This window comes from Mytilus galloprovincialis, chromosome 9 (genome assembly GCF_965363235.1).
Source record: "Mytilus galloprovincialis chromosome 9, xbMytGall1.hap1.1, whole genome shotgun sequence".
NCBI lineage: Eukaryota > Metazoa > Mollusca > Bivalvia > Mytilida > Mytilidae > Mytilus > Mytilus galloprovincialis.
In genome coordinates this window covers 60,080,706-60,152,794 of record NC_134846.1, presented here as the reverse complement: position 1 = coordinate 60,152,794, position 72,089 = coordinate 60,080,706, and the positions used below count along the sequence as shown (strand labels likewise).

General features: G+C 31.8%; 3 protein-coding genes and 1 long non-coding RNA gene across 10 annotated transcripts in view; 1 reads left to right on the top strand and 3 right to left on the bottom strand.

Annotated features, from left to right (window-relative positions):
- Positions 1-21,254, bottom strand: part of LOC143045480 (beta-1,4-N-acetylgalactosaminyltransferase bre-4-like) — a 22,885-nt gene extending 1,631 nt beyond the window's left edge. Inside the window, exons 1-7 of one of the 5 annotated variants that reach the window (XM_076218009.1) lie at positions 21,116-21,250; positions 14,052-14,072; positions 12,362-12,700; positions 11,686-11,918; positions 7,208-7,395; positions 5,020-5,142; positions 4,531-4,626 (exon numbers count right to left, since the gene is read on the bottom strand). In XM_076218009.1, the coding sequence (XP_076074124.1) occupies positions 4,531-4,626; positions 5,020-5,142; positions 7,208-7,395; positions 11,686-11,918; positions 12,362-12,656 (935 nt within the window). In that variant the 5' untranslated portion in view covers positions 12,657-12,700; positions 14,052-14,072; positions 21,116-21,250. Of the gene's footprint in view, positions 1-4,530; positions 4,627-5,019; positions 5,143-7,207; positions 7,396-11,685; positions 11,919-12,361; positions 12,701-14,051; positions 14,073-14,443; positions 14,578-21,115 lie in introns of all 5 variants that reach the window. The other 4 variants (XM_076218006.1, XM_076218008.1, XM_076218007.1 and 1 more) reach the window with 4 other exon arrangements.
- Positions 21,255-23,540: 2,286 nt separating this feature from the next.
- Positions 23,541-71,284, top strand: LOC143045477 (set1/Ash2 histone methyltransferase complex subunit ASH2-like). Its single transcript, XM_076218002.1, has 18 exons — positions 23,541-23,601; positions 25,289-25,329; positions 26,771-26,822; positions 28,064-28,153; positions 30,375-30,463; positions 32,434-32,525; positions 33,220-33,315; positions 33,915-33,986; positions 35,537-35,630; positions 37,027-37,096; positions 38,772-38,989; positions 39,290-39,367; positions 39,972-40,061; positions 40,464-40,660; positions 64,798-64,890; positions 68,627-68,725; positions 69,398-69,460; positions 70,950-71,284. Exons 1-18 carry the CDS (start codon positions 23,546-23,548, stop codon positions 71,040-71,042), a joined length of 1,683 nt encoding a protein of 560 aa, XP_076074117.1. The 5' UTR covers positions 23,541-23,545; the 3' UTR covers positions 71,043-71,284.
- Positions 46,143-46,637, bottom strand: LOC143045479 (uncharacterized). Its single transcript, XR_012968957.1, has 2 exons — positions 46,448-46,637; positions 46,143-46,351 (listed from the first exon to the last, which is right to left on the bottom strand). It is a non-coding gene; the product is annotated as an uncharacterized LOC143045479 (long non-coding RNA).
- On the bottom strand, positions 47,548-63,564 carry LOC143045478 (uncharacterized). Of its 3 annotated transcripts, none has more exons than XM_076218003.1 (10): positions 63,296-63,564; positions 61,643-62,550; positions 59,199-59,364; positions 57,261-57,373; positions 56,684-56,783; positions 55,990-56,076; positions 50,555-50,990; positions 49,275-49,343; positions 48,281-48,312; positions 47,548-47,967 (listed from the first exon to the last, which is right to left on the bottom strand). In XM_076218003.1, exons 2-10 carry the CDS (start codon positions 62,227-62,229, stop codon positions 47,899-47,901), a joined length of 1,659 nt encoding a protein of 552 aa, XP_076074118.1. In that variant the 5' UTR covers positions 62,230-62,550; positions 63,296-63,564; the 3' UTR covers positions 47,548-47,898. The 3 variants fall into 3 exon arrangements, with proteins under 3 accessions (XP_076074118.1, XP_076074119.1, XP_076074120.1); XM_076218004.1 differs by lacking the exon at positions 63,296-63,564 and adding an exon at positions 63,076-63,200; XM_076218005.1 differs by lacking the exons at positions 61,643-62,550; positions 63,296-63,564 and adding an exon at positions 62,624-62,856.
- Positions 71,285-72,089: the final 805 nt, after the last annotated feature.

The window sequence follows — 72,089 nt, the reverse complement described above, 5'->3', positions numbered from 1 at the left end:
ATCTTAAAGGGGCATTAGCTGTCAATTTTATGTTCACTGATTTGACTCGAATTCTCCATATTTGATTTATAACATACTAAAACGTACATCAAAATTACAACCAGATGCTCCGCAGGGCGAAGCTTTATACGACCGCAGAGGTTGAACCCTGAACGGTTGGGGCAAGTATGGATACAACATTCAAGCTGGATTCAGCTCTAAATTTGGATTGTGATTAAATAGTTGACACAGCATAGGTTTCTGACACAGAATGAATGTGGTCTAATGAACTTAAACATTTTTTTTTGCCTTTGAGCAATTCACTATGCTGTTGAATATTAATCCTCTCAAAAAAAAGTTTGAAGAAATTTTCTTTTTATTTATGAAATCTGAAATGAGAAAAATTTACCCCCCCCCCCCCATTTTTTTCACATCCCCGTTTCCCTTTTTCCAAAACTGATATCAATTCAAATTTCTAATGGAGTTTGCAACAATAACTACTCTTTTAAATACATCATAAAATATTAAAATGTAAAATAAAGTGCTTGTTATCACTGAATGGTAAAGATTGGTTGGTAGTAAAAGTGAATATACATTGTTTATTGTATAAAACAATAAAAAAAACTTCATCAGCAACATTTTATATTGGCAAATTTCCAATGAAGTTATTTACATAAAGTTATTGGCAAATAAAAATAGAAAATGACATCATAGTCATGTCTGGCAAATGTCCAACATACATTATCTAAAAACATTTTAGATAAGATAAGGAAAAAAAGCCTCATCAGCAACATTTTATATTGGCAAATTTCCAATGAAGTTATTTACATAAAGTTATTGGCAAATAAAAATAGAAAATGACATCATAGTAATGTCTGGCAAATTTCCAACATATATTATCAACTACTATTCTATACAAAGAAAGATAACTCCAATTGAAAATAAATTGCTATTGCACAATATTGTGCAATTAAGATATTACTTGCTATTGTGCAATACTGTGCAATTGAAAATTTCTTGCTATTGCACAATACTTGATATGGAATCCTGATTTGGACCAACTTGAAAACTGGGCCCATAATCAAAAATCAAAGTACATGTTTAAATAAAGCATATCAAATAAGCCCAAGAATTTAATTTTTTGTTAAAATCAAACTTAGTTTAATTTTGGACCCTTTGGACCTTAATGTAGACCAATTTGAAAACTGGACCAAAAATTAAGAATCTACATACACAGTTAGATTTGGCATATCAAAGAACCCATTTATTCAATTTTTGATGAAATCAAACAAAGTTTAATTTTGGACCCCCATTTGGACCAACTTGAAAACTAGGCCAATAATTAAAAATCTAAGTACATTTTTAAATTCAGCATATCAAAGAACCCCAAGGATTCAATTTTTGTTAAAATCAAACTAAGATTAATTTTGGACCCTTTGGACCTTAAATTAAGAATCTACATACATAGTTAGATTCGGCATATCAAAAAACCCCAATTATTCAATTTTTGATGAAATCACACAAAGTTCAATTTTGGAACCTTTGGGCCCCTTATTCCTAAACTGTTGGGACCAAAACTCCCAAAATCAAACCCAACCTTCCTTTTATGGTCATAAACCTTGTGTTTAAATTTCATTGATTTCTATTTACTTATACTAAAGTTATTGTGCGAAAACCAAGAATAATGCTTATTTGGGCCCTTTTTTGGCCCTTAATTCCTAAACTGTTTGAACCAAAACTCCCAAAATCAATCCCAACCTTCCTTTTGTGGTCATAAACCTTGTGTCAAAATTTCATAGATTTCTATTCACTCAAACTAAAGTTATAGTGCGAAAACCAAGAAAATGCTTATTTGGGCCCTTTTTGGTCCCTAATTCCTAAAATGTTGGGACCAAAACTCCCAAAATCAATCCCAACCTTCCTTTTATGGTCATAAACCTTGTGTTAAAATTTCATTGATTTCTATTCACTTTTACTAAAGTTAGAGTGCGAAAACTAAAAGTATTCGGACGACGACGACGACGCAGGACGACGACGCCAACGTGATAGCAATATACGACGAAAAATTAAAATTTTTGCCGTCGGCGTATAAAAACCAAGAAAATGCTTATTTGGGCTCTTTTTGGCCCCTAATTCCCAAACTGTTGGAACCAAAACTTCCAAAATCAATCCCAACCTTCCTTTTGTGGTCATAAACATTGTGTTAAAATTTCATAGCGGATTTCTATTCACTTTTACTATAAAAAGTCGAAAATAAAGATGCAATTAACAGTGCAAGGACTCGATAATATGTATCAACATTTCCGTATGTAATTTTGGCTAGACGTCATCTAATTAACCATCGTGAAGACCACTTTTAGACGACTGCAGACAATAGATAACGACAAAGTGCAATTGGATTTTTCTAGGTCTGATTTCATAATATAGGTTGAAAAGAATGTTTATCATCGTTTTCATCTGTATAAGTCAACCAAATTGTTTATACTTATTTCACTTTCAATATTGACATTCTTTTCCTTAACTTAAATAGCCGAATACATGCGTAACGAATTTCCATCTAAGGAGTACCATGATTCAATGCTGTCGCATTTCTATTTGCAAGTGATTGCGTATTTTGATAAAACTGACCAACTACGCTGCTAAAAAGCAAATTATTATTTAACTTTTTCACTTTCATTAATGACTAATCCAAAAATAATCATATTTTATTATTTTAAATGTCGTAGCTAATGCCCCTTTGAAATAATTCGTTTTCTCTGAATAAAGAAGTAATGGTCCAAGTCGTACCCATAATTATTTATAACTTATATTTTAGTTACAATTTAAGCTATATCAATCTCAAGTATAAGTTGGCTATTTCCCTTTATTTTACAATTTATTCATTATTTTATTTAATAACTGTGTACACGTGAAGCAATAAGATCAGCTGTTTCGTTTTCAATCTTTTGTATTGATTTATCTTAGACTGCAGGATTTTGACATTACTCGATTTAAACTTGAAAGTTGTTTTCTACGGAAGCGTATTAGGGACATAACAAAAAATAAAATTGGCAATGAACTTTTTTTTCAAAGACGATATTTTGACATTTTAAATCTCGAAATGTTGACTATAACTTGAAATTTTGACTATAACTTGAAATTTTGACTTTTCAAATCTCGAAATTTTGACTTAAACTTGAAATTTTGACTTTCTAAAATGTTGAAATTTCGACTTTTTGAAAGGTCGAAATTTTTACTTTTTTAAAACTCGAAATTTCGACTTATTTTAAACTCAAAATGTCCACTTTTTTTAAACTCCAAATTTCGGCTGTGAACTCAAAATTTCATCTTTTAAAATCTCGAAATTTTTATTTAAAAGTTAAAATTTTGACTTCTGAAATCTCGAAATTTTGACTTTTTCTAAGTCCTTTTAAAACTTTGATGTTGGTATTCAAACACAGTTATTACAATTTTAGAAGGAATAGACATGGGCGCAAATTATTTAAGCGTCATCCACACATTTTGGCAATTTTATTCAGAAATTGGTTTTGTTCTTAAATTAAGATATGGATAAGCATTTAATATTGAAGAGTTTCATTCGGAACATGCATGTTGACAGAAAAAAAAAATGTTTTCCCAGTTGAGTTTCCCATATTCCATGTTTTAGTTTTACACGACACTGTCATAGGATCGTCAGATCTGAGGACAGTTAGCAATTACAGTTTCAAAGGCTTGTTTGGTTTCCCAATAGCAAGACACTGACTTTGCCTTGTTTAAACAATGATAAATCAAGTAGCCAAAAATGCCATGTATATTCAGGACGACCAATGAGCTGCTCAGTTTTCTAGTATAATTTTGGAATTTTGTAATGTTGGTTCTTTTTTCTGGAACATTCTCTACAAGTTGGCATTCTTATGACACAACTATTAACCCTTATCTTTATATAGTAGACTGTTGAAAAAAGTATGTCGTAATATATAGGTATGTCGGAATAACGGGGTTGTCTTGATACACATATCTGAAGTCCAGACTTGAAATATGTATTTGAACGTGAAACATATCTTATTTATTCTTCGGCAAAAACAAGATTTTCTATCTTAAATAATCTCTAAAAAATGGTTTAGTTTATTAAAATATGCTTATCAAGTTTATGATGTATATAGCTCTCCGCTTGCTGATATAAATGACTGTGAATGTGAAAATCGCAAACGTATAAATACTGAAAAAGTTGAAATTTCGAGTTTAAAGTCCAAATTTCGACTTTTCATAAAGTCAAAATTTCGAATTCTAAAAAAGTCAAATTTTCGACTTTTTAAAAAGTCGAAATTTCAAGATTTTAGAAAGTCAAAATTTCAAGATAAGAAAAGTTAAAATTTCGAGTTAAAGTCGAAATTTTAAGATTTGGAATGTCAAAATTTCGACTTTGAAAAAAAAGTTCACTGCCAATTTTATTTTTTCTATGTCCCAAATACGCTTCCGTAGTTTTCGAAGTTTAAGTGAAGATTATAAATTTATAATCAAACTTTTTTTTTCGTATGAAGATAAAAAAAAATATTATTGATCACTATTTACCTGGCTAAATTTTCTTCTTGTTTTGCATGCGGCAACATTATATATCTAGCAATACCAGGATGATATCTTGTAATGGTCAAATTCATTGCGTTAATTCTGAAAAAAATATACATATATGTTCAGGTGAGCGAAATGTCTGTTTTTATAAGAGGTTACATCATTTCCATTTTTGTTTGTTTTGCCTTTTGATATACTTACGTATGACAGCTATTTTTTTAGTCAGAGGTCTATATCTATATATATCTATTGTGATATTACTTGGAGAAATTTTCTATTGGCATGTCACTTTAATTGTTATATCTAACTTTAAGTGATTAAATTTGTCTTGCTTTAACGGAACTGTCCTGCTTCAATAAAATTTGCAAGTCGAACCAATAGCAAAACACATTCCGATTATATAATAAACTTGAATAATGTCAGAGATGCATGATACATAAAAGTCGACTGTCTACGGAATATTGAAAATGGAGTGTCTTTCAGGACTCTTACCTATTAAACATGTCATCATCTTCTCCTCCCCAACCAAAGTACCTGTTAGAGTAACCGTTGACCTTTAAAAAGTCTTCTTTCGATATAGCTGCCACACCTCCGAATATCTTATCATATGGCAGTCTAAACAATAGGAAATTAATGTTTATACATATATGAATGTGAAATCAAGGACAATTTATCAACAACAAACTCTGTATCTATACTTTTATTAATTGTTACAATGGAAAGAAACTGAAAATACCTTTTACAAGCTATAGAACTATATCTTCTTAGGTCATAACAATATGTATCATTTGGACTTTACGAAGACAAAAAAGTTAACTTGACTGTATTTTTTCTCTCGTACCAATAATTGCCACTAATTTAATACATACGTCTGTTCATTTTTTTCTTTTGTAGGACCATGAAGACCATGAATGTCGTACATTACAACTTATGAATACAAATATTATTATGTATGGAATTATTTTGATAACTCTCGTCAAATTACATTTGTTTACGTTATATTTAATCAATCGTGCACTTTTGATGACTTATGTCACATGTCTACATTTGAATATCGATGGTTTTAACTTAATACTTGTACTGTAGCAGATTCACGACTACGGACACATGTCAGAAGTCAACATTTGAATATTGATTATTTCAACTTACTTGTACTGTAGCCGATTTACGGCTACTGACACATATCAAATGACCACATTTGAATATCGATTGTTTCATCTTACTTGTACTTTAGCATATCCACGTCTACTGACATATGTCAGATGTCTACATTTGAATATCGATTGTTTCATCTTACTTGTACTTTAACTGATTCACAACTGCGGTCACATGTGCGGACACATGTCAGACGTTTACAATATTGATTATCGATTGTTTCAACCTACTTGTACATCAGCCGATGAACGTCTTCTATCATATGTCAAATGTCTACATCTGAATATGGATTGTTTCAACTTACTTGTACTTTTGCCGAATTAAGGCTACTGACATATGCAAGATATGAAAAAGAAGATGTGGTATGATTGCAAATGAGAAAACTGTCCACAAGAGACCAAAATGACACAGACATTAACAACTATAGGTCACCGTACGGCCTTCAACAATGAGCAAAGCCCATACCGCATAGTCATCTATAAAAGGCCCAGATATGACAATGCAAAACAATTCAAACGAGAAAACTACATTTGAATATCGATTGTTTCATCTTACTTGTACTTTAGTCGATTCACGGCTACTGACACATGTCAGATGTCTTCATTTGCATATCGTTTGTTTCAAAAGAGTTTCAACTTACTTGTACAGTCGATTCACAGCTACTGACATATGTAAGATGTCTACAGTTGCATATCGATTGTTTCAACTTACTTGTACTTTTGCGGAATCAAGGCTACTGACATATGTAACATGTCTACATTTGAATATCGATTGTTTCATCTTACTTGTACTTTAGCCGATTCACGTCTACTGAAACATGTCAGATGTCTACATTTGCTTATCATTTGTTTCAACTTACTTGTACTTTAGCCGATTCACGTCTACTGACATATGTAAAATGTCTACAGTTGCATGTCGATTGTTTCAACTTACTTGTAGATTAGTCAATTCATTGCTACTAACACATGTCAAATGACCACATTTGAATACCGATTGTTTCAACTTACTTGTACTGGAGCCGATTTACAGCTACTGACACATATTAAATGACAATATTTGAATATGAATTGTTTCATCTTACTTGTACTTGAGCCGATCCACGTCTACTGACACATGTCAGATGTTACATTTGAATATATCGATTGTTTCTACTCACTTGTAATGTAGCCGATTCACGTCTACTGTCATATGACAGACGTCTACATTTGAATATCGATTGTTTCATCTTACATGTACTTTAGCTGATTAACAACTGCGGACACATGTCAGATGTCTAAATTTGGTTATCGATTGTTTCAACTTACTTAAACATGAGCCGATTCAAGGTTACTATCATATGTCAGACGTCCGCATTTGAATATCAATTGTTCATTTTACTCTTTCTGTAGCCAGTTTACGGCTACTGACACATGTCAAATGACTGCATTTGAATATCAATTGTTTCAACTTACGTGTACATGAGCCTAATCACGGCTACTGACATATGTCAGATGTCTACAATTGAATATCGATTGTTTCAACTTACTTATACTTTAGCCGATTCACGGCTACGGACATATGTCTAGGATTATCTGGACAGGTGTATAAATTATTATCATTTTCTGGCAGTAAATCCACGTCATGAAATATAAAGCATTGATAGTCGTGTAGTCGTAAAGATTCTAAAACGCCAACATTCAACAGTAAAGCTCTGTTAAATTGAACTTTTAAATCCTGAAATGAAAAGAAGGGTTACGTGTTTAAAGAAAATGTTTAAATTAAATATGCAGTAGTCTTTGAATGTATGGGAAAATTAATGGGGAATGTGTCCATGGTACACACATGATGTCCCCACTTGTATATAATAAAGTAATAAATGGACAAAACTGAAGAACATTAATCAAAGTGCTTGTAAGCAACGTAGGGTAAATATTGATTTATTTTTTTGAATGAACATGGCATTGTATAAAGCATTGATTATAGTTGGTACAACTATAATTATGGACAAAGGATGAAAACTCCAATCTAAAAAAAAATCTTTTAACAATTACATCATTGACATTTTTATAACAGATATGTGTTATATTATCAATTCCCGACCATATTTGTATCAAAATCGTCATTTGATTTTGTTGGAATTTTATAGATATCATATTGTCTCCTATACAATAACAAAATATTCATTGTAATTTCAATTGCTATTTTTTTGTTTGTTTGTCATCTTATGTATTTTAAGATTTTTTTCGTCAAATATTCGATCACAGATATCATTTGTTTCAAAACGTTTAAGGTAACACGATACCGAATGGCATATCTCCCGATTTCCAAACTTTTTGGCAAACGTGGTCTTTGTATCGAGTTACATCGGAATATGTAATAAAAAATGGGGGTCACCATTTTTGTTTTCTTTGTAATTTCATAAGAAAATGTGAATTTTGGCGACAATTTTACATAGGTATATAGGGGAAATGCCTTTTTTCGGCTTACCTTTTTTCGATTTTCCAATGGATGGCTATGTTCTTATATACGGAGAAAAACAAAAAACTAACATGATATCCAGGATTGCACACTGAATCCATACACGTATAGAAAATCATATGTCACCATCCTTGTTTTTGAGATAAATGGCTTCAAAGTTGATCGATACCGCCTCGAATTCGAACGAAAACGCGTGACGTTATATTATTCAGAGTATAACGTTATCCCTACTTAGAGACATGGAAAACAAAATATTGTCGGGATCTGAATGGTGATTATCTTATTTTCATATCCCCTGTCGGGTTTCGTAAATTTTCTAGTTATGCAATATAAAATTCAACTGATATAATTTTATTTCGCACTGTACATGGAAATTTCACTCACATGAAATAACATTATTCTCGTCTGACTTTCACACCAAACGAGCAAACTTGAAACTTGCGTGAACTCAGTCTGGTTGGTTCCACATGAATCTTATGATAATAGTTCTTGCATAAATCAACGGGAATTTGTACACGGTAAATTCGCATAAATTTAAAATAGAATTATTCAAATAATATCTTAATTCTATAATTTAATTTAAAATCATGAAAAAAAGTTCACCTGAAAATAATATGAACAATTTCACGTCAGATTCATTCGAATTACTGATTTTTTAACTCCATAATATTAGAAGATGGTGGTGTCATCGCTGTATCCAAGCAGAAATAGAGTACTTCAAAATTTTATTCAGTTAACAGTTTTTTAATTGCTCGGTTTGAGGGTTGTTAAAACGTTCAGTGGCAAATAGTTCATGCATGTTCGGGACGATACATTACAATTTTGAAAACAATTGTTTATAAAAGATACATTAAATGCACCAGTCAAAAAAGGTTAAACTTTCAATTAGTTGTGAAAATTATGAGGGAAAATAACGATCCTGATAAAATCTCGAAGATAAAGTACACATTCTAAAAATTAAATAACAAAACTCCAAGAAAAATTAAAAACGAAAAATTCCCTTATCAAATGACGAAATCATAATCCCAAGAACAGCAAAAGAATGATAAACAGCTGTCATAGTCTTGACTTGATACAATCATAAGTATAGTGTACTTAGACTGCGTGATGTAAATGTGTGAATTGTTTAACCAGCAAGTCGGACAAACCTTGCAAACTGTACGCAAATTTCACAAAGTTCAACATTCTGTCATTTGTGAAAAAATATATGCAAAACAAATCTTGATATCATATATGCATTCTTTATATGAGTAAAACCAACTGCGAAATATAAAAGTTTCGGATTGAACTTCCACATGTAGGACATGTAAGCCTGAGTCTGTACCCTGCGTGCCTTTATATCTTATCCAAATGCCTTATCCAGCAACTCGTCATAAACAGAACAAAAAGAGAAAATCCAGACGATATGCGCACTTTTAAAATGAGTAGTAACACCAGGTACATGATTTAAAAGCTGAAGCAAACAGACTGTAGTCCTAAATAATTAGCCGTGTAAACCCTATATATACCAAGTGCGTGATTGACGGACGAACGGACATGGATTAAACAATATGATATGTGCTCTATTAGGAATTTGGTGACAATACATATTCTAGAATAAGCAGTTGATATAATGGAATGGCAATATGGAGATCTACAATGTAGTTGCAATGTAAACAAGCTAACATTTCCGTCATTTCGTCTTTGGTGGAAAGTTGATTAACTGGGGCAATTGTACCGCATCTCCTTATATCATTATGGTTTGGATTTTCTCCAGAAGAACAAAAGTTCTAAGACTTAAACAAATATGTACTAAGAGACTGAAATGTTACTGGGATAATTATACTACACAATCATACTAGCTTAGTCACGATTTTCTTGATATCTTTGGTTTTGATGTCGTTAAATAGATGTTGCTATCTTATAATTTGCATATCCCATATCTCCATTTATCATTCTATCAGCCAACGTTTGTACAAATAACATGTATACAAATATTTTTTTTGTTTTATTTAGACTTGTACTTTTGCAAACAAAGTCTCATGTTATCCCACTTCCATAATGAGCAAGCGTTGAAACGTAGATATTTCGTTTGGCGTAACTGTTCATTGTTGGTCCTCTTCGCAGTCCGTGTTTTAACTATGTCGATTTCTTTGAAAAGAATAGAGGCAATGATTTAAATTTTAACAACTAAAGTTTCATGTGACGGGTGTAAATTGGAGGATTGGTTGATTGATTGTTGGTTGCATAACATCCAGTGGTGAATATTTCATGCATGTTCAGGACGAGAACAAGTTTATTATAAATACACTAGGAAGGTTTTGTAATAGAGGACATCAAAGATGATGGTCAAGGAAATTTAGACTGACACTAGAAAATAAGGGTATATTGAATAGGGAAAGAAATGTTCCCTTGCAACAGGCCACCTACGGACCCCTCAAAGAGTTGTTGCAAGGGTTCTTAACGTGCAAATAGCGTTGCACTCTCTTTACACGAGACATCGGATTTAACGTCCCCATTCTGACCGGACGTGCTGCAAACTTGATATATCCCGCACATCTAAACGGACGCCCCACTTTGGCAAGCGTTTTACTGACGATCGGAAGAAGACCAGATTACCATATTTTTTACAGAAATATAAAATGTATTTGTACTCATTACGAAACAAGTGAAAAGCTCGGCGAGTCCCTTTTCGTCGTGTTTCTAAAGCTCGTACAAATACAATAAATATTTTCCGACAATGTACATAAATATACTAGTAGTTTTTTTTATCCACACAAAGAAATGCAAACACTTCTTATTTAAATGTATATACTTGTATACTTGTTCTAAAAACTCCTTTTCAGATTGTGAAACTCCTCTGGTTTTCCCCGACGCCTAGTATGTGAGCAATATGCCAATCAGTGCATCAAAAGGCTATTTTTTAAATTCTATTTTAATCGTTTTGTCTCCCAATTTGTACATGTACATTATTTCCAACTACAAACACACAAAAAAAAATCACACACACAGTACCACTGAATGCCCATGCAAGTGTAAATTAACACGAATATAAAATCTAAATGATTTCAAGGTCTAGCTTTTTTCAGTCTCTTTCTGCCGTTTGAATAATAAAATGTCAGTCGTTTGCTTGTAAATTTCGAGAAAAAAATTGTAACGGAACCAGTCTGACTAGAGCCAGCCCCAAATTCAAACTTGACCTGTGTTTTGCGGTAATAAGCATTGTGTATAAGTTTTATATCATTTGGTTGAGGCAATGTATAAGTTTAATACCATTTGGTTGAGGCAAACAAAAGTTAGAGAACAGAAACAAAAAAATACTTTTTTTCATTTGTAAAGGGGAATTCTTATAGAATGGTAAAAGTGACGCCACCAAAATTCAAACTTGACCTGTGTTTTGGGGTAATAAGCATTGTGTATAAGTTTCATATCATTTGGTTGAGGCAAAGTTAGAGAACAGAAACCAAGTTTTGGACGTATGGACTTCACACTAAAAACCCCTAAAAGTAGCGTTAAAAAATGGTCATTTGAATTAACATGTTTTACTTGTAGATCTATCTTACTTACTAGATCTACAACATATATTCCGTATTCTATCTGCTGTCTCTGCAATATAGGATGAAGATTATTTAGGAAAATCTTCAGATGTATTTCCCGATCTCTGAATGGTACTATGATGGCCACTCTGTGTCGGGATGTGCAGTTAGGTGGTTTATATCGCCCTCCATAATGCAGGTTCAAAAACTTTGACTCGAGCTCGGCCCAAGTTAAAACTTCAGTGCTTGGTTTGATATAACCATCTAAAAATATAAAAAAAGTTCTGAGTTCCGTAGCTATGTCAATTATCGTTCTTTTTTTTATGATACAACCATACTTTCGTTTCGTCCATTTTAGTTTTTCAAATTGAAACATGAACTGCGATCTATTTCATATTTTGATTTTTTTATGATTAAAAATAAAACAAAAAAAAACCCCAAAAAATACGATTCATATATATTATCATTGATTTACGAATCAATAAAATAAAGACGCAGTACGTGTGTTTTTCTTGATTTGCCAAATGTGAAAAAAAAAAATATTACTATGTTTTTTTGGGAGTGACACTTTTCCCCCCACACTTTTACTAAAAATAATAAAACATACATGACGTTTGTTTTTTATATTTGTTTTTTTGTGTGCATTTATTGATCCCTTCTCTGTACATGCTGTATATCGTGTTTCTGTATTATTTTTGAATACTTACAAAGGCCAGGTGGTATTGTTGGGCATAATGGTAAGAGAGGTCCTTTTTTTCTCCAGTTCCAAAAAAAGATACTGTAGAAAGAGGAAGTATTTCTACTTTCGGTTACACAGATTTCGCCTTCGCATCGTGTGTGTCCATACAGAATTAGAAGCAAGAACTGGACAATCAGAAAAGCAAGTCCTATAATCGATATACAACGTAGATTACATAAATCTCGGAACTTTCGAAAAAGCAGCCGCAGAATTTGCTTTGCATTTAAACCATTTAAACCATGCTCTAGTAAACTCGTTGTCATTGTTTGCTTGCAATATGTTGATCCATGGTTGTCGCCGCAACAATCTGTGAACAAAAGAACAATTATTATTTGTAAAAAAAATCTGTCGTGTTTACGGATCTATACAATTAAAGTACTATGATGTATCCCTGGTGAGCAGAGTGAGTATTTTCAAAAATAAGATAAATATCTATTTATGCCAAATGATAGTTGAATCATCTAAAATGTGTACACCTAGGGTTAGGTTGGTACACTCAAAAGTGACAACACAATAACAAAAACAGACTGATATATGTGGGCTTCCACAGTGATGGTTTTAAAAATGCACCAATAAGAACACCAGTCACCTTATGCATGTTGGAATGAATACAAACAATTGTTTATTACTAGAACCGCCTTTTGAATTATGGAATTTTGAGATTTTATTGAGACTAAGAAAACCCAGAAAAGAAATGCATGTTTACACATTGCCCCAAAAGCTTTACTGAAATATATATATATAATTTAGTCCTCAAGCGCCTTATGTCAAAGTATGAATAGAAGAATAGATTTTATCAGTTTACATTACAATAACAATATAATTTGAGATTGAAACACATATAGGGCGGGACAGGGTCGAGTACAAAATTACAGAATTTTTGTTTGGACAATTACTGATTGAATCACATTTGTGAAAAATATGAGACTTTTCATATGTTGGACATCAAAAGAGGGAATACATATTCTAAGCACTATCCTGGGTATGCCACTGAATAACTTTCTTAGCTCAATATTTCAGGAGCTTATGCTATGCGTATGAACGCTTGTACAGAATTATGATCCTTTATTTCTTAAATAACCGATTTAAACTACATGTCTCGGATAAAAAGACCTACAAAAGAATGCTAACAAAACCTCAAATTAAGAAAATCTGCGACATACGATTTTTTGACGACCCGTAAAATGAAGGTAAAGTATTTTTCCTACGAGTATATTTTAACTGTAATAATGTATGTACATGCACACTTTCAATATGTACAACACTTTTTCTGTTATAACAGTTATCATTGTTCAATTCCAAGTAATTATTGTTTAATTACAGAGGTATTATCTAATTTTGTAATGAAAGTATCTGCGGTTTTATCATGAAAAATATAAAATAAAATCTCGAGGCTTTTGGACTCCACAAGTTTCCACGCAATAGAGGCATCTTATGTGTACGAACGACAATGAAGTTAACATTTTTACTTGTAAATGCTCCTATGTGAAACCTTTCAAAATTGAATAAAGAACATAAAAAACTGATTTGACTTGAATTGATTATAAATGAAATGTAATGATTTTTATCTGTGTTACACGTCAAACTTATACATGTTATATATATCATAGTTGTCACGAAACGAAGTTTGACTAAAACTTGATCAAAATATTTCTTACCGTATGTCCTTAAAATGTAATCTGAAATAATATATAAACTGATGATATCTCATCAATTTACAATACAGGTAAACATCAAACAAAAAACACACAGGTACAAGATACATCAACGTGTCAAATAATGTGCACAGTTTTCTTTTGTTTTAACATTTATATGCATGTAAACACACTTTATACATAAATGAGAGCATTTTTCCTGAACGTTATAACTAAATCGGGATCCTAGTTCACTGGTCGAAAACAGACGCGTAGCAAAGATTGGACTGAGTACCAATGGTTGTGTTCTAGTTCTCATCTGGACATTTGCGTCCACCCATAGACGTTTGATATAGAATTTTGAGTCAATATAATAATTCCATGGTCCACCTAGAGGCTGTCAAAGGACAACAAACCTGTGTGAATTGGTGTCCGTTTTGAAAACAATTAGGCCTAAGGGTCATCAAGTCAAAAACAACCAAGCTAAAAATCGTCAAAACCAGTCTTGACCTCTGTTTGATCAAGAGAAACAGCATATTGAAACCTGAAACTTATAAAAAATACCATGTTTATTATTTTGTACTACCCCAGGTGTGCGTTTTCCCTACAACATACTCACTGGATTACGCGTTCTCAGAAATGGCATAAAATGTCAATCAATCAATGATCGATACTATTGAACGGCAAACGTGAAATTCGTCAATGTCGAAATTACTTTAATTTTTAAGCAATCAAAACATTAAAAAACCGTATTAAAGTTGGAATTGCCTTATTTGAACAGCTCTCTTTTTGAGAGAAAGAACATTTTAAAAAGCTAACAAAAATGCCATCACATGTAATTTTTCTTTTTAATAATGGGTAATGATTTCTAATAAGAATCCTGTAAAATGTTCCTTTGGTTACAGACCTGTCAGGACACATCAGTAGTTAAACATTTGGGTAACTTTAGTCATACCATGAAAGTATTATATTGACGGTCACAATAATACCTTCATGGTCACACTTACTGTCAATGACTAAATAGTTTGAATCTTTTAAAATCATTAAAACAAATTTGTTAAACTCATATTTCGTTTTCTTTTCTTACTGCTTCAAGTCTTGCCTACACAATGTACACCGGTATTAGATATATTGTATTCTTACACTGCATGTTTTGTAAAACCAAGGAGGTTTAACCTCCTTGATAAACTGAATTATGATTTATCTTTGTCGTTGCATCATGAGGAATATAAAACACATATTGTATTATATACAGCAGTAGGATACAGGGGCGTGTTTTTTGTTCTTCGGTAGTGAGCCAGAAGAGGTCCATTTCTATTTTTTTGCATTGGGAAGATCTTCTGGCTCTCTTCCACCTCTTCTTTTTAAATAGGTGGTTTAGACAGCAGAGGCACAAAACAAACATGGCGTCGTTTAGTCTAAATGACATTCATAAATTAATTAATGAAGATATACTAGAATGTGAGCTTTGTTATAAACGTTTTTATGGTATGACAGCCTTAGTAGGACATATCTGTAGGACGATAAGCTGGATGAATATAAGAACTACACGGACAGTAACAATTAAGGGACAACTCTTTGAAATTCTAGAGACGGGATTTTGATTCTTCTTTAGGTACAGAAAACCATCAACATTTTGAAGATTACTTTCCGGCGCATGCCTGATTGAGGTTGCTAGTTCATTTCAATTTTTCTTTTATTTATTAAACTTTACAATTTTATTGAACTTTTAATTTTTTACATTTTCTTTATTATATTTTCATTAGTGATTAACGCTAATTTCAATACTCATGATTGGGCTAGTAGTCAGTTTAAATCAATAGATGAGGAATGTAGAAGGAAAGAGGACATCGTTATTCATTTTAATTTGTCGCTAATCATGCCTATTTTTTTTTTTGCTCTTACCAGGCAACCATATTCATAAACGAAAATCTCCTGTCCCCCATCCCAACAAATAAATAAATATCAGATGGTTTTTTCTTATTTAACACAAAATTGATGCTAATTTTTAACGCCCAGTGACAAATATTTCATGCATGTTCAGGAAAACACGAGAGAAAAAGTCGGGTATATAATATAAAAACGAAGAGATGTGATCTGATTGCTGATGACGCAACTATCATAATATGAAGTAGTGGATGAAAGCAATAATAGGAAACCGTAAGGACTTCAACAATAAAAAAAAAACCGATACTGTAAAGCCGTTTATAAAACGCCATGAAAGTGTGAAACAATTCAAACGATAAAACTAATACGGCCTAATTATACAAAACAAAACAATTTGAAAAATACCAAATATGAGTTGAGACATGAACCAACGACAAACACTAAACTACATGCTCCTGACTTGGGACAGGTTCATAAAGAATATGGCAGAAGTTGATTATATAAAAACGAAGATGTGGTATGATTGCCAATGAGACAACTCTTCACAAGAGACCAAATGATACAAAAATTAACAGCCATAGGTCACCTGACCATACGGCTTTTAACAATAAGGAGGCTTGTATAGGGTATATTGGGATACGGGATATTTGCCATTTTAATTTTAGGGATATGGGATATTTGTCCTAATAGTAAATGGGATATGGGATATTGATGCATTTATTAGGATATTGAATTTTTAACATGAAAAAAAATAAGTGGAATTTAAAAGTTAAGTACAGAAATATTTACATCTCACTTGATAAAATTGCTCAAAAAAGTTTAATATTAAAGGTCATTTTAGTGCTTTGTTGATTTTAATTGAGTTTATGGTCGTTTTATTTAAAAGTCATCCAAACCCAAGCGAAAAGTATTGATCTATTTTCGATATTTGTATGCTCATATGTACTGATAATTTTAAAAGTATTTGTTTTGCTTTCCATACTTCATTCCTTATTGTTAATTTTCCTTTTTGGGTGGTGATGTTCCTTTTGCACTATCTTACGGTGTTTGTATATCACAACTCCTCCGCTATGCCCGTGTCTGTTGTAACGTTTTGGATTTTAATGAACGAAATCTATGTATTACTGGTAAATTATTAAGTCAGGGATTTCGTTACCATAAATCACTTAAAATCTTTACTAAATTCTAGATTTGGTTTTGAAGTTTGGTTCTACCTGTAGAAAACTTATTTCAAACGGGATAGCACATCCTCATTTTTACGGAGATGTTGTTTACCGTGCCATTGGATGCTGGATGTGTAATGATTGATAATTTAGCCTCAGATGCATTACTTTTTATTAGTTGTAATTGGCTTTGAACTAGCTGTCAGTAACTGCGAGTACTCTCAGATCTGTACTTAGTGTCTTTTTGTTGATGGGATGTACAAGTACTCGGTCACGTCCACTCTCTGTTTTTGTTAGATGTATTTCTATTTGTATCCATCTGATGAGTTAAGCCTTTTTCAACTGATTTGTATAGTTCGTTCTTATTTTGTACTATTACACAACTGTCCCAGGTTAAGGGGAGGGTTGGGATCCCGCTTACATGTTTAACCTCGCCACATTCTGTATGTATGTGTCTGTCCAAAGTCAGAAGTCTTTAATTCAGTGGTTGTCGTTTGTTGCTGTGTTACATATTTGTTTTTTGTTCATTTTTGTGTACATAAATTAGGCTGTTAGTTTTCTCGTTTGAATTGTTCTACATTTGTCATTTCAGGACCTTTTATAGCTAACTATGCGATATGAGCTTTACTCATTGTTGACGGTCGTACAGTGACCTATAGTTGTTAATTTCTGTGTCACATGGTCTCTTGCGAAGAGTTGTTTCATTGGCAATCATACCATATCTTTTTTTATATTATATGCACATATGCATTGAAAATTTTCTTAAAATAATCATAGATTTTTGTTAGATGTATCCATCTGATGAGTTATGTTATACCACTGTCCCAGGTTAGGATGAGGGTTGGGATCCCGCTAACATGTTTAACCCCGACATATTATTTATGTATGTGCCTGTCCCAAGTCAGGAGCCTGTAATTCAGTGGTTGTCGTTTGTTTATGTGTTACATATTTGTTTTTACATAAATAAGGCCGTTAGTTTTCTCGTTTGAATTGTTTTACATTGTCTTATCGGGGCCTATTATAGCTGACTTTGCGGTATGGGCTTTGCTCATTGTTGAAGGCCGTATGGTGACCTATAGTTGTTAATGTCTGTGTCATTTTGGTCTTTTGCGGATAGTTGTCTCATTGGCAATCATACCACATCTTCTTTTTTATAAGCCTTATTGTTGTCAATGTTTTTATTTGTTTTGATGCTTTATATGATTACAGGATATTTTCTAGTGTTTTACCTCTTATTTTTCACGTGGCGAGGATCTTCAGAGGTCTCCACGTTTCACAGATTGCTCTGATGTGCAACGGCTGTTTTGCCAGACAAGCTAGGGCCGGGAGACGTCAGAGCACGCCCCATATCAAAAAGTAGATATTTCGCCGTATAAACTATGTTAATAACGAATAATTACTAAACAATCAATGTAAATTAATATATATTCTTCTATTACTGGTGTTGTGAGGAAGGAAATTAAAAAAAAGTAACAAAAATATTGGGATCTATGTAATTCATAAAGTTCAAGATCACAGAGTCAAATGTTGTGTTATTTCTTTGCAAAACAAGGGCTGTGCAAATTTTGCCTGCTGTAAAAATATTGCAACAGTTAAGTGTAATGTAGGTACATTAGCAGAAAGCTTTCTTGTGTTAAATTTTGAGTTATTGAACTTGCATGCTAAATATCCACTTTTTGATATAGACGTGCTCTGACGTCCCACAGTCTCAACTTGTCTGACAAAACAACCGTTGGATGTCAGAGCAATCTCGGACAAGAGACAGGGTTGAGTCCTTCTGTTCTTTCCAACATAGTTTAACGTGTAGGATGAAGTTTCTTATCAATAAAAGAAGACTGCTATCAAAATGAAATTTTACAGTCATATGCATCACGGTTTGAACAATTAAAAAAAGTCTGAAATTAGACCCCTTACACTAAATTTATCGTTTAAGATCACATAAAAAAGATTGTTATACAAGGCTCTAAGATGGAACACTTCATCTTTTGGACACATATTTTCTTATTTAACACTGTAAGTATGCACTGTAAATTTCCTTTAACACAGTTTGTTTTACCAGTCAAAATTGTTGACGCTGTGATGATGAGGAAAAAAATGGGCTTGGGAATGACTTTATAATGATTTTTGGGGATATTTCAAAATAGTTTTAGGGATATGGGATATTTGTAAAAAATATTTATTGGGATATTAGGGGTAAACATTATAGGGATACGGGATATTGGGATAAAAACTTAATGGGATATGGGATATTGATACCCCCCCTAAACAAGCCTCAATAAGCAAAGCCAATACCACATAGTGAGCTATAAAAGGCCCCGAAATCACAAATGTAAAACAATTCAAAGGAGAAAACTAACGGCCTAATTAATGTATAAAATAAAGTGAACGAAAAACAAAGAAGTAACACAGCAACAAACGGCAACCACCGAGTTCCTGTCCCAAGTCAGTAGCCTGTAAGTCACTGACTTACAGGCTACTGACTTGGGACAGGCACATACATACAGAATGTGGCGGGATTAAACATAGTAGCGGGATCCCAACCATTTCCTATCCAGGGACAGTGATTTAACAGTACAACAACTAGTTTGTGAGCGCTCGATCCTCCTCGAAGCTGAAACAGTAGTGTAGCAGTACAATATAAGAACAACCTGTGCAAATCAGTTGCAATTTGATTAACTGAAAAGATCGGTACGAGATACTCAAAAGAAACCGGCCAACTAACATTAAGACTATAGACTCAAAACATCGAACAAAGAGTATTTGCAATTACTGGAAGTTTGTTCAAAGCTAGTTGCAACTAGTTCTGAAATAAATCTTGTTCTCCCAGACTGAAGTATCAATCAGTACACAACCAACTGTTAAAATTTATTAAAAAGAAAAGTATAGGAAACGTCTGGTTTACGTTGCATACTAACATATGGATCGATATATAATGAAAGCATTTGAAAAGTGGTAGTCCGAAGGTTTTGACCATCGAAATTTTGCATTAGAAATAATAGTTAGGACCTGAGGAGATTTTCTTCAAGGACCACCAGAAAAAAATGATTTTGAGAACTTCCTGAAAGCTTTGCTTTATACAAAAATAATCCAGTTCGGTTACTTTAAAAAATAAATAAATAGACTAAGATGTCCTTTTTGTAAATTGATCCGAGTCATATTCCAGACAAATATTAACGAATTCTTGTGCAGGATAAGATTGTTCTTAAAAATCAAATAGTGGGGGATAAAGCCTGATTTGTTTAGCAACATTGAATTGAAGAAAAGCATAAAGAAAATTGTAACGAACAGAGCACAATTTTACAGTCATGTCTACTGGACGTATCTTAATTTTCTTAAAAAAATCGTAAACTTAATTTAATTCATCCAACATAACAAGAACCTGCTGTATTCGACGGCAGACGGCAATTAACTTTTTTTATTTTATTGATCTTCCGTAGAATATCTCCAGAAGAGGTCCAGATTCATTTTTTTGAACTCTTCACCAGAAGACATTCTGGAGATGTACAGAAGAGACCAATAAAACACGCCCCAGTAGAAACAACATGATCTTGATTGCCTTTTTTCAGTGCACCAGCAAACAATACTGATTTTATTTGTTATGTTAATATGCAATGCATAAGTATAATAAAAATTACATAATGGAAGATAATCTTGAACCTTTTTATACTTATAAACGATGAACAAGATCTCAACAGTAGTTACGTTAACTTAGTGCATATCGATAAAAAAAAAAAACGGAAATATTGTGTAGGTATTTTTAACTTCGTCGTTGTTTCATTGGAATTCTCGTCAGATGCAAAACCATTAGACATTATCACTATTTTTATTAAACATGTTTATATCTACATGCACACCATCACAGTCTAGACCTGTATAGAACGCAAATGATTTCCATTCAGAGTGAAATTTGACTCCAGTCAAATTATAAACAACCCTGCATAAAGTTTTTTCTTTGACTCTAGCCGTTATCGTAATAATTTCTTGTGCGTGTGAAGTTACAAAAATAGCTGCATATGAATATTTTCTAATATAACTTACCATTTGCGTCTTTTGTTAAGTTTTTCCTCGTATAGTTTGTTGATAATTTGATTTACACAGTATTTATAACATGGCTGCTGTTTTGACTGCTGATCAAATTACCACACATACTCTTATCATTTAAGTATCACACAAGTATGTAGTATCCCGCAGTGTTGATATTTCCTTAGTCGCAATCTTGCGGTAATCTTTTGTGTCGACGGCCGTCTTTTTTATCATTTTGTAATAGCACTGTAGTCAAATTTATCAGACATCATAAATACTTTACGTTATTTAACTCCGTTTTTTTGAAATAGCGAGATGTTATTCTCTCTTATTTTTATTTAAGGCAAACACGAGATTTTATAATAAAATTGTTATTTCAAAAATCGTATTTTTTACCCCCCCCCCCCCCAAAAAAAATAAATCAATATTAGAACTTAAAATTTAAAACTAAAACACGGTCTAATTAATTTTTTTAATGCCTTTGCAGATATTTTGCCCTATTTATTCCAAAGGGTAAGAAAATATGAGCAGTTTCTAAGGAAGAACGAAAAGAAGTAATCGAATTATCCTTTATTTTCACGTCCCTCTATATAGATGTTGCATTCTTTCCGGCACTAAGTAATTCAAAGTTATAAGTGCATTTATCCCATCGAACATGAAATAAAGGACGTTAGACTATAGTTACGTTAAATGTTTGGCTCATCATCTTGATGACTTACATCTAAAATTAATTAAAATCAAACAATGCAGGTCGGTTGACGGAACAAACACTTTACGACTATAAAGATATGATTTTAGTCTCTGAATCTGACATCAGACTCGGACTTCTCTTGAACTGAATTTTAATGTGCGTATTGTTATGCGTCTACTTTTCTGCATTGGCTATAGGTATAGGGGAGGGTTGAGATCTCACAAACATGTTTAACCCCGCCGCATTTTTGCGCCTATCCCAAGTCAGGAGCCTTTGGCCTTTGTTAGTCTTGTATTATTTTAACTTTTAGTTTCTTGTGTACAATTTGGAGTTTAGTATGGTGTTCATTTTCACTGAACCAGTATATATTTTTTTAGGAGCCAGCTGAAGGACGACTCCGGGTGCGAGAATTTCTCGTTGCATTGAAGACCTTTTGGTGACCTTCTGCTGTTGTCTGCTCTGTGGTCGGGTTGTTGACTCTTTGGCACATTCCCCATTTCCATTCTCAATTTTATTTCAATTTCTATGCAGCAACAATCTGAAAGCACCTGCATATAGAGTATAATATCTCCCAGTTGTCCAGAGTTTTCACATCCAATATTTATTTTTTTCATAGGGAGTTGCTGCCTTCAAGTTTTACAGATGACAACAGATATTTCCCAATTGTCTATACCACATTCCCATCCTCTTGTCCTCGAATATGACCTACCGATTCAAACTTATAACCAGATTTATATTTACATGACCAACTGCACGGTTGTCACATATGGAGCACATGAAATAACCCCCGTTTTTTCAAGGGCAGTAGTTGGGTCCATGCACAGTCATGATGGTTTTCTGTGCTGTATTTTAATTTTTCGTCGTTTTTCGTTTGTTTTTGCAAATGCATTTTTTTCGACGTTATTATGAGTTTGAATGAAGATCCTTGGTGCATCTTTTATGTCTCTCTTATATTCAGCAGTTGAAAAACTTTACCTTTCAAATTGGAACCTGTTTTGTGTAACAATTTCATCATTAAAAACTAAAAGGCAGAAACACGATTAACTTAACTTGACCGCATAGGCAAATGTAGTCCGAGATTACTCTGACGTCCAACGGCTGTTTTGCCAGACCAGCTGGGGCCGGCTTGTCTGGCAAAACAGCCGTTGGACGTCAGAGTAATCTCGGACTAAGGCAAATGTGTATCTTGTGTTCTCAAGGATTTGTAAAGTAATACTATAAATATCCTTGGTGTTCTGTAGTAGGATTTAAACCCGACCAGAAACATATAATACATTCAGTATTATATGGCATATGTCTCTGACCCGACGTTCTTGCTGCTTTGTATTGCAAACGTATGAGTTTACTTCTCTGGTCGGCCTTCCAAGAAAGAAAACTGATAAATCAACTAAAGAACTATGTATTGACACTTAAAAAAAATGAATACTATGTTTAGTGGGACCTTACAAAACATTTAAAATTTGATTTTTTGCTATTTTCTTTTTATAATTATATTTTTATCAACACAATGACATGACACCGGCTCCCCTTTTTCAGTTTTAATAGACCTTAATATGGTACTGAGAGTAGTCTATTCTATTATTTTCTTGTTTATAATTGATATACCATATGGGGCACTTTAATACAAATATTAAACTTGATTTGATTTATGTAAAAATTCACATGTACATTCGGACAGATACATATAATAGTATTGTCTCTGGTTCGGGTATACGGCCTTGGCTCGGGTCAAACCATATTTTATCCTTTTCAACATGTCCAATATGGACGACAAAGCGGCAATCGGGATACATTCAATGGAACAAAATAGGTTTTCTTGATTGTTTATTCACATTAAAACAATGTCATTCACAAAAAGTCACCCATTACCATAAATACTGTGTTTACATAGTGTCAAGTTTTTATATACACGGCAGAAATCGAATCAAACATAAAAAGTTATATGTAAATTAATGACATATTTATCAACAGACAACTCACAACATACAAAACCAAAACAAACAACACATGCAATCTAACATACATAGGGGTCTCATTGGGGGGTTCTGATCATGGATCCTGCTTACTGTTTTGTCAGGTTCCTGTATCCCGCTTACACTGTATGTAAGCAATTCTCATTTTTTGTAATTTCCTGTGTCCCGCTAGACTTCATTTCCCGTTTTCACGACACAATAATGACTTTCAGGTGTCACGCTTACAGAAAATCGTTAATCCTGTGTCACCTTAAGTCTCAATGAGACCCACAGCATACTGATTGTGGTAAATAACATGTAAACAAGTCTTCATAACCTGCAATATTTTGGTATATAAAAACTTTTGCAGTGATAACATGAACACATATATATATTCAAATACATATTATTAAGGCATTTGTGATTGGATTTTAACAAACATTGCGTTGAATGGTGCAGAATTGTCTGAAGTATATAAATGTTACAGTGTTGTCTTTGGTTGTTTTTGATTTGAAATGAAGTGAAAAAATTTAATAAATTTATTTAGCCTTAGGTTGAAATATTTAGCAAGTTTTAACACAAAAAAATAATACTTGTGCTTAAGTTATCTATTCACAAAAATATAACACAATAAACATGTGATATTTCCACTTCTATTGGTATCAAAATGATAACAATCCAACAAGAGTTGACTCCACAATATTTTTGAAAAAATGACAAACAGTAAAAATATCACAAGCGATTGATACTTTTTAAGAAACATGCACTTTGTCAAAATCTATATGAACAGCAGGGAACACCATACATGTAGGTTATGAAACTGATCTTCTCAGCATAATTTTTAAGTTTTGTAATAATTTCAGACAATTTTAAATAACTATAATTGTATAGATTTGAAATACTATAGATTTTCATTGTTTTGTTTTAAATTATGTATACACATAACCTTCATTATTTGGCTCCCCTGCATGAACATTGTAAATGTATGTGAGCTTTGGGCACCCATGGTTAACTAAAAGTCTGACCTGAAACTGTTGTGTCAATCTTTACCTGGATGTTCCTTGTAATACCTATCATCAGGTTTTGACAGTTTCAAAATGATCAGTAGGTAAAGGTCATTCTGCAGAATTTTGAATAATTGAATATCCCATTTTTTTAGTTTTTGCATCTGAAATGTGATTTTTGTTATTATTTTTTTTATTTTTGAGTTTTTGGATACAATCTTGAATTATTATTATACATATATCAAACAAATTTTAAATAGCAAAAATTACCAGATCAATAAGATTAAATATATTATTCAAAATTTCTTCAAACTACCCCTTACATGAGTTATTGCCCTTGAAATGTGTTTAGCAATATCTACAAATTTGTCAATTTGATCCAAATTGAGTAACAAGAGTTATTGCCCTTGAAAGATAGATGCAGAAACTAAATATAAAGAAAGAGAGAAATTGTAATAAGCAATGATTTTAACAATGACAGGATTTACAGCCTTTTTTATACAAAATATCTTCATGATAATCAATTTTAACTGTTTTGTAGAAGTAATCAATCAGAAATGGTGGAAGGAACTTTAGAAAAAGGTAAAGAAGTGATCTCTATTTTGTAAGAATGAAAACTACATGAAGATATGAGGCCTAAAATAAAATATTGTTTTATTATCCCAATCCCAACCGACACTGCAAAAATGGCGCTACTCGTAAAATTTTATTGTCAAAACTAAATCAAATATTATTTTAATCATTTTGGATTTTCAGTCTTGCCAGATCGTTCGATAATTTTTAAGCTTTTTTGGAAAAATAATATTATTTCCCTACCTACCTACCCATACCTGGCTTGGCAGGGTCGAGATAGGGGAAACAAACAATAAATTAATTTAGGCCTGATAAAGGGAAATTACTCATCTGAAATGGTGAAAATTACACTTTCCCATCAAGATTTTTTTCATAGAACTGTAAGTTATAATATATATCAAATTAACAACCACAGAATTCCTAGTGTGCTTTTCCTCTACATAGTTGGATTGCTTGTTTTTTTGTAGTAGGGTTGGTACATTTTGTAGTTCTCTCTAGTTAGATCTCCATCTTCCTCCAGCACATGATATACAGTCAGAGCTCAGACATAAATAAGTCTGAATCTGCTTTTGACTCATAGAGGTCTAAATTTGTAAGTTTTAGGATTTGTCTCCCTTTAATGTAAGACAAAATACGACTTGAATAAGTCCAATATTGTTAAACAAGAAATAATTGACCAGAATCAAAAAGTTGCAAATATCGACTCCTACAAGTCGATGAGTGATCAAAATTGGTTAACTTCAAGACCCACGCATATTTATAAGGAGGTCATGCATCTAAATCAAATAATGATAACATTGAAAGCCAATGCTTTGTCTTCTAAAGAAAAATATGAATGAGACTCTAAAAAATCGGAGATAATGTTAATTAACCTTACAATGCAACCACCTGGAATCACACTTAATGAGGTAAAACATCTGTGTTTAGTAAGGATGTTCAATTAGATAATTAAATATAGATAGCTCAAGTCCTTGTGAACTCTCATACAGGTTTTTGCTGTCATAGGTGGTGTAGTTTGGCCACAAAGTTACATTAAGTTTTTTCAGCAACATAAATAGACCTAAACAAGTCTGTCATTTTCTGACTTAGATAAGTCTAAAATTGAAACTACATTTTTAACATAAATACATGTTTCGACTTATTAAAGTCAAAAACAAAAATAGACTTGTTGATGTCTGAGCTCTGACTGATATAGCAAAGTGTGCTTAAAGAAGCATTGCACACCCTCAGTCAATCAATATAATCCTAGTAAACAGAAAATGAGAATTATTGAGAACCTGTGGCTCTAAATTCAGTAAAGGGACATACATGTAGTTTCTATGATATTTATAGAAATGTATATTTTAGATTTTGGCAAAGTCTAAAAATATTTTTTTTTGTTTATATTGCATATAGTCTATATACCATACTAATGATACTATCTTATAGATGTAGTTGTTTTTATTTGCAGGTGAATCTAGACAGACTGAAGAAGCTATGGAAACAGATTCTGTGTGTTATTGGTATGAGTATAACATGTATACATTTTTAATAAATATATATCTAATAGTTGAAAAGGACACAAAAATTAGTGATTTTTGTTGTAGTTTCTAAGATTATCTTCAATTTACTTAGTTAAATGGATCAAATTATAAGATTTTTGTCCATACATGACACTTTGAGGGGAACATAGAAATATCAGGAGTTCATTATTGCAAGGGCTGTTACATGTACAATTCTTGCCAGATTATTGTAAAATTTATATCAAAGGTTTATATCAATAATGTCTCAGACAAATTAGAAAATCAGATCCAACAAATAAAGGGGTTATTCCCCTTGGTAATATGATTATATGGAAAAATGCATTGTGAGCACCCAAAGGCCTACATTTCTTGAATTTTTTTTAAAGAAATTTATATTCAAGGTTTATATCAATCAAGTCTGGAATGAGTTTTAAAATCAGTGCAGATCAATTATTTTTACAAGAGCTAATTCCATAAGAAATGTAATTTCTATGGAAAATAGCATTTAAAGCACTCAAGTGTACAATTTTGACAGATATTTATGAAACTTATATCCAAGGTTTTTTATCAGCAACGTCTCTAAATTCTAAAACTCAGTGCTTTAAAAAAAAAGAGTTATGCTCCTTTGATATATTAATTAATATGAAACTCTGTTGTAAGCACTCCCACAACTAAGCTTTTTGATGATTGCTAATTATAGGTTTATAGCACCAATATTGCAGATGAGTTTAAAATTAGTGCTGATCTATGATTTCAGAGGAGTTGTTTTAATTTGAAATGTTATATATATTGATTATTGCATAGGAAGCACCGGTACCGAAGCACCCTCACACCTACATTTCTTGCGTTTATGAAGTTTATATCAGAGGGTGATATCAGCATAGTATATGATGAATGAAGACAAACTATTTTTACAGGAGTAATGCACTTTTCAAATAGCAATGTAAGGAAAAATAGCATTGCTAGTAATCCCATTCTTACTTTTCTTTGTGAGAAATACATTTGTATTATTTTAATGTTGCATTCATTTACATAATTTGACAACCCTGCATACCAAGGTATCCACTTCAGGGACTCTATCGAAATGATTCACACAAGCGTTGGTTCACCTCATGGAGTTTAATTTGTATTAAAAGTTTTAAATTTGTTTTTTAGTTATTGCTCTTGAGTAGATAAAATATGAGCATTGCAGGGGACATTGGAATTCCCGTTCCTTTATATTATCAATTTCTATATTTCAGTGGTAAAGGAAGAAACCTAGGAGCCGTTGAACTACAGTGTAGTCTTTGTATGAAGTGGTATCATGCTGACTGTATAGGTTGCTATTTAGGGTAATTATTTTGTATAGAGCTATTGCACTTAACTCTTAATTTAATAGGATAGTTAATTTTCCTAATAATATAAGTTATATGGTTCACTACTGACCCCATACATATGATAATTCATCTGTGGTCCGATAAAGGTTGGTGGTTCTCTCCTGACACTGTGGCTTCCTCAACCAATAGAATCTGATTGCTAATAATAGTGCTGAAAGTGGCGTTAAACACCAATCAATCAACTGTTTAGAACTACAATTTTATGTTCGTATGAGTTAGTAGCATGCTGTCTCTAAATACTTCTCTCTATTTACTAAAGATAATTATTTTCAATATTAAGTGCTACAGTGAAGTGTTTACCTATTGTGGTATCATGCTACTATGCTTGTATGAAATATTTATGTCCTGCTTTTTGAAAAAGTGGCATTATGTTTTCTAGGCTTGTGTATCTGTCCATTTATTATAGTGTAAATGTTTTGAGTTGTTGAGGTAGTTTCTCATAAAGTTTTCTGATCACAATGACTGGAAATTTAGTATGCTTGTTCATAACAATGTGCTTCATACATGAAAAGACTAAGCAGGCGTTCCATTGTATTGTTGCCATATTCATTTCTACCCACATGACTTTTGTTTTTGACTGATAAGCGAACACAAAATAACATTCCTTATCGCTTGTTAATTATCAATTTCAGCAATAAATATTCATGAAGATAATTTTTAAGAACATTGATAAATGATAAGAAAATGTTTTATAGTGGGAAATATTAATATAATATATATAACAACAAACCAAAGTATACAGCTTTGTCTCAGAAAAAGAAAATATCTATGTACCTTAGCCTCACTTTCAAGTAGAGAGATGTGATTTTTTTTTCTGAGACAAGTGCTTGTGACCATCTACAAGAACTTGTGGTCATCCGATGATCCGATGTTCAGTACTTCAGTACTTTGATTAAAAATTATATGGCAAATTACAGCTTTGTCTATGATTTCATGGTTCACTGAACATTAAAATATTTAAGACTGTGATTTTGCGAACACTGTCCAACTTTGCCATTTCAAAAAAGATTTTTAGAATGACAAGTATTTCTAATCAATCAGGACATGTAATTGGCCCATATTTTATGCCCTACCTATGGGAATTATGTTTTCTGGTCTGTGACTGTTCTTCCATCCTTTTGTTCGTTTGTTTGTTGTTTGTTTATTTGTTCGTCTGTTTGCATGTCTCTCTCGATTCAAGTAGAATTTTTGGTCAAGGTAGTTTTTAATGAATTTTAAGTCCAATTCACTTGAAAACAATTTCAGGGTGCACTGAACATAGGAAACGAAAGTGTGAGTGGGGCATTTGTGTACTGTGAACACATTCTTGTTTTCACTTACACACGTTCTGTATGAGCTTTATGCCTGGCCCAAAGCATTCAAAGGACAGGACCAAGTAAGCTTTTTCATCACTTTGCATCTGTGTCGTTGTATTTTAATATATACAATAAATCTGCTCCTCTGAAAATTATTCTGAACATGCATAAAATATTTTTCACTGGACGTTAAGCAACCAACAAATAATCAATCTCCTCTGAAAGTACTGGGCCAATTTAAACAAACATGGTCACATTGGAGTATCTAGTTTAAAAATGTATCTGATGACCCTGCCAGTCAACCAACATGACCAAAAATCAAACGAAAATAGGACATGGGGAGTATAAGGGATGAAATGCAAGTTTTTTCTAATATCCTGAAAATCACTATAGATAGAGAAAATCTCACAGGAGCAGGAAGTGTTTAGAAATTTGTGATCTACCTATTGTGCATTTAAGCAATAACTCGTGACAACCTCTAATAGGAGTTATTGCTCTTAAATGACATGATGATATTTTGACTATATTCTTGAAAAGTAAAATAGAAGGAGAAAAACTATTAATATCAAAATTGATAAGCAAGGCAAGATCATCAAGTATGTAAACATGGCAGAAATCACCAGGCTACTCCTTATTGGAATTATTGCCCTTTAATGAAAATGTTTACCAATTTTTGTTTGTTTGTAAACCTAAAAGAAGATCAAGAAAAACTGTAGACCAAAAAAATGATCAGCAATGCAAGATCAACAAAAAAGAAATTTTTGTCATTAATTCTATTCAAACAACTATGTTATAGAGTGTCTATTGTTCATGATGCACATAGAGTTGAGTGAGGGACATAGGCTCTTTAGAGTCTCTAGTTTATATTTTATCAATTTCAGGCAATGTATACCGTTTATGACAAATTACCAGTTTTCTTGTAAGAGTTGTGGACAAAATGGTGCGGAATCTTTTGTAAGAAAACAAGCAGGTAAGATAACTGTCAAAGAAAGTAGCAAAATTGTTAAATTTTATATCAATATTTTCAAATGAGAAAATTCTGGATTGATTTAATACTGTTGATATATATGTAAGACTCAGATCGACGTTCGTTCCTCAAATTGACGTTCAAATCTGACGTCACAATAAAATATCCTTCCAAATCGACGGCCAATTTTATGTTTATCAAATCGACGTCCATTTTTTGGCTTCTCTTATCGACGGCCAATTTTTAGCTTCTCTAATCAACGTCCGTTTTGGACACAGAATACACAATTGACCAGAACCGACTGCAGCTGAAACTTTTAGACCTTTAAACATATTATCGGTGACAAATAGGATCTATTTAAAAATAAAGTTTTTTTTTTTAAAGACTTACAATATACTAAACTAAATATGTAAACAGGTTGTGATATCATTTTTTTTAAATTTCAGAGATTACATAAAAATAAGGAGATGTGTTATGACACGAATGATGCAAACATTTCAAATAAGAAAATTAACGGTCTTATTTATAAAAAAAAATCTGAAAAACAAAAATGACAGACAAAATCCATCAAAAACTACTGTACTACAGCCCCATAAAGAATATATCTGGGTTAAATGTGTGTATGAGCATACAACCTAGAACAGTTGTGTAACAGCACAACATAAAAAATGCCAATTTCTTGCGTATATGTTTCACTCCAGGTTTAAAAATCAGGAATTTGTTGTAAAGTATCTTACAGAGTTCGAATTATAATACAAAAAAAACATTTGCAGAATTGAATGTAGAATTTCATAGTGTAAAATAAGTGACAGTGGATTATGAAATTATTTAGTTAAATCAAATAAAAGTAGAAAAATTATGTTTTTATTCATTTGATCATTAAACATATTTGTTTATCTTATTTAATTAGCACTTAAAAGTCAAATAGCTGTTTCAATGTTATATTTTCATTATTTTGTCAAACACGACTTTATGTCAACCCTGGTAATTTGAATACGAACCACGAGTGTGGTTTCAATGTTATTGTCCTTTCCGATGAAAAAAAGGTTTATAGTGTATCGGTTTGTTTCTTCAACTAATTTATTTATGAAATTTTAATCAATAATTAAACTAAAGAGATCTATCATCACTGGATTTTGTCCAACGGCAGAGTTTTAACTTCTTTACAGCATCAAAAGCAAGACCACGTGTATCCAGGTTTCCAAGTGTTAAATGTCACTATTTTTTCGTCATTTTCACGATCATCCTCATCAAAACATAAATCCTTTATTACAATCATCATTTAGAATTATTTCTTCAATACAATCACGATTTTCAGGGTCTACTTGCTATAAAAACGCATCTCCGTCCGCTACTTCTTTTTGACGAATTCCATTGTTTCAAACTCGAATGTAAACAAAATACGGGGTCAATTATGTCATCAAAATAATTTTAGAATGGAATGCTGGAAGCAACCAATGAAAACATCTTTCTACGGGGAAATCCTTCTTCTGACGTAATATTGACTAAAAATAAGAATAGCTGCGTGATTTGATCGGCTATAACTCGAAACCTTTGCCTTGTATAGAAAGTCAATATAGCGACGACCAGCAATGAATGAAACTACTGGAAGTTATCAATATATCGACGACCGGCAGTAGAGTAAAAATATACAGGTTGTCACTATATCGCCGTCCTGCAGTACTAGGGTTATGAAACTTACATAAATAATAACTGACTTCTTGTAAAAAAAAAAAGGTAGGGATGTGATAAAGCGTGTGATAAAGGGTATGATAAAGGGTGGGCATCGAAGTTGCGGGATATGGATACTACAGCAGGCTATTTATCAAATATTCAAAACTATTGTATAGGGATACAGTATAACAGATGGTCATAACCAATACAATATAAGAATATAAGGAAATGAATAACAGTGAATAATTATAGATACATGTGTATTCATCAAGTTTATTGTATATTACTTTGTTTTGTAGGTTTTCCACAGATTTGTTGCACAGCAATAGCTAATTTAATGTGCCAAGCTAGAGCAAGGGGAGACAATGATGGCAGTTTCTGTAAAGATAAGGTATAAATAATGGGGTTGATTTCTAACCTGTTGTAAAGTCATTTATTTTCTTGGATATCAATTTTATTGGATTGAGCTCATTTTCCATTTTCTGTGATATTTGATATTGTGGTCTTTGCAAAGTCTGCATACAGGCTTATAGAAAATTTGTACTACATGAAATATTTAAATTTAATTTTAATTATACCTGTGAACTCCAAGAATTTTTTTATACCACAAATAATAATGAATATGCAGTATCTTAAAAGGAAAAAATAGGCTGGACACTACACACACATTATTTAAATTACGATGTATCGTCTGAAAAAGTAAGAAATTTTAGTTCAGAGATGCATATCTCCCTAATTTACAACTATAAATATGAGGTATGAATTGGTTCAAAGTAGAAACTAATTTCTGTCACAATGAACTCACAGCATTCAACCAATCTTATAAATGTCTCAAAAAATTGTAGTTACTTTTGTAATCATGAAATCTCTCATACAATGATCTGTGTAGACAGAGGAGTTTAAGTTTGTTGTTACACTACAATTTTTTTTTAGCAGTATCGAAAATAAAGAAGATTAATTTTTGCAATTAAAATGATAGGAACCTCAAAATATATCATGAAATTGCAAAGCAAGTCTCTCTATATTGCAAATCACTGCCTGTATTGTTCCAACAAAACTAACAATGCTATTAAAATTGTTTTCAGGACATTATTCCGTATATAGATAAACAGTGGGAAAACCTAACAACAATGCCAAGAAGAATAAAGCTTACATGGCATACAACAGTAGCTAAAACTTTGGTAAGATAATTAAAGAAAAGGCTCTTTTTTCAATACACAGAAATTTCAAGACAACATAAAAAGATAACCGTAATCACATAAAAGACACCAGACCAAACAACAACACATAAGACAATAGTAAAGACAAGAAAAATAAATTCATTTGTTTCAATTTCTCACTCTTCTTTAAAGAAAGATAAATTTTAACTTAGTAATCTGGCATAATTGTGGCCATAAGTTATAAATTCTTTTCTGCTTCTTTTGTAATTTGAGTTGGGAACATGTTTTCTTTTTGGATTTTGTAAAAGTTTCATTGATTACATTTTATTATGGTGTAGAATAGCCATAATATGTGCTGGCATTATAAATAAAACAATAATGTCCAGTGATGACATACAAAAATATCCACAATTCCGAAAATATTTGCTTATTGATCAAATATCGAACAATTAAACATATCAGATTCTGTTTCTACTTTACATTTCATGTGATAATTTTCACTCAATAATTTCAATTTAATTGTCTTGAGAGAAGATTTATAACTTTCTTGATTGTTTAATGATTAGTCTTTGAATTTTGTATTAAATTTTCAATTTAACTATAGATCCTTTCATTTCCAGTCAAAAGAAGATAGCTTATTTGTATGTACAGATGATAATCTATCAGAACAGTATTTCACTTTAATTACACCTGTAAGTATGAAAGACACAAATTATTTACAATTCTCTTCAATGAATTATTTAAGGTATTGTGGCAGCCATCTTTACACATGATCTGTACATATTTTTGTTGTGCCTCGACTAAGGTGTTCTGTTTCTGGTGGGGGTGTTTCAGACCATATGAGTATTTGGACCATAGGCATATGGTCATGAACATATGGGTATGTACACATATGGTCTGACCATACACATATTTTCCGACTGTACGTGTATGGTCGAGATAATTAACAAGTTTACATTTGACACTTAAAAAACTCTTCATTAATAGGTATGACCCTTTTAGTTGTCACTTAATTAAAAAGACGATATCAAAGGTCATTTTATTATATCATAATGATAAACAGATTAACCAAATACAAATAAGCAGTTTCATGCATTTAATTTTACTCATTAATCACAACTATAGTAAAAACATTTTATACCTTTGGTCATTACCGATTTGTGATTACAAGGGATTGGCAATATGTCAACTTAGGAAGATATTTTCTAATTTTCTTTATGAACTGTTATGGAATGTCCCAAGACCACGGTATCACTGCACGATTTCACTCCAAAACAGAAGGTGTAACTGCAAAGGATCATGCACAACCAAGACATACAAATGCAGATCAGATATGGTACCGTGTGGAAGTAAATGTCACCCTAAGCATAAATGCAAGAATATAATTAACAATGAAATCTGACTCTGGCATCGATATTTTTAATGTTTGTGTGGCCTTTGAATTATGAAATTAATACATTTTCAAGTAATCATCATTGTGTTCTTTTAGATAAAGTTTATTGTATTATTGAAACGTTTATAATACATAATACCTGTCCTATATGGTCCAAATACTCATATGGTCCGGCCCGTTAAAGACCAAACAAGTATATACTCATATGGTCCGACCATACGCATATGGTTGGACCATATATATGAGTATAGGCATATGGTCATGACCTTACGCGTCTGGTCCAAATACTCGTATGGTTCGGAACAGGGGCATCAACAATGTATCAATTTGTGATAAGTTGGGTTTAAGGAGAACCAAAATTGAGAATGGCAATCGGAAATGTGTCAAAGAGATAACAACTTGACCAAAGAGCAGACAACAGCCAATGGGCATCAATGGCTCTTTAACACAGCAAGAAAATCCCACATCCAGAGGTGATCCTCATCTGGCCCCTAAATACACCATTTGTGGTTCCTTTTCAAATAATCTCCATTGTTAATTCATACACAACTGCATACCAATATCATTGACTTACCACCAATGATCAGTCAATTGTATTTGGTATTTGGTATGCAGTTTTAGATTTTACAGTTTCTAGGGAGGTTATTTGGCCCTGCCACTTCAGTCATGATTCATTGACTTTGCATGTTCTTTCTTAATAAACATGTTACAGTTATGCCATTTAATTTTATCATTTGTCTTTTACTATCAATAACATTCATGTTTGACATGTCTTTGTGTCAACAGTTTATAAGGCATAAATTAGAATAGTAAATATGTGGTAAAAATATAAAAAAAATTCTGTTTTAGGACTTGGAAAAGATTGGACCAAATTATGAGCCATTAAAATCATTTCAAGCTCTTCAACCTGCTGTCAAAACCAATATTGCACCAGAAGGAACTGGTAAGTAACACATTGATACAGGCTGTCGCAGTGTTCTCCCCAGGATTTTTGGATAGCGCTGTGGTAAGCGCGTGATTTTTGACAATTCTCAGTAACTTTATCGCGGCGCGCAGTTTGTTTCTAATTGATTTGTTATGTGTTTTTATTATATTATACTATTGATATTTTCTCATGTAATGATGTCCTCATCATGCTCATGGAAAATACCCCTTTGTTTGTTAATGTTATTGTCTGGATATAGAAGACGACACTTTTTTTTCTCCATTGTAAATTCATATATTAAATCCTCATATTATCTGTGAATAAAACCGAAAGAGAAGTCTTTTTCCATGATGGGTCTATACCAGACTGCCTATGTGAAGATTTTTTAGCACTAACTGCTGATGTTGCAGAACATTTAGGACCAACAATAAAGTCATTGTCAGCTTCTGTGTTTGGTTTTGTAACCCACTGTAGCAGTGTACTGTTAATCTTACGACGTTTGACAGGAATTGACATTTTTTAGTATAATGATTTCTCAATTTTCTGACCTTAACGTTTTATAATATTTAAATGGCTTCATCCAGGCTGGACATCGTCATCGAGAAAGTGAAATTTCTCAAGTCGTATCAGCTTGGGGTTTGTTTTTCTAATCATATCATCTCAATTGTTTTCAAATGGTAGAATTGCTGTAAACAATTATAAGTTCAAATAGGTGATAATTAATACTTCAAAGACTTGTATTTTGGGGGTTCTTATGGATAGTAAACCCGGCAAATAATTTGTAACAAACCCCTGTGTTTGATCGTTTTTAAAATCATTATTTTGATCTTTCAAAGTCACCATTTTATAAAATTTATTAGACTGGTTCCGCGAAGTTACCTAATGCAAGGGAAATAATTCATTCAGAAATAGTAAACCAGTCGATCACGTGATCCGAGTGAAAAATGAGCGGGAAATTTGAAAAAATTGTGAAAGCGCTGAAAAGCGCAGCGCTAAAATGGCCTGGGGAGAACACTGGCCGCTGAGGAAAGAATCAACATCACTAGGCAACCTCAAAAGGGAAAGAAAGTGCAATAGACAACCTAAATATGAAACAGATTTTAAATAAGACAACACACTCAAGCAGGACATTGAAGTTAAATAAACAGTTTTACTTCAAAGGAAACTGAAACATGTTTAATGAAACAATATAGGCTCAAAAAAAATATTTTAATACAATTAACAGTCTGAAAAGGAACAGAATGATGAAATGCCTCTCAAAAAAGGGTACAAAATACACATGCTAGTATACTAAACTTAGGCCAAAAGGAAAATAATCAGTGAAAAACGGAACAGATTATTGAAACCATACTCTTTAGATGCACATCATTGAGTTATTCAGTAGCAGACTAATAACAATATATTTTGTTTTCAGGAAAGGGTAGAGGTGCTAAAAGAAAAGCCCCATTAGAAAGTTCACAGCCAGGATATAAACTGAAAAGAAGGTATATATTATTTTGATAAATATGTTTTAAGATTTTCTTTTGACGTATGTATGATGTAGAAGTATGTAATAGAAATGAAGGTTTGTTAATGTTCATATAAATGTGCCTTTAATTTGAGTGTCATCTACATTGGAGTTGGACGTATTATGATTCCTCTGTCAGCCTGTAACCAAAGTTCAGATAAAAAATAAGTTACTGTCATTTGAATGAAAAAATATAAAAAATAAACTTAAAATAACTTTGGCATAAAATGAAACTTTGGACATTTATGAAAGAACTGTGTGCAGGGGTCAAAATTAACTTATGAATCCCAGTAGCCACCTGGGCTACTAGACTTGAAAATCAGTTAGCCCAGACAAAAAGTCAGTAGCCCACATAATTTTACTATCACCAGTGAAGCCCGCGAAGCGGGCTGAACTTCCTAGGGGAGTTAGGGGGCATGCCCCCCAAGAAAATTTTGAAATTTTAGACTCAAAATCCTGCATTCTGAGCATACCTGGAGGTGATTTAGATGCCTGAGAAAAAGTTATTTTTTTCATATCTTTGTTGTTGACTTCAATCAAATTTCATTAAAAAAAAAAAATCATTTGCAAAATGGGAATCTTCATGCCCTGTGTACAAGATTTTTTTACATATCTTTTAAAGACTAAAGAATTCTCTGTTCTGGAAAACATGTAGATGATAGATGAAATATTTCATTTTATTTCTATAATAATCTAATTTATTAAATATCTTGGTCGATTCATTTTGCCTATTAAACTACGTACATTTGTAAACAAATGACCCCCTTTTTTCTCGACTATTTCACGTATTCCAAAAGCGTTGTCATGAACTTGATATCTTCTCTGATTTTCTTTTTTTTTTTGTAAACTGTTCAGTTAGTAAGGAACATATATCATTTTTAACTATAAATGTTATTTATTGTGGTCGACAATACTCTACTTTCGTTTTTGACCTTCATTCTCTGTACACCACGTGGGCTTTGAAAATGTAACTACAAAAGGTACTGTTTTCCACAGTCTTAACAGCATTATATATATCATACTTTCTTTTATTTGACTGATATTACTTCATGACATGCTATTGTCATCTTCCCTGACTTTCTTCGCTTTCTTGAAGCCAAAACCGTGATTGCTTGATATTGTTAATGACCATCGGAACACCTCTCTTGTTATCCTTGCAAGAATACGATACATTCCGACTTTAAATAGACGACCAATCAGTGACCTGAATTAACGTGAACTATATTTAGTCATAGGTAAACACTGATTTGACATCCTTGTTTATCGCGACCGCGACTTTGATGCAATACATTTTAAAAAGATTTTTCTTTTTGAATTTAAATTTTTGTCCGTGAAGTAGCCAGTACCTGGAGTCACGGTAAATGGCGGATTTCAGTCAGTCAATAACTTGATTTCAATTCGCCACTTGGGCTACCACAACTGAGTAAAAAGATCGCCCAGGTCAATTTCTGGTCGCCATTGGCGACTGGGCGACCTTTAATTTTTTTCCCTGGTGTGTACTGTTTTATTGATTTTATGTTTTGTAATGTGTAGGTGACCTTGAAATATCATGACAGTTTGATTACCACTAAAAATAGATTGTATTACCACTAAAAATTGATTATGAAGATATAAGTTACAATGTTTTAAAAGTTACATATTTTCTTTTTCAGTGACATAGGACCAAGTACAAAAGTTGCTGTTCATGGATATCCATTGGAACATCCATACAACAAAGATGGCTACAGATATATTTTAGCTGAGTCTGACCCTCATGCACCTAACAGACAGGCATTTGATGAAAGTGTTGACTGGGCAGGCAAACCTATCCCTGGTTACTTGTACAGAATGTATTTAGGGACAGAAGTTTTCCTTTCACTAAACGACAGAGGTATAGCTTGATTGTTCTTTTATAATTTGCTCTTACTCATTAATGCTGCATGCTTAGTGGGAAAGCAGCAAATATCAATTTAAAGTTTTGACCTGCTGGGGAGAAATTGTATAGAAAAATTGTTCATTTTGAGTCAATGTAAAACAGGTGATGATTTTAAAAGTTTCTAGAATTTCTAACTGAAATAGTTTATTTGATATAAGAAAGAAAAAAAACCAACATATCTTGAAAAGTATTGACATGTTAACTTATTTTAGTCAAAGATGGATCTTTTACTGAACAGAAATGTTTTGTTAATAGCACCACAGCTAAAGATATCTGATGACAGACTAAGCGTGACTGGAGAAAAAGGTTACAGTATGGTTAGAGCTACGCATGGTTAGTATCTCATCTTTGTATAGGAACAAAATTTAATGATAAAAAAAGAACTAAATATAATGTGACATTTTTGAAGTGTGCTTGATGAGAAATGATTAAAAGATCATTGTAAAATGAATAGTATTAAGGATTTGTCAATGTACAGGTGTGAATTTAGAAATCGTTGATTGGTATATGCCAACAAATAAGACGGCTTATTGTGCTCAGCAAGTTCCGGTTAAGCCTCTTAGCAAAAAAGGTCAACCATAGTTGAGTATATACATATTTTTAATTGTACATGCCTGTCTGGCATTTTTCATCTTATCTTGTTATGTGGTTCATGTGTAAAGGTTAGGTTGTCATGGTCAATTCTGTCTCTTAGATACTATAAGCAATAGGTCAGCTATATTTGTGTATTGGGTGATTGTGAAGTAAACATATTAGTCTGACAGGATTTATTTTTTTACCTTGACCTCATTTACATGGATTGTTGGTAATATAAAGTTTATGTGAAACTTTTAGTAAAAGACTTTAATATCAAGCTATGGACAGTAGAGATGTAAAAAATACAAAGTTATATGTAAAGAAGAAAGGTCGCTGAAACCACATATTAATTATTTTTCAGGTGTAAGAAGAGGGTCTTGGTATTATGAAGTTATTATAGATGAAATGCCAGCTGACACAGCTTGTAGAGTAGGGTGGTCACTAGAATTAGGTAAATATTGAGAGAAAACTAAAATTGGATCTTGATTTGATTAATTTGTGATTAAGTTAGTGGGGAACTCCTAATGATATTTGGTATGCAGATCTATATATTAGTATTGGCTCATCTCATTTCCATTAAGATTATTTATATCCATTTATATAGTGAGGATTCATTCAGTAATACGTTTACTACAAAATGAAGTGTTTAATAAAATACAGATTTGCTAATGTTGTGTTCAGAATTTGTTTAAATCCCAGAGTATCCAAGAAAATACATATTTCTATCAATCCATTAAAATTGGAAGCCACAAAATTAGCGGAATCCACTATTGAAGGCTTTTGAATAAATGATTATTTTAGGAAAACCTTTTTGTAATTATAGTCATACAGTTCTTTTTGATAATTATTTTAGGTAACTTGCAAGCTCCATGTGGTTATGACAAATTCAGTTTTTCATGGAGGTCAAGAAAAGGTACCAAATTCCATCAGAGTCGAGGGAAACATTATGCAGAAACAGGATATGGGGAGGGTGATGTCCTTGGCTTTATGATACATCTTCCAGAACCACATGCAGTAAAGAAATTAATACCTGATACCTTCAAAGACAGAGTAAGTCATCTTTTTCTCCACTCACAAAAATATTTTGATTCATTTTAGTGCTGCTATCTGTGAAGTTTTAAGTACAGTATCCCTTGAGTTAGTTTAGAAACTAAAACAGCAAAAGTCCAAAGCTTGCATTTACACATGTATTTTTATATTGGTCTAGATCTGTCTATGTAAAGTATACAGGATTTTTATGCCCCACCTACAATAGTAGAGGGGCATTATGTTTTCTGGTCTGTGGCTCTGTTCGTGCGTTCATTCGTTCTTTCGTCCGTCCGTTCGTTTGTCCATCCGTTCGTCTGTGCGTCCGTTCAGGTTAAAGTTTTTGGTCAAGGTAGTCTTTGATGAAGCTGAAGTCCAATCAACCTGAAACTTAGAACACTTGTTGCCTATGATATGATCTTTCTAATTTTAAAGCCAAATTAGACTTTTGACCCCAATTTCACGGTACACTGAACATAGAAAATGAAAGTGGGAGTTTCAGGTTAGTTTTTGGTCAAGGTAGTTTTTGATGAAATTAAAGTCCAATCAACTTGAAACTTAGTACATATGTTCTTTATAGTATAATCTTTCTAATTTAAATGCCAAATTAGATTATTACCAAATTTCACGGTCCATGGAACATGGAAAAGGATAGTGCGAGTGGGGCATCTGTGTACTTTGGACACATTCTTGTTTTGCTTAGCTCCTCTTTGGTATGGATAAAACAAAGTACATGGTCTATGATATAAAATCTTATTTGTGCTCATCACATCTTATCATTACAAAATTAGTTATTGCCAAGCATTTTGTTCACAGCAAAAGAGGGGTATATTCTTTGTCTTGGTGATGATTTTATCACAGGATTTCACTCAACAAAGATATCAATAAGTTCTAATGTGGAAGAGGAATATAATAGAACTCTGTTTGTAATTGTCCTCAAATTGCTTGGTTGGTCTTTTTAACAAAAAGACAGAAACAAAAAACAACAAAATATTTTAGACTCTAAGCACTTTGTTTATTTAACAAGATACAAAAATACCTCTTAACAATATAAAAATGTGAGTAAACAGTGGAAGAACTGATATCTGACAATAAGCTGCATACAGGACGGCAAGTTGTGTTTCTGATGTAAATACTGTTGGATTTGAGCCACTAGAAAATGCCACATGTGTAGTTCAGTAATGATTTGTTGAGGAACCATTAACCTTATAAAAACTTATCTTACATACAACAGGAGTCTGTTTCATAAAAAAATTTATGACTAAGATTATATTAAGTGGTGAACAATTCAATTAACTTATTATCAGTCTTAGTCATAAGTCTTTTTGTAAAACTGACTCAAGGACTTTTGTTAATTTTTTTTCAAAATATTATGTATTATTGTATTTTGTCATGCTTTATAAAAAAAAATACTTTAAAATTAACAGATGACTAATTTTTCATCAGTAATTTCTGCCAGAAAAATACAAAAAATTATAATTGAATAAAATTGCTTTGACAAATTGATACCGATTGGTCCTCATTTTTGTTGAAAAAGCAAGAAAGATTGGCTAGTTGTGGGACCTCATCAATCCCTAGACATAACATGTGGTATTTTCTCCAACACGTATTAAGATTATCTCCTGTATAAAGGAACCAACGATCGTAGCTGATGTATAAACAGTGTATGAAAATTAATGACGTTTTTCTAGCTAATACTATCTCTAACTGACAACAGTTAAATTTGAATTAAAATAAAAAGTAATAAGAATAAATCAGTGAGATAATGATTATTGCTTTACACATACAATTATATAAGACTAGTTAATAAATAAAAAAGGAATATTTGGGGATATTTGAATTTTTTTTAATGTGTTATTTGTTTATTTTCATTAGTTTTCATAAATCTTTTGAATGTATACCAAAAAAATCTTGCATAAATATAGGGCATTCCTTGAAATGTCTGATATAAAGAAGTACCTAAATTGATAGAGAGGAGAAAATATATATATTTTTCATATAGATATCATGAAAAAAAATATTTGATAAGTGATATTGTGGTCATTAGTCATGCTAAGAACAATTTCTGATGACAGTTTTCACCAAAATATGACAGCTTTTTTTATATAAATCAATCATAATTCCCTTCTATTTAATCCTTTAAAAAATTGAAAATAAAATTTCTCAATGAATTGCAAAATGTATGATGGCGATACACTGTTGTACAAACATAAAATCCTGATCTGCAGTGAAGAGACAAAAAAGTGTCATTTAATAAAATACAAAAACTAATACAGCCGGACAGCAAATCTCATAATGGCGTCGATTTTATTATTCTGGTCACGTGATTTTCAGTTCAAAAAATGGCCTTTTTTAGCAACGGCAATGACGCCACGAAATCGACGGCGTAAAGCTATTTTGTGTATTTAGCATGCTTAACCAAATACATCATTAAATACGGCAGGTTTCAAACTTTAACTACGTTATTCATTTAAGAATGAAAAAATAGAATTTCCTTGATTATTTGATTGGGAAAGATGAAAAAACGTGCCGCGGCCGTGACACTTCTCGGTAAATAAATGTAAATTGAAATGACACACGGAATGGTAACGTATTTTCCTTTATAGGGATGATACCTCCTGATATTATGAACATGAAATGCCTATTGATACAAAAACTCGCCAGGTAAAACGGCATTGTGTCAATTCAACATGCCCAATACTAGCGACCGGCCAAAGGGAGATAACTCGAATGAAAAGTCGTTGAAGGGACGGCTGATCAGAAACGAGAGAAAATAACCATTTCGCTCAATTTTAGTAAGTGAAAGAGTTCATTCTGGGGTAAAATATCCAATAATTTATCAGTGTGCGAAGGAAAATGTGTAAATATGAAAAATACCTTGGATATTACAATTAATCATTGGAATGAGGGCACCTGTCAGGTATCAAGACCCAAACAGTGAGAGAAAGTATAATAGAATGTATGTCTGCATTGGTAAATCACTATTTAATTACATATTGCATAAAAATATCTGATAAGGGAGCTACCATTTGATTTTTATGGGGGGCTAGGATGAAAAATTTTGTCCTGCATTTTTTTTTAGGTGTAATCTCTGTCCTGCCTTTTTATTTTTCACTCTGTTCGGTCCTGCCTTTTTTTTTTTTAGTTTATCCTGACTTTTTTTTTACCTAAATTGTCGTCCTGACTTTTTTTTTTTGCAAATGTGTCATCCTGCCTTTTTTTTTTAACTCAAAACTCCTGTCCTGCCTATTTTTTTCAAATTTCATCCTAGCACCCCCCCCCCCCCCCATAAAAATCAAACGGTAGCTCCCTAATCATCTAGAAATCGGGGAAATTGCAAATATTATTACATATTCAGTTTAAAAAATATATTACTACAGCTTCAGAAGAAATATAAAAAAAGTTTTCTATATGGTTATTTTATTACATAAAGTGAGGGGTTTTGGACCAGTAAATTGTTAGAAAAAAAAATACTTGCCCAAAGCTTTGGTGTTAAAATTCCATCATTAAAGGGGGGAATGTTGCAGAATATTCCCTGATTGCATGTGTATACCTCTATTTTGTCATATATATATATATATACTTTGATGGAAATAATTATTTCATGGCATACTTTTTAGAAGAACCATAAATTATTATTCTTGAATACACATAAATTCTTCATTTTGATTCAGCATTCAGTGATGCAGAAACATATTGTTTCTTAGTAGATCTACATAAAAATATATTTTATAAAGATTATGGGTATAAAATGTACAATTTTGCTGTTATATATTCTATTCTAGAATAATGTTTTTAGAGAATTTCTGTTAAGTTAAGACCCAATGTCAGTTATATCTGTGAACTTATTAAATGTTTATTTCCATTCTAAATATGTTTATCTATGCAAGTAATTATTAAATGTAACAATTTCTAGTCACTGGCGATAGGATATCATATATACCCTTGACAATTTTGATTAAAATTGAATTAATCAAAGTACTCTATAAGAAGGCTTTACCAAAAATGTAATTTCTATGTGTTTGTAAGTAGAAATATTACAAAGTAATAAAAATTTAGAAAAAATAATAAATAATAAAAACAAAATCAGGGCTTTATTTCATTTTGTATTGAGAGACTGATTAAAAAAGTAAAATCTATTCCTGAAAAAAATAGATGTCATAAAAATATTGCATTTTATATTGAACTTTGTTCTCTGCAGTGGTTTTTCATTCTAACTATATATTTAGATTTGGCCTGATAGTGACACTGTCATGTGTTTTGTTGTGTGCTGTCTCATTTTAGAAAAGGGGTTATATTGTAAAATATAAATTCTGAAATGTAGTAGTTTAAACTTTCTGTTTTTTTTAAATCTTTTGGCTTAGGAGATATATATAAATCTAAGCATAGAATATGGATACCCATACAGTCCTCTTGAGTCATGTCTGTTTAACATTTAAGATAAACTAAATTTTATATTTTTTTAGAATAAAGTAAAACTGAAAATAGCTTTCTCGCGAATTATATGTAATTCAGTGGGATAGTAATGCATGTACTCAAATTAAAAAAAAACAATCACAACATTCAACAGCTTGAGCCATGGAGTGTGAAAAATAATTATATAATGAATATAACCTTTTTATATAATTCATATAATATATAGTATAATATATATTGACATAATGTTCTCAAATAATATATACCATACGAGACATATGATATATAACCATTTCTGGTAACATATATATATATAGACTGAAATATGTGTAATAATGAAGAATTAAAAAAAAATACCATGTTGACCTGATACATAAATCCTCAATCATCAAATGCAGGTGCATGCAGCTTAACAATTGTAAAAAAAGAATGAACTAGACTAAGTATTCATTCATAGAGATTAATTTACTAATAGGTAAACTGGATACAGATTGAACAATTATCTATGGAACAATTATTGAATGACTGCTAGAACCTGGAAGATGAATAGGGAACAAGCACAAGCAATATTATATTATGAAGTGATATCATCTTCATTCATTTGAAATTACATCTGAAAGCTACAAAATAAGGATCTGACTCTCTTCAAACTGTTTTCCTCTGTTATTTATCTATGATATATCTGATCTCAGAATGTTTACACTGGCCATGTCATTCTTTCACTGATTCAGGACAAAACCTGACAAGTGTCACAATAATTTACACCTGGACTTCCCAATAAATAATGCACTGCTAAAGGGATGTTATTGGGAGGTTTGTGTACATTTTATTACATGTTTAATGCGCTGAATTCATAACATTTGTGTGATTTATATGAAAGTAAAACAAATTTTGTTCATTTTTAGTATTTTTGTGTACTGGGGCATGAAAAGGGGAAATAAATTACACAAAAAATAACAGATTTTGTTCATTTCAAATGACATGTTGACTGTCTTTTCATTAGTGGCAAGTCTGTCATATTTCGGAGCTGTTTTAGTCAAGAGCAGAGCAGTTTCATCAAAAAGAGAAGGGAGTCCCCGCAGGGCCTTACCAATTTGTGATGTGTACTGGAATTGTGCTCGTGTGTAAACAAGGAAGGGTAACGTCATGTGACTACCCCAGTTCTGTTCTCCATGCTCCAGTTTATCAATATAAACTTATCATATTTATTTTTCCTAAGTAAAACGGGTTTGTGTCAATTCGTCCAGAGTTGAATATTTGTCAATGACAGTCGATGTTGAAAAATGGCGGTTCCGAAGGCTGAAAATAAATGACTTGAATTTCTGATTCAACGATGAAATTATTTGACTTCTCATATCTTTTAAATACTTGTTAAAATTATCGTATCATGCATACCGCTCGTGATACGTTTAGTTTCTTATAATTTAACAAATTCACGATTTCCTGCCGGGTCGTCTTCCGCGGGGAATTATTTTTCTACGCAGCGACATCTGTTGACGACGTTCTCTTAAATTATCTCCACTTGATTCTCGAATAATAAATCCGGGTTTTTAACGGACAAATCAGGGATTTGCTGTCCGGCTGATACTTTATAGTAGACATGGTAGATTGATCATATAAAGATTAGTATTCAATATATTGTTCACAGTCAAAGCTCAGAATACATGTCTGAAAGAACTGTGCAATGTTATATACAGCTAATTGAAATTGCTATAAATGTTATATTGGCACTATTGATGGAATGGAAGAAATAAAAATGGAACACATTATATATGCAAAAGCTAGTACCACTTGAATAGTGCTGAATTTGTAAAAAACAAACCTGATCCATTGACACTGTCAGAAGGGAGATAACTAATACAATTTGTGTAATAATAAAAGGGGAGATAACTAATATAATTTGTGTAATAATAAAAGGGGATAACTATTGTTTTGAATTACACCTCACATGTATAGTTTCTTTGTAACTAATTTTGTTGATGTGTTATTCATACATAAAGCTTAGCATAGAGCTTGTTGGGGTCTCCTAAATCAGAAATACTATATATATACCTGATGTAGTTATGAAACATTTTATATGTTGTAAACCGATTGATAGTTTGGTTTTCCAGCTTTGTAAACACTTAATCACCAGTTTTAACATAATTGGGTAGCTTATCATCACAAACTTACATACAATGATATTTCCTAGAATTACTGCCTATGACAGGATTGAATTGACCTACAGAGAACTTTTGAGAAAAAGGTTTTTGACACTAAGCATTTATAAATTTCTCAAGCAGTATATTTGGTATGAGTTATTTAAAGAACTGTGTTTAAAAAGTCTTAAATCTAGCTAGACTGATTTAATCAGCTTTAGGAAAATATACCTCATCTTGAATAAATTTTGTACAGCTTATTCCCGTTTTGACAATTTTTTTGCACTACAAATATCTTATTTAATTACTTGATCAGTTCTTTGCCATATGTAGTCAAAACAATAATAATTCATGTATTCAAATATATTTTTACTGTCATGAAATGAACTTCGACAGCACATGAGTAAATTAAGTAAAATATTTTTCCTTTTAGAATTTCTACACCAGAGTGTAGAAAAAATAAGATTCATAATATAAGCACCACATTATTGCTATAAGTTTCAAAAATAAGTATGAATTAAAACTAATGGTTTAATTAGAAATAAATTGAAAATAAGCTGAAGTTTGAATTATTAATGGTAATACTATCATATAACATACAATTGAAAAAAGTTTTAGCAAGTTTTAAATGATTAATCAAGTATATTAAAGTGGATTACCACTACTATAAATAAAGAGTAAATCACACAATGTTTACAATAACAATTATCACATTTTAGTGTTAGATGAGAGATCGGTGGATGAACGATTCTTTCCAGCAGTCTTAGCACTGTTATTCTGAAATTAGATAAAAAACAGTTAATTAAAAAATTGCCTACAAAAAAAGAAGTGCTTACGAATATTGTGAATAAGTGATTTTTTGTTGGTATACATATTATCACTGGTATAAGTAACAAATAGTTTTATCTGTTAATGTCATCTAAGACTCTATGCTGAGTTATCCTTCATTGAATTTTTTGAAAGAGAGAGCATTTCAGATTCTACAGTGAATCAAACACTGATATTTGTTCAAGTTAACTTAAGCAGCAATATTCTTATGGAGATATAAAAGGTTTTATAAACTTTGTTGTAAATATAATAAAGTATATACCTCTTTGCTGGGAGACTTGAGTTTACCAAGAGCTGTAAAAGAAGTATATATTAGATTTAACTTATAAGAGGCTAACTTAGGGGTGTTCTATCCCATGAATAGATTATCTCAGTTGTATTTAGCAAACTGTTTAGGAATTTTGAGTCCTCTTTAACTTCATTCTTTATTTGGCCTATTTTACTTTTTTGATTCGAGCGTCTCTGATTAGTCTTTCATAGATGAAACACATGTCTGATGTACAAATTTTTAATCACGATATTTTAAATGAATTTATTGTATGAATTTCCTGCATTTTTTTGTTTGTTTTTGTTTGAAAATCATTTAAATATCACGTTAATTGCGTCTGCCTGAAATGTTTCATTTACATGTAATTTAATAGGGCTATACATGATATACAAGAGAATTGCTTGAAAGGGTCATTGTTGAAAGTCAAACATTATGAAGGTTGTCTTTTTATCTCTGTGGTATTTAATACCTATATCTCTCATTTCCCGTTGCATAACATGTCCTTTTTCTTATAGCTGGTTATGACATAAAAGTGTTCAGAATTATACATGTACATGTAGTCAAACCTTTTCTGTTAATTACAATGTTTTGACAAATATACATAATATAGTCTGATCTTCAAATGTGTCATTTTATTGTAAATTCAGAAATTATTGCCATGTTTTTATTATTGCGAAAAATGGGACAGAGTTATAAATGCAATAATTTTAACTTGCATTTTAGAAGAAAGTGACAAAATTGCAATAATTTCTGATTTTACAGTAGTTAAGAATTCCAATTACTGCTTTAATATTTCTTTTTTTCTATCTTAATAAGTTGTATATTATATGTTATACAGTGAATATTTTCTTCTTTAAAACAAGGATCACATATGTTGAAATAGTCGGATGTCAGTATGGTGATTTTCTTTAAAACATTGCATTCTCTTATGATAGTTTCTGCCAGAGTTATAAGATTCTTACTAGAAACTCAAAATTAAAGTGTATACCTTTTGCAAGATCTTCATGACTAGTTAATAATGGCGTAGATTTGGCTTTTTCTTTTCTTTCTTCTACACCTAAAAAAAAATTATACATAAAGTGGTATACCATACTATTCTAAGGGTACAGTTAGTACACAGTATTTCTTAGTTCGTAATTTCCATATGTTTATATCTTTGCCATCCTTTGAACTATTGTAAACATTAAAAATTTATAAAAAAATTATATTTTCTCGGTTATTAGTGAAAGTTACCATTTTTATATTCTAATAATTAGTGGAAAAGTACCTGTAAAGTATTTTGCACATGGAACAATGATAACCATACAGAATAGTATACCAAAACAAATAGAGAAAAGGGAGAGGAAAGAATAAAATAATCATATGAACAGGTGTTGTTTATATACTCAGTAAGACAGCAATTCAACAATACAATAAAAACAAGATAAAGAAAGAACTATGTGAACATTTAAGAAAATATCAAACCAATTCTGGTACTCACTATTACTTTAGCATATGAATATACTAGCTAAGTTGACTGGTCCTTACTCGTTGGGTAGGAAGAGATGTAGGACTATATTTACTTAGTTTACTGGTCCGTACTCGTGGGGTCAGAGGAGGTGTAGGACCATACATACTAAGTTGACTGGTCTGTACTCGTGGGGTCGGAGGAGGTGTAGAAGTACACTTACTAAGTTGACTGGTCCGTACTCATGGGGTCGGAGGAGGTGTTGGAATATACTTACTTACTAAGTTGGCTGGTCTGTACTTGTGGGGTCGGAGGAGGTGTAGTAGTATACTAACTAAGTTGGCTGGTCACTTCTTGTGGGGTCGGAGGAGGTGTAGTAGTATACTTACTAAGTTGATTGTTCCGTACTTGTGGGATTGGTGGAGGTGTAGTAGTATACTAACTAAGTTGGCTGGTCTGTACTTGTGGAGTCGGAGGAGGTGTAGAAGTATACTTACTAAGTTGACTGGTCCGTACTTGTGGGTTGGTGGAGGTTTAGTAGTATACCTACTTAGTTGACTAGTCTGTACTCATTGGGTCAGAGGAGGTGTAGTAGTATACTTACTAAGTTGACTGGTCCGTATTTGTGGGGTAGGGGGAGGTGTAGTAGTATACTTACTAAGTTGACTGGTCCGTATTTGGGGGGTGGGTGGAGGTGTAGTAGTATACTTACTAAGTTGACTGGTCCGTACTCATGGGGTTGGAGGAGGTGTAGTAGTATACTTACTAAGTTGACTGGGTCTGTACTTGTGGGGTCGGAGGAGGTGTAGAAGTATACTTACTAAGTTGACTGGTCCGTACTCGTGGGATAGGAGGAGGTGTAGCTGGTTTCTTTTCTACTTTAACAGCATTTTTCTTCACAGTAGGATCAATGTGCATGAATATATTTCCTCCTGAGAACACTTCGGGTGGCACTTCCTGTTTAGATATATCTATTATATTGTCATCACTATGATCAGAAGTCACTATAGTCGGAGTTTCTTCCCTTTTCTTCTCAATTAAATCCTTGTCATTCAGAATTTTAATTTTGTCTTTCTTTTGTTTACTTTTTTCAGCAGAATCAGTTTTATTTTTATTCCTATCAGACGAATCTGTTTTGTCTTTTTTTCTGTCTTTTGAATCACTTGTATCACTTTTAACACTAACTTTGTCTGAGTTCACTAGTTCAAGGTCATCTGGAACCGCTAAAGATGAGTTGTTTGAACTGTCATTAAAAAGCTGTAAAAGAAGTCAAATATTTAATTTATTTGTGATCTGTTTGGAGTCAAATTATTTTGGGGTTTGCTTTATTTTCCTTTGTCAATTGTTAATGGCCATGTTGAATATTGTTTAAACTTGTGTTGTGGTGTTGCTGTCATATGGATTAATACCACTAATCTATTTACAAATCAAAATTGACTACCATAATTCACATATGTTAATGTGTTATAAATGAAAATTGTGGTACAAAGTTAACTTTTCAATTTTGAATTAAAATTTATTTTAATATGTCACATAAAGTGTCATTCGTTAGAGTAATTCTTAACCTTGAAAGGTTTGAAAAAGTAATAACTTTATTTTTTAAATGTTTCTTGTCTGTTTTCTCTGTGTGTTATACATTTACTATTGTGTAGGTAAAAATATAAGTTTATAGTATAAAAATCTTTGTAAGAGGATTTTATGTCTTTGTCAGACGTCTATGATAAAATACATTGCAATAAAAAAGTAATAAATATATAAAAAGATCAAATTTACATGTACATGCATATGATTAAGTATACTGTCAAGTGCATTTAACAATAATTTATACATGTTAAACTAAGGAATAAAAGAATAACTTCGTTGTAGTTTTTATGTTGAATCAGCAGTTTAAATTTCAGTTTGAAAAAAGAGGTCAAGTTTTGATCTCTTACATAAAACAAGATAGAAACATATCTATCTAACAGGCTATTATTTGAACTTGGAATTATTTTTAATTATGGAATTTTCATAATTTCTTGTGCTTGAAATTTTTAATACATTCCATGTTTATTTGGTATTATAATTTTTTGAGCTGATCATAACACTTTCCATACAATGTATTTTGTATAGATAGTGTTGTGCGCGGCACAGTACATTCTATTGAAAATGTACGATCTTCTTTGTAATAGAAAGTGTTGTGCACAGCACAGAACATTAAAGTATAGAATAAACATGGAATTTATTAAAAAAAATTCAAACCAAGAAATTATGTAAATTCCATAATTGATAATAATTCCAAGTTCAAATAATAGCCTGTTATCTATTTTTAAAAGTTTCTGTGAATATTGTTTAACATGCTATGCTTTTAAATTCAATCTTATTGAATTTGATATCTAGAGTTCAGACTTAATTCTTGATTTCTAGTTGCTATTTAAATGTATCAGCTTAGTCAAAATTGTATATAGTAGAAATGTATTTTTTCAAAACATAAGATAGATTCACCTTTATTCAAATGTATGTTTATATTAAAAATATTAGAAGATATGGTTGATTGCCAGTAAGACAACATCTAACCAGAGACCAAATGGTGTAAATATTAGCAAAATATGTTTATTTAAAATATATATATATTTTGTCAGATGCATATTGGTACATTTGTACTACTTTTATCTAGAATATATATCTGTTTTCAAATACATAATTCTATATCTAGAATATATATATTGGGGCGTATGACATTTGCGCCGATTTTTTATTTTTTCATTCTTTCATTTGCGCCGATTTCATTTTTTCATTTGCGCCGATTTTATATTTGCTCCTAATTGGATTTACAGGTAAGAGAATACTTGTACATGTACTATACCGTGAAGGTATATTGGTAAAATCTGGTTATAAACATAGGTTTTAGTTAATTTTGATTCATATTGTTCTGAACTTTGCTGTAAATTGATGCACATATTGCACACTGCAACGAGCCGAGGATTCAATTCTTTAACCATCGACGTCCATACACATAAGTACGTAAGCCAGACAAAGAAAAGAAGGACTTCGTTATTGACAATTACAACAAATATAGAAGAGACGAAATCACAAGAAAGTAATATATTAGATGTGTTGCCTATAAATACTCAGCAAGAACAGATTTATGATTTTAATGTATTCCATTTTTATGGATATGAATGCTGTAAATAGATTTTCAATTCATCATTTTAGTATAAACCAGAGTGCTTTTCTCTAATGTTTTTACTTCTTGATTTTAAAGTATGTGAATATAGTGTACAACTGGATGACGGAAGAGGTCTATAATGATAAATGAAAAATAACATGACTTGGATGGAGAGTTGTCTCATTTGCACTCATACCACATCTTCTTATATCTATTCACCTGTAAATTACCTGTAAAAAATCGGCGCAAATGAAAGAAAAAATCGGCGCAAATGCAAAACGCCGATATATTGGATGTATATTTGTATATCTAGACTATGTCTCATGTCCTTATCAATACTTGTGACAGATACAGTACCAAACTCATCTACAAATAAGCAAGTTCTATTGATAAATTTGCAATGTGAAAAAATATTTCATATAAAATGTATATCATTTATATAAATAAAAAAACAACACAGAAAGGTCCTTAAAAAAACCTTGAAGGACTCTGTGCACACCCTGTAACTATTTTAGCCTTTTGCAAAGAAGACAATTTTCAATGTGCAGTTTGCCAATGGGAACTGTTAAATCAACTATTTAGCATATCAAATTAATCTTGATGTGAAATATTACAAAAAAAATGCGATTCCTTTAAAACTGACTCCCCCCCCCCCCAATTATATCATCAGCTATTCATTTAAAAATAAAAGTAGTGATCATTTAACCGTTTTTTAGCTCACCTGGCCCGAAGGGCCAAGTGAGCTTTTCTCATCACTTGGCGTCCGTCGTCCGTCGTCGTCCGTCGTCGTTAACTTTTACAAAAATCTTCTCCTCTGAAACTACAGGGCCAAATCAAACCAAACTTGGCCACAATCATCATTGGGGTATCTAGTTTAAAAAATGTGTGGCGTGACCCGGTCAACCAACCAAGATGGCCGCCACGGCTAAAAATAGAACATAGGGGTAAAATGCAGTTTTTGGCTTATAACTCAAAAACCAAAGCATTTAGAGCAAATCTGACATGGGGTAAAAATGTTTATCAGGTCAAGATCTATCTGCCCTGAAATTTTCAGATGAATCGGTCAATCGGTTGTTGGGTTGCTGCCCCTGAATCGGTAATTTTGAAGAAATTTTGCTGTTTTTGGTTATTATCTTGAATATTATTATAGTTAGAGATAAACTGTAAATAGCAATAATGTTCAGCAAAGTAAGATCTACAAATAAGTCAACATGACCAAAATGGTCAGTTGACCCGTTTAGGAGTTATTGCCCTTCATAGTCAATTTTTAACCATTTTTCGTTAATTAAAGTAATCTTTTACAAAAATCTTCTCCTCTGAAACTACTTGGCAAAATTAATCCAAACTTGGCCACAACCATCTTTGGGGTATCTAGTTTAAAAAATGTGTGGCGTGACCTGGTCAACCAACCAAGATGGCCGCCACGGCTAAAAATAGAACAAAGGGGTAAAATGCAGTTTTTGGCTTATAACTCAAAAACCAAAGCATTTTGAGGAAATCTGACACGGGGATAAAAATGTTTATCAGGTCAAGATCTATCTGCCCTAAAATTTTCAGATGAATCAATCAATCGGTTGTTGGGTTGCTGCCCCTGAATTGGTAATTTTGAGGAAATTTTGCTGTTTTTGGTTATTATCTTGAATATTATTATAGATAGAGATAAACTGTAAACAGCAATAATGTTCAGCAAAGTAAGATCTACAAATAAGTCAACATGACCAAAATGGTCAGTTGACCCGTTTAGGAGTTATTGCCCTTTATAGTCAATTTTTAACCATTTTTCGTAAATTAAAGTAATCTTTTACAAAAATCTTCTCCTCTGAAACTACTTGGCCAAATTAATCCAAACTTGGCCACAATCATCTTTGGGGTATCTAGTTTAAAAAATGTGTGGCGTGACCTGGTCAACCAACCAAGATGGCCGCCACCGCTAAAAATAGAACATAGGGGTAAAATGCAGTTTTTGGCTTATAACTCAAAAACCAAAGCATTTTGAGGAAATCTGACACGGGATAAAAATGTTTATCAGGTCAAGAACTATCTGCCCTGAAATTTTCAGATGAATCGGTCAATCGGTTGTTGGGTTGCTGCCCCTGAATTGGTAATTTTGAGGAAATTTTGCTGTTTTTGGTTATTATCTTGAATATTATTATAGATAGAGATAAATTGTAAACAGCAATAATGTTCAGCAAAGTAAGATCTACAAATAAGTCAACATGACCAAAAAGGTCAGTTGACCCCTTTAGGAGTTATTGCCCTTTATAGTCAATCTTTAACCATTTTTCATAAATCTAAGTAATCTTTTACAAAATCTCCACTGAAACTACTAGGCCACAATCATCTTTGGGGTATCTAGTTTGAAAAATGTGTCCGATGACCTGGCCATTCAACCAAGATGGCCGCCACGGCTAAAAATAGAACATAGGGGTAAAATGCAGTTTTTTGCTTATAACTATGAAACCAAAGCATCTAGAGCAAATCTGTCAAGAAGTTAAATTGTTAATCAAGTCAATATCTATCTGCCCTGAATTTTTCAGATGAATTGGACAACTGGTTGTTGGGTTGCTGCCCTCCAATTGGTAATTTTTAAAGAAATTTTGCCGTTTTTGGTTATCTTGAATACTATTATAGATAGCGATAAACTGTAAACAGCAATAATGTTCAGCAAAGTAAGATCTACAAATAAGTCAACATGACATAAATGGTCAATTGACCCCTTAAGGAGTTATTGCCCTTTATAGTCAATTTTTAACAATTTTCATTAATTTGGTAAATTTATGTAAATTTTTACCAAATATAGTTCTCTGTTACTAATGGGCAAAGTTCATGATAGATATAATTGTAAGAAGCAAAATCGTTCAGTAAAGTAAGAACTTCAAACACATCACCATCACCAAAATACAATTTTGTCATGAATCCATTTGTGTCCTTTGTTTAATATGCACATAGACCAAGGTGAGCGACACAGGCTCTTTAGAGCCTCTAGTTTTTCCTCTCATTTATTTCCAAAATCTTTTCATAGGATTTCATAGTTGTAGATTTTAAAGGCCAGTTGATTTGAATTGTTCACTCATGATTAAGTATCTGAGTAGTTATGAATAATATACATACAACATCTGGATTTGTCTCCCTTGCTCGTTTTCTTCTAACAGCAGCTGATGATCTGTTTCTGTTCTTTGGAGGTGGCGCTCTTTTATGCTGTTCAACAAAATATACTGAGTTATAAAGCCTGAAGGCTCACAAGACCTTTCAAAAAATTAAAATTCAAGAACATATCTTGAAGGAAAGGTCCTTGAATGAATATTGAACTGTTTGTACCTTAAGATATATGTTTTAAGCATACATTAAGTAAAAATGGCTATGCAGGTGCTTTAAGTATAGAATCAATAACAAAAAAAGAAAATATGCACCAAAAAAACCATTGCATACGTCGATAAAAATGTCAATAAAAAATCTCCAGTTATGAGGCCCAAACTCTGGCTGAAAATTTCAAAATCTCCAGTTGTGGTTTGACAACTCTGTCACATGTCTGTTTGAGTCTGGGTGGCAAAAATATTTCAAGGCCTATGTAAGTAAAAAAAAATAAAATGTCTATATCCAACTGTTATAATTTAGTGTTTCAAGAACAGCAATGTTAAATGCCATGCATAGAAAATTATGCGTTTGTACAATGGATTAATATTTATCCATAGATGAAATTAACATATTTGGCTTGAAAATGAACTTCTTATCAGAATACAATTTTTTATGGCACATGATTATTTCCGTGATAGAAAATGAATACAATCTAAGAAATAGTACATACAGATCTCAATACTGAAGTATCTCTGACTATCACACCAAATTCATCATTCTCATCTACATCAGCAATAACTACATCTGGGTTCTCTGGCTGTTTGTATCCTCTGTAAGTACAAAGATAATGGTTTAATTCAACTCATTTATTTAGATGATAGCAGGTAATTTGTACAAGGGTTTAAAGAAAAGCAACCCCTTTACTTTATTCATAGTCATTAGAGTCCAATTTCATAAGAATCAATTGTTCTAACTTATGATGAAATAATGGTATGAATCAAAGTAAAAATACTGAATTGTATGCATTCAGACTATCAGGAATGCTTTGATACAATGTTAAAAGGCAAACACATTGATAAATAGGTATTTACTGGCAGCTTTGAAGTACAGCATAATGCTGCATTGAAGGGAATTTTATTCTGATAAAACTATGTGACTTTTATTCTGTGAAAACGTGTTCTGCATTTATCTGCAAGGACATATTTCTATCAGTGACATCTCAAACTACACAGGTACTTTTCAGTGTTAGCTTGATATGTAGAAACATATTTTAAGTTTAATAGAGCCAGCATTATTCTCGTAATTACCCTAAATCATCATCAGGAGTTGTCTCCCTTTCTGTCCTGGTAACTTCCTCTGAGACAGTTGCATTCTGGTTCTCATCCTCAGGTGTTTTTGAAAGCCTAGAAGGACTTTTACCCTATAAAATAAAAAAAAAAAAAACTTTATGTATTTAATGCATACTTGACTTTGTAGTTTCAGTAAGATATTTTAGGTATACAAATATATAGATGACCTTGATCTTTCTAAAATAGTGAGATGGTAGATATCTTTTATTAGAGTAAATTTCATTACTCCTAGGCATGCAAGCCAACTAACTCTTACTCTGCATGCATTAAGAAATTGACTCTTTAATTTAGTAAATACTCATACTGCCATAGTTTATGAATAATGAAATAAGATTAAGCAAAGGTGTATTTTATTTAGTTGCAAATGTACCAGTATATGTTTTTGTGATGTAGTAACTTGTGCATAAATTATAAAATCAAACAGTTGTCTATTTCATAATAGCTTTGTAATGCTTAAACTATTTCTTTAGGTTAATGTTTTCTTCGACAGTGTTGTGAAGAGTTCATTACCAGGATGTTGACCTCTGATTCTATTTTAGTTAATTATTCTGCTTTGTGTTTTGATTTGTTTTGATGAGATGTAGTTTTATAAATAAATGTTGCAAAAAATTCAGCAATTTTATATTTGTTTATATTTATAGATAATACCCTTCATGCCTTTAGGAAATAAGTGATTTGTAACAAATTATGATAGATCAGCTGCAAGGCTTTAATGATATGGCATGATAGGAGAAATCTATAATTATATCCTAATTGTCATATTTTTGAATCAGAGAACCTCACAGGTTATATATTGGGAACAGTTTGATGCTGTGCCAATCTTCCAGTATGATTGAGGATTGGGACTGATCATACTTTTCAGTAAAGGGCATTGGTTATTCAAGTGGTACTCAGTGTAAGTAATTGTGGAATCAGGATAAATCTTTTGATGTCAAAAGATATGCAACCTGCTACAAAGTATTACACATAAACTTAAATATATTATTGACTGAACAATTTTTTTTTTCTGATTAAGTTAAAATTTGTGGCATTGTCATTCTTGAAGATTTGCAGATTCTGCAATATCAACTTTAATTTATCCATCAAAGTAAACAAAAACACAAATATGTTGATAAAGTTTCCATAGCAATAATAATATAAACAGATGTAAACACACACCCAATGTAAATTGCCAAGAATTTTCCCTCTTTGTCTGCTATCATCATCAGTACTTTGATCCTTAGGTATCTAATGTGTTTTATGTTTTATTATCTGTAGGATTATTTAGATTCGGATGTTTATATGTATAAGCTGTCGTATGTAAATAGTAGATGATCTTTGAAGAGAGTGGGCATCATTGATAAATCAGACTGAGCAGCTGTCTGTTATGTCATTGTGACCCAAGTTCATAGCGTGTTTGAACATTCTTTGATTTAAAAAAAAAATGAAGTTCTTTTTAAAGCATTTGTCTACATGTCTGTTTACATTTTATGTATTTGGATGTAAACAAGCATATAACTCAGTGCAATGAGTAATACTGGCAAATATTAAAATTTATTGACTTTTCTTTGAATTTCTAATTAATTTTAATTTTGACCCTGTTGTGTAATCAATAAACATGCGGCATACATCATGTATATGATTCCTTGGTTATTATACACCATACTAAGACTTGATTTGTTATGAATGAAACTAAGATATGGGTTAAACATTCATGGCAAGGTTAGTATATTCTATAGACTCAAAGTGAGCCTAAGTAGACTATTTTGCGGGACTATAATAGATATAGGAAGATGTGGTGTGAGTGCCAATGAGACAACTATCCATCCAACTTTGTTTTCATGAATAGGGCCTGGATTATTATATTCTGAAGACTAGACATAAAGGAGATGGGTCTAACATTAGGGTTATGCCTACCATGCCATATACGATTCCCTGGTTCTCCAAAGCTTTGAAAGCATTACTTTCTGGCCGTTTCCTCACATGTCTTACTGGACCTGGAGATGGTTTTGTTGGTATCACTCCTTCAAATGCTTTGATCTTTGATTTTATAGATGTTATTTCCTTTTCTTTTTCTTCTGATCTGTAAAATATTTATTGTACAGTATGTTTAACATTGGTGTTTTGTAATTTCAAACGAATTATGCATCAAACAAGTGTTTTATGAATATATTACTAAATAATATAAGGATAAGAAGAGGACAAAAATCAAGATATAAACGCATGTGAAAATTTTATACAATTAAAACTTTAAGAGGATGTTAAGAGAATTAACCTGGAAATGTATGGTTAATAAAAAAATATGCATTTGTATAAAATTATCGTGTGATAACAAAACAAAGAACTTAGACCATCTTATTTGTATCCTGACTCTTAAAAATAAGTCAATGTTAACTTTCATTATAACTATTAGTTTTACTGTAAAAGCATAAGATTTACATTTTTATAATTTATACTTATTATCAATGAATTATTTGCTTCTTAAGATATATGCAATATAGAAACAACCAAGTCATTTTGAATTACTGCAGGCTTTATCATTGTATATCATGTATATGAGCTACACTTATTAGACAATGCAAAGTCATCTTAACCTATTCTTGGATTTCTATATCTCATAGCTTACTTAGTCTCCTCTTAGTAATATATCAAAAACCCTTGCAACATCTATTTTAGGGGTCAGTAAGGGTCAGTAAGTTGTCAGACCTTCATTTTCCAGTGGCAGTTCAAATTTGTCAGACATTCATGATGATGGCCTCTATCATATGACCTTGCTACTGTATTTATTGTTTATTTGTTCTGAACATATTTGAAATATTTGCCAGTGGACATAGAGCAACAAACTAACAATTAATCAATCAATCCTCTTAGTTTGATGGCATAGCCAGTTACCAAGTGAGGAGCAAATTGCCATAACCACATTCTGGCATTTCTTGTGGTTATTATCCTATTAACCTTCTGACACCTTACTAATGTGATTATTAGCAATCAACATCTACACATGTAAAACTCAGATGGTAAGATTACTTCTTATCAATGGCCAAATTACATCAACACTTTTAAAGTTCATGTTGGAAACACTATATCATTGTGTATATAGTACACATGTAGTAAGGGGCTAAAAACAAGATGAATTTGACCTTTTAACTAATGTTGTCAGTGAACCAATGCATGTTATTTGAACTAAGTCACTAGCCTATAACAGAATATACATTCAAACCTGTGTATCAAGGTCATCCTCAAGGTCAGATATAATTGACCTTAAAAGAAAGGTAACCTTTGAACTGAGGTTCAAAATACATAAGTACTACTGGGTGAGAAGAGTAGAAGGTGATCTGCCAAGATAGGTTTTCACTGCTGTAGTTTTAATTGTTATATTTGACATCAGGTAATGAATACCCACAAAGCCACTGAAGCTCACAAAAGTGTACAAAATTGTCCTGATGAGCCATGCTCTCAAAACAATTTAAAACCTGAAAATCCTCCAGTGTCACTTTTTTTTTACTGTTATGAAACCATCATTTGATATGAGATGTATTATTTCCTGAATAAATATATACACGCAATATTATATTTCAATATAAGGTTGATATCTAAGATAAGGTCAAAATCTTATCGAATGTTTTCCTGTATATTATTTACAAGCAACTTTATATTTTAACATTATTTTTTTTTACATTCCATTTTACAGAGTCACTATACCTTCTTGAGAGGTAATTCTTTGGATATTTTTATTAATTACTTATATCATGTACATGACTCAATCATTACAGGTATATATTTTTAGCTGACAAGAATAAAAGCTGTCATTGCCCAAGCATAAACATGTAACAGTGTAGACTATTATGTATCATGATGTATGTGTGAGGTCATTGTTATGTGTTAAGTGCAAGTATAAACTTCCTTTTCTACTTCAAATATTTGTTAAGTGTACAAACCAATTAGGTTAAGACACACATATGCATAATATTTTGTGAAATCACTTTCTTAGATGAACATGATAAATTTATCATATGATATAACAACACCTACACATTTTGAATAACGGAAAAGACCACAGTTCACTGAAAACCCTTTTCAAAAACACTAGAGTTGGAGTTGGAGGGGTTCGTTACTATGTTTCTTTTTTTAATACTTTCAAAGATACATAGAGTACAAGCTCCCCCCCCCTCTTTCAAATTTCTAAACAATCTAAGGAATTTGTGAAATACAGAAAGCAATCAATTGCATAAAATAGAACATTCTCTAAATATTTGACAATGATGTAAAAAAGATATGCTTGTTAATCATGTTAATAGACAGATTGAAAGACAAGCCCTGGTTAGATAAAGCATGTTTAGTGTTATTTCCAGACAACCTACCCCTTATTTTCAGTATGAATTTTCTCTTCATCTTTTAGAAGTTCATCTCCGGAATCTTTTCCAGAATCCACTTGTTTATCATTTCGTGTCTTCACTTCTTCTGATTGTGAAGTTTGTCGTTTTTTCCGACAACAACATTGGAATATAGCCACTAATATTGACATACTAAATAAGACAGTTAAAGTCCCTGCTATAGGTAGAACCATACTAAATGATGACTTATTCTCCTCTGATTCCTGAGTCAATGCCTCGGCAAGACTCACATCTTCACTATTACTATTTTTATATTCTCTAACATTTCCTGAATATTTGTGTGTACCGGTTGTAACATACTTAACTTCCTGAGGCAGTTGTACATAATGTACATCTGTTCGTTTAAATATAACATTTCTGGCAGGATCCTTGATATTAAATTGCAGTTTTAACTTATTATTTACATATGTATCTTCTTTGATGTGCTTTCTTTTGTTGAATATCGTATCCACATGGGAATAAGATCTCTTTTCATATGGAAATGACCATGTTGTCGATGGTATATAAATTAATATTAAAAAATACAAACGTCCTAAAAATGAATACAACTTCATTTTCTATTGAGCAGGAAATAAATAAATCCAGAGGTGCAAAATCATTGTGAACTGTTACACACCAATTCTATCCTAGTGTTATACATCCTTGTGTATATGTGTATATAAGTGCAATCACCCTGCAGGTACTCTTTGTACATAGATCAATTATAAAAGTTTGAAAGGAAAAACAAGGTAATTAGTAATCCGTGTGTGTATACATAAGTACTTAGTTTACATTCCTTGTGTTATAATCTGACCAGCTGATCTTCATCTGGCTACACTAAGAAGATCATCAAATAAAACACAGTCTATTGTTATTACCAGGTCATGGGAATCTCACTATATTACAAAAAAAGAAAACACTTGATCAATATAGACAGTCAATTGATACATTTAAATAAAAATTTCTAACCTGTGGTTTAGTGGGAAATCTCTTTAATCAGCAAATATCCAGAAAATTAAAAAAATCCAGAAATATGAATTTGAGACATAAACATTGACAAGAAGTAATTGAATCCTTTGTGACATGAAAGATTTGATTGTTGAAAGATCAATACTGCACCAAGTAAAATTATAATGTCTCTCGATTAGTCATCTGTGCCATGTAGAAAACTGGTGGAAATATCTTCCTGACTCACATTCCACATACCCCTATAATACAATCTTAAGATAAACAATATTTGTTTTTACTTCTTACTGAGTTATAAAATATGCATTAGTTTTGACATTGATAACAGAAAAGAATTGACATATTTTCATCACTTAGAAATCATCAAGGCTAATATTTTTTTCTTTTTAACAGAGGTATTTTGAATGATATTTTGCATAAAAATTATTTAAAATTAAATAAATGTACATAATTACGTTAGTTTGTATGAAGAACTAAATCTGCTGTGTAAACTAAAGTGTTCTTTTAACAAGTATATCATAAAATCCAAGGATTTAAAACTGCATTTAAATACTATCTTTCAAAGTTAAAATCTCCTTGAGAAAGTTCTTTTTGAAGTATTTACAGCTATGCAATAACTTGTTAATAGTTTGGTTATAGCATTTCACATGATTTTGATGACAGGTAAAAACCTACCTGAGCTACAGGTAGCATTGATTGATTCCCATATGGTTTATGAATAATTCAGACCATAACATTGTAGATGTGTTTATTTTTACACTTTATCAATAATCATTCAATCATGTTATTCCATTCATGATAACTCCCAACAGTCATAAGGCTTTTGCCCTTTGAGAATAGAATTGAACTAGACACTTTTTTTAAAGATAAAATATAACTTTTCCAACTGACCCACTAGAAGACAATTTCTACCAACTGCTGTCTAGAAATACAGGAAAGATGCATGTAACTATTTGTAGATATTGATATTGATTGGACGACCTACTGTCGAGTGTTGGCCTAATTACAACAATTGGACAGTTTTCTCCTCTTATAACTTCTTGAAAATAATTGGCTATGGTTTGTATAAGATTGTGTGATGTGATGTTACAAAGTATTATATATACCATAGATATATAAACCCATGGGTATTACATCTATGTATATACTTACCTTAAATAAATTTTGTTTCCTTTGACCTACTTGTGATCTTATTGTGGCCAATTTAAATAATTTTATGAAAATGATTGTTTCAGCCATTGTACATGTTTTAAGGTACATTGCTTTAATATGAAGTATATTATTGAAGAATATTAATACTAGCTGCATATCATTGTATGTGTTTTCTGTTTTTAGACTTTTATTTTTTTACTTAATTACTGTAGTCTGTAGACAATTTCATGAAATAACACTTTCCTCCATGCATAGATGTATCACATCTATGCTCCATGTAACTATTCTTGCAGATAACAGCTGATTTTCAGGAAATATTTGTATAAGGAGTTGTTGCATAGCATATATTAAATCTTATATTGTTTTACAGTTATGTGAATAGAAAATATCATAAAACTTGTAGTTTTTTGTTCAGTATTCTTCTGCCCTTTGTAGTGCATTTTAAACTATTTTGAGATATTCATTTGTGAAATGTTTTATTACAGAACAAATAAAACTATTGTTTCAATTGACGTTACACATTACAAGTGTTAAATGGAACTTCTGGTAAATACAAATTTTTATGCCCCCGCTGCAGTGGAGGGTGCATTAATTGTTACCTAAGAGTTGTCAGTAAGTTAAAAGTAGTTTCTGTTCTCTCACTTTAGTTTGCTTCAATCAAATGTTATGAAACTCATACACAATGCTTATTGCCACAAAACACAGATCAAGTTCTGATTTGGGTGGTGTCAGTTTTACTGTCCAAGAGTTATGGCCCTTTTAAAATAATACGCAAACAGGAGCTTCATCTGTATCCCATGGACACATTCTCCATTTCTTTTTTCTGAATAGAGTCATGGATAAAGATTGTTTGTGCTTGGAGACAAGCAGATTTCTTTTACTAGTATTTCAAATGGCAAAAGAAAATAGCTATTTGATATAACTGGTCTATAGTACTTGTAGTCAGTATCACAAAATACCATTAAGCTCTAATCAGTTAGCCCTCTAATTTTTAGCAAATATAATTTCTTTTCTTTTTATTTCAGCCTCTTGTGAAGTTTAAAAGTCATCTGTATTACGAAGAGAAAGATCTTGTATCGGAAACAGAGAAGAAATTAAAACCAAGTAGAGGTAGTCAGGTAAGCAAGATGTTAATCAATGATGACATAATTTGACACAGAACTTATATTCATTGTCAGGCCCAATGTGCATACTTGCATTAGTCCTGTCAGGATAGTTTGTAGTCTTATGTCATCTGTCCATCATGAATAATAAAGAACTTTGTGTGTATGTCAATGAGACAGCAACCTACCATTAAAAACACAATTATTCTTATATGATTTGCACATCTACAAATACTAAAAAAGTGTAAACTTGGTCTTTTGTTCACAAACTATACATCTTATTCAGTTTATGAGTTTAACTACTAAGTTTACACACCAATAAAAAGGTGTACTGTGGAATCATTTATGTTCATGGATACCAATTTTTCATGGTTTAAGAAAATACAGTATGTTCATGGATATTTGATTTGGTTCTTCTGACAAAGACTACAAACAAGCCTAATTTTTAATTCGTTGAACATTTAAATTTGTTGTTCAACTTTACAAACAAAATTCATGAAAATTGGTATTCCAGAAATAAAAAGAAATCCATAGTAATTCCTATAATATAACCCTAAAAGAGACAAAGCAATGTAAACTATGAGAATTGGTGGTTTATTTATATATAGGTACTGGAAAGTGATTTTTTTTAGGGTCCAACAATCACCTGATGGTGTGAGGCAATTAAATTAAAAAAAAAGTCTGGATCAGATGGTCAATTTCATAAACTATTAGAACCATTCAGGGGATGTAAATGGTATTTTGTATTCCATTAGCTTTTTCAGCTCAGCGGAATTATTGCAATAAAATGTTATTAAATTGGAATTGTTTATCTATTGTGAATTGTTATTGCCCTCACACAAATGGTGGATTTCTAAAGATGCTAATTAAAAAATCTGAATTTCTTAAATAAGTCAAAAATACAGGTACAGAAATTGCATAATTGTTTTTGTTTTCATAGAAATGTATTTTCTAATGATGAATGTTAAATTTTTTTTTCACATTATTGTTTTTAATGTTACAAATATGATATTTAAAATTTATCCTAGTAAACAGGATTTACGATTTTGATAAGTCTCTTAAAGGTTATAAACACAGGAGTAAGACTGTCAATTTCCTGTAGATAGTCGAATATTATCACATACACAACTTCCTGTATACAAGTATGGGAGTTGTAATTAGATTTATAAACTTTCCATGTCAATCATTTAAATTTAAAGGCTGAAGGGGCATACCTGTTACCCTTGTCCCTCTGTTTGTCAATACTTTTCAAAATTGGTTTTGCTCTTATATTGGATCAGCATCTCAAAAACATACAGATCTACACAATATAAACTATACACACAACACAAAATACTAACTACAGTCACAATACAAGTACATGTTATTTACTCAAACAGAAGGTACAAAAGCTATCTCTCAATAAACTTGCCAAACTGAAGGATTGCCGAAAAAACTTAAATTTACCCCAACCAAATGTTATGAAATTTATACACAAAACTCAAAACAAATTTTGGTGTAGTCATTTTTATCATTCTAGAGTTGTGCCCCTTTATAACGTAATATGTAAGTGGGGGTATCATCTGTGTCCCATCATACTCCCATGGTCTCATTCTCATTTATCTAATTTACATACATATATATGCAAGAGTAAATAAAAAGAAAACCTTATTTAGAGTACAAGAATAAAAGCTATGTCATAAAAGAAAAGTTGCAGTGTGGCGAGTGGATATAACTGGGGATTCATTTATATTCGTGTGTACCAATTTTCGTGGATTAAGGGAAAAATACATGTTTTTGGATATTCAATTTCGTGGTTTTGTCAAAGTCTGCATTTGCGCCGATTTTTTTTTTCATTTGCGCCTAATTTTTCTTTCATTTGCGCCGATTTTTTCTTTCATTTGCGCCGATTTTTGTTTTCATTTGCGCCGATTTTTTTACAGGTAAATTACAGGTTAATTACAGGTGGATAGACATAAGAATATGTGGTATGAGTGCAAATGAGACAACATCCAAGAGTTTTTCAAGATTTTATTCATAGTCATGTTATTTTTCATTTAACATTATAGAACTCTTCCGTTAGACAGTTGTACACTATATTCACATACTTTAAAATCAAAAAAAGTAAAATCCTTAGATAAAAAAAACTCTGGTTTATACTAAAATGACGAATTGAAAATATATATTTACAGCATTAAAATCCTTTAAAACGGAATACATTAAAACCATAAATCTGTTGTTGCTGGGTATTTATAGGCGATACATCTAATATATTCCTTTCTTGTGATTTCGACTCTTCTATATTTGTCTGGCTTACGTAATTATGTGTATAGCTGTCGATGGTTAAAAAATTGACTCCTCGGCTCGTTGCAATGTGCAATATGTCCATCGTGTTACAGCAAAGTTCAGAACATTATGAATCAAAATTAACTAAAACCTATGTTTTTAACCAGAGTTTACCAATATACCTTAACTGTATAGTACATGTACAAGTATTAACTTACCTGTTAATCCAATTAGGGGCAAATATAAAATCGGCGCAAATGAATAAATGAAATTGGCGCAAATGAAAGAATGAAAATTTAAAAAATCGGCGCAAATGAATAAATGAAATTGGCGCAAATGAAAGAATGAAAATTTAAAAAATCGGCGCAAATGTCATACGGAAGCCCATGAAAATTGGCATCCAAAGAATAATAATGAATCCTCAATATAAGAAATAATACAGTAGTGTTGTTGTTTGTGTTGCATTGAAGTGATATGTATGTATGACTTTTCTGCTAAATTAAAAGCATTATTGACATCATTTAGTGAAGTTTATGATAAGGTTTATTTTAGAATAAATTTTGATTTTTGTTCATTATTTTGTACATAAACTAGGCCGTTAGTTTTCTCATTTGAATTGTTTTACATTTGTCATTTCAGGGCTTTTTATAGCTGATTATGTGGTATGGGCTTTGCTCATTGTAGAAAGCTGTACAGTGGCCTATAGTTGTTAATTTCTGTGTCATTTGGTCTTTTGTGAAGAGTTGTCTCTATGCCAATCATACCACATCTTCTTGTTTATATCATGATACATCATTTGTTAGCATTAAATTCACCTTAAGGGAATCAGCCAAAATGAGTGTTTCTAATTGACACTAATAAATTATTGTCAATACAGAATGACTGTTTTCAATAATCAAGGAAGGGGGACTTTCATTTATTTAACCATATGATATTGAAAAGTATAATAGATGCAGGGTATACAATTTCATTTATTGAAATCTAGTTGTAAACAAGATTTACAATGACCCATCAAAGTTTATGTATATGAGACCCTCTGACCTATACACAATCAATGAAAAAAGAAGAATGCACTATAGAAATCATTTACAGCTAATTTCATATACATGTAGAGCAAGACTTTGGTTAGCTTGCTTATTTTGTTTGTATATTGTACAATTGTAATTGGGATAACACCCAATCAAATTTTGATATAATATATACAATTTTAACAATGTATATTGTTTGGAGATGCCAATCTTAATAACAAAGCTTGAGTAAACATGTATACAAACAAAGCAAGCAATCCAACACATATTACAAAATAAGCTCTAAAAGATATACTAATGAAGTGTGAAACTTTAAACAACACAGTAATATAAAAAAACATAAATACATTTTATTGTATGCAAAACTAATGCATTTTTAGAATTCTTTACAGTTAAAGGAAGATAACTCAAATCTTAAATGAAAACAATTTTTAACTTAACATTTTGATTTATTTTAGATGATTATGTATAAAAATGGAGTGTCCCAAGGTGTTGCATTTGAAGATGTATTTGATGGAATGTATTATCCAGCATTATCACTGTATAGAAACTGTAGGGTAAGTTGATGAAAGATGTCAGGTTAAACATAACTACTATGAGTGTTCATTCCATTTATGATGTATAATATAATAATGAAAACTTATAGAGCAACCTATATAAAAAATTAAAAATAATTTAGGGATATGTTCATACACCATGGGATTTAAACAAACTAAAGAGAAAAAAAACCTTAATTGTATGTATATTTTCATGAGGAAATTTTAAATTATCATTTCCATGATCTCTAAACTTTATAAAATTTCATTTTTGTAAAGGTCATTAACTGCCAAATTCATGCCCACAGAATTGACTCAGACTTTAAAGTTTTAATTTTTATAAGCATGCTAAACCTTTACAATGTATCATAAATAAGTTAGTTTCACTGGAGACAATAAAAAGTTCATGAAATCATTATAATGTATCAACATTTCTTACATATATGGTATTGAGAGCCATCTAATTAATAATCGAAATGGCTCAATGGGCATATTAAAAACTGGAGATATAAAAATACAGGCAAAATGAATACAGATTATCCTTGGTCTATTGCAGCATACCTGTAACTTATAATCATATTCTACAACTACACATAGGCAGGGGACATTCTGCTATGGTACAGCAATTAATTTTTGAAACCTGTAAATTAATTTTATTTTTTATATATACTAATTTCTGATGTCTATTTGTAGGTAAGAATGAACTTTGGGCCAGATTTCAAATGTATACCACAAGGACTGAAGGATTACAGACCTGTAAGTTACTTATTCTGGAAAATAGATTTATAGTTACACAGAAGAAGCGATGACAGATCGATATAGAATAATATTCAGTTTTGTGTCTTTTAATCTGTAGGAGCAATGGTTCAGAAATTAAGTAGTTTAATAGATACCAACAACCCCTCATATGACCACACATTTATATTGGTGTATCGTGGTAGTGGTGTATTGTCTCAGTGTATAAACCCTTTCCATTCACAATATCTTTCTTTCTGGTTTTAAACATGGACAAAAACATATCTTGAAGTTTTATACTTGCTATATATTAGGGAATTGTTAAGCATTCAAGGAAATGTTTTTCAATTATCAACACATCTTGGGGCATTGGTGTCGGCGTGCTTTAAGTAGTAACTACTGTAATCTCTAGCCAGTCAACACTGAGGTTGTGAGTTTGTACCTTGCTCTTTTAGGTGCACTCAACTCCATCTTAATTGACTAGGATTGTCAGTTTTCCTAATGAAGGTAGGTAGTGAATTTCTCCAGGGACTCCGGCTTCCTCCACCTATAAAAACTGGCTGCAACAAAATAACAGGAAAGCAGTGTTTAAAAGTGCTGTTAAAACACAAAATTCAAATCAAATCATGACGTTTGAAAGTAGTAATTTTTTCAGCAAAGTTTACAAATGAGAATTCCTATTTTCTTCTATTGACTTTTCCTGCAGAATGCAACACAAATCATTGAAATACACAGAAAGGTTGCATCTATACCTGTTATTGATATACATTATTTTATAAGTTATATGGTTTGCTACTGACCCTCTTTGCATCCATAGAGGGTAAGTAATATCCATAGGGGGTGAGGCCGAAGGCAAAATCTCCTATGGCCTTACCCCCAAGAGTGACTGGGGAAACAAAATATGGTCGCTTGGTCTACTCATGGCCGGCAGTAAAATGCTTGCCGAAGTGGGGCGTCCGTTTGGCTGTGCAGGATCTATCAAGTTCGCAGTCAGGTCCGGTCAGAATGTAGACGTTAAATCTGATGCCTTTGTAAAGAGAGTGCCACGCTCTTTGCACATTAAGAACCCTTGCAACAACACTTTGAGGGGTCCTTAGGTGGCCTGGTGCAAGGCAAAATTTCTGTCCCTATCCAATACACCCTTATTTTCCAGTGGCAGTCCAAATTTCCCAGACTATCATCTCGAATGGCTTCTATTATGACAAGACCTACCTATTGTATTTATTGTTAACTTTTCTCATCCTGAACATGCATGAAATATTTGCCACTGGACGCTTAGCAACCAACAATCAATCAATCCTATGGCGTTTATTCCCCATATATGACCCATAAGGGGTCAGTAGTGAATCAGAATCCACTAAATCATGTTTCCTTTACTCAGTTTTTAACAAAGAATGATAGAAGAGGGACACATTGATACTTAAAATCAGATTTATAACAGTTTTGACAATCAGACCACATATCCTTATTTTTATATTGATATTTAAATATTTATATGTTATGATTACAGATGTCCGATGCAGCCTCCCAGACAATGATAGAATATGCTCTAGCTGATATTATATATCATGTAGAAAATGAAGGCAAACTTCCAGAATTCTAAGCAGAACTGGTAATCTCGAGAAAAAGCAGAAATGAGATCTCATCAAGCTTAAAGCCAAGCATGAAAACCTTCATTAAACATTATACTAAGGGACCTAAATATTATACTAAGTAAAGTATACATATTGATAACAATGTATTGAAATATATTGAATGAAATAATGAAAGGAATGGAAAGGATGAATAAAATTTGTATATTAAAAGACAGTCTGGAAAAATGAGATAAAATTCAATATACCTCTTTATAGTGTTATTTCTATTTGTACCTTGTCTAACTTTACAGAATGAAATTTGTCTTAGTGTGTCTATCCCTCCATCAGTCAGTCTATCTGTTACTCACTGTAAATACTTCTTCTTTGAGACTGTTTGCCTGAAATTTCATCCTAGGTAATATTGTTAGCGTCCTTTGTATTTGACTGTTCCATTTGGCCCTTTTGAATTGACAATTTTTGCAGAAGTTATAGGACTTTTGCCATTTATTGCGTATTGAAGCTTGTTAAAAGACACTTCACACCTGTATTTACACACCTCATAGATTTGTTTATCCTAAATCTTTTATTCAGATATTTTCTTTATTGTGCGTAAATGTGTGTTACCTTACTGTACTGAATTTTTCATTCAAATTCAAACATTTTATTGGATAAAGCACATATGATAAAAATGACATTTCATAATCCAATTGTACAACATACAAGACATATACTATATATGACATATAATGTAAAATAAAACATAACACATAACAAGAGAAAATTGATGACAATGAATGCAATGCAATATATATATAAAGTCTATTTTTTATGCCTGACTTAAAGGCAATATGTTTTATGTTTTTTGGTCTGTGTGTCTGTTCCTCCGTCCCTCCATCCATCTGTCTGTCTGTCTGTCCAGCTTTAGGTTAAGGCTTTTGGTCAAGGTAGTTTTTGGGATATGATTGATGTCAGGCAATCTGTAGACTTTTACCATTGACTCCTTTTAAAGATCTTTCAAAGCTCTCATGTCAACCGTTTTGTGTTTTACATAAGGAACAACTCAGATACTAAAATGC

Excerpts from the sequence above, each read along its gene's own strand:
- LOC143045478 (XM_076218003.1), bottom strand. The coding sequence starts at position 62,229 with ATGAAGTTGTATTCATTTTTAGGACGTTTGTATTTTTTAATATTAATT. Across the intron at positions 56,077-56,683 it reads ATACTTCAGTATTGAGATCT|CATAAAAGAGCGCCACCTCC; the intron begins GTATGTACTATT and ends TTTGTTGAACAG. Across the intron at positions 48,313-49,274 it reads TCATGAAGATCTTGCAAAAG|CTCTTGGTAAACTCAAGTCT; the intron begins GTATACACTTTA and ends CTTCTTTTACAG.
- LOC143045477 (XM_076218002.1), top strand. The coding sequence starts at position 23,546 with ATGTCCAATATGGACGACAAAGCGGCAATCGGGATACATTCAATGGAA. Across the intron at positions 32,526-33,219 it reads GCAGTTTCTGTAAAGATAAG|GACATTATTCCGTATATAGA; the intron begins GTATAAATAATG and ends AATTGTTTTCAG. Across the intron at positions 64,891-68,626 it reads AACCAAGTAGAGGTAGTCAG|ATGATTATGTATAAAAATGG; the intron begins GTAAGCAAGATG and ends GATTTATTTTAG.